This window comes from Miscanthus floridulus, chromosome 14 (assembly GCF_019320115.1).
Source record: "Miscanthus floridulus cultivar M001 chromosome 14, ASM1932011v1, whole genome shotgun sequence".
Taxonomy (NCBI): Eukaryota; Viridiplantae; Streptophyta; class Magnoliopsida; order Poales; family Poaceae; genus Miscanthus; species Miscanthus floridulus.
The window spans coordinates 13,734,455-13,806,543 of record NC_089593.1 but is presented as its reverse complement, the minus strand read 5'-3'; the positions used below and the strand labels follow the sequence as shown (position 1 = coordinate 13,806,543).

Here is a 72,089-nt window from a genome sequence, read left to right as displayed (position 1 = left end):
TATTTAGTCTACGTTTGTATCGCTCTTCGTACATCGAGGATGAAGTACGTAGGACATTGCTATCTTGGATTCCTCCCAAAGTAACAATACTTCATGAAGGCCAAAGAAGGAAATTCTTTAGACAAAACTTACTACAAAGGACAAGTATCAGAAAGTGTCTTGACCAAATTAGCCTCTCTTATGCTTAAAGCTAGGTAGTCCTGAATCTCGGGACACGATTCTTTTAAGGGGGGGAGGGCTGTAACACCCCAGGTGTTTGCCACCAGTTAAGCAATGGGTTTGAGCTCAAACATGACATATTAAGTGATGATGAAAATGTCAAGGTCAAACCTATGGAAATGAGCCCCAACCTAAACGTGGATATTGCACCCTTGCTTTACATATAGGCCCTTTTCAAGATATATGCTTGGCTGGTGTTATTGGAATATCTTCATGTGTCTCACATCAATACCCATCTATATTGATCCATGGAAAAGTTTCGTGAAGTTTGGAATCAAGAAGTCACATGAAATGACGAGTTATGTCCTTGCTTGAATTATTTTATAAAGTGAATGGAATCCTCGATCGTCAACCAAATCTTGCAACCATGCCCAAATGACTCTAGATTAACTCTACAACAAAAGTCATGAAAGGTTCATGTTGAGCAAATGCCAAGAAAATGCTTCAATGGATCACGAAGGATAATTTAAGCTTTATCGTGATCCTACTTTGGTCAAAGTAGAACTATAGCTTATGCACCTGTTTTAAAGTTGGACATTAAATAAAAGTTGAAGCTCATGTTATATAGAAGAAACTTTGTTTTTGTAGTATACCATGGATCGGCTCGAAACCAAGTCTAGCAGTGGCTCAAAGTTGGAACCTGCTGCTGATTTCAGGACTTAGAAATATTCTAAGTCTAGAAATTCATCGACATCGGCATTGACGTCTCGCGTTCTCCAAATTTCATTAAGCAACTTGACTTGACCCCAAAATGGAAGTTGGAGCTAAGTTCATGGAGAAGAGCATGTAAAAAGATGGCACCAGTTTGACCTCGTTTTCACCATCAATTTGAATGTTTGCTTGTCGCTGTCAATATGCTGACACTAGCAGTTTGTGGCTTAATTACCCATTGCTAAAGAGATCTAATGACCATGCGGCCTTAATAAAAGTTGGAGAGTAATCAGAGTTGAGCAAACTTCATTTTTGGCCCACTGTCTGATTCAGCCTGGAAGCGGCCCAAATCGGCTCCCCACCATGTCAACTTCGGCGCGCGCCACGTGCTCGACAGTTTGTCTTCATGGACGCCATGCACCGGAGCGCATCCCGCCATGGCCGACGCACATCCTACCTCATTCCACGCGCTGCTGAATGCCCTACTCCTCCATAACCGAGTGCTAGAGCTGCCCCTCACTCCCCGCTTCCTCTGCGCTCTTGCCGCTCTCGGGTCGTGCCGTCGCGCCAGAGCCACCACCATGGCCGCCGCCGCCAAGCTTCCGTGCCGCCGCTCCCTCCTCTCTCCTACAGCCCCTCCTGCGTATGCACTGAGGGTCGCAACGCTTCCAACGCCTCAAGCTAGCCGAGCCCCCCGCGCCCATTTCCAGCACGCACGGCCGCCGCTATGTCGTCTGCCACCGGAACAGCCACCGCGTTGCGCCTCGTGCGTGCGGCCAGGCACCTGGCCCGCCTTCGGCCGTGAGCAGCCCCATGCGTGTGAGAGGTCCCTGGTGCTCTCGCCGCTTGCCCGCGTGACGCGCCCAACCGTCGAGCCGCAGCCGGCTCCGCTGCTTGTCTCCACGTGGAGGTAGAAGAATGGACCTCGCGCGGCAATAAGGAAAAGGCAGGGGGTTATGTGAAGAAACTAGTGACTGAATGTGAATAGTACTCATAAGGACCTCTTTGCTGACGTTTGATTTATATTTTCCGCAGGGTCCTCGATGCAAGATTTAAATTTCCTTTCCCTGATTTTTGCAGATTTGAATGCTCCACTTTGAAAATTCATAGTAATTCATACAAAATCGTAAAATAGAAAATGAGGACTTTTTGGAATCCTTGTGAAATTGTCTATGCAGTAGATCTATAATGTGGCATGTTTTAGTTTAAATATTTTGCTGTAAAAATAGATCTATGCAGCTAGGTTCTTGATACTTGTCATGTATTGTCTTTTTCATAACTGCAGTTTTTATGCTCAAATAAATGTGAAATATTTGTGGAGTGCTACTAAGGTGATTCTTGTTGTCTGGTAAAAATTTCAGGAGTTTAGGATTTATAGTTTAAGAGTTATAAAAATAACAAATGCCCAGTATTGCTTTGCTTCTATCCTGAACAGTTCTGTATGTTTGAATTAATTGGCTCAGTTAAGTTATGAATCATAACTTGGTGAAAATACATAAGTTGTGGTACTTTTCTTAAGCTTTCCAAAAAGTTAAATATCATGATTTTTGGCTAAGTAGATCTTGAGTTATACTTGCTTAAATCTATGTGGCTGTTTCTGCCCAAAACTAGAGAGGGTTTCCTTGTTCTTATTGTGGGGCCTTCTTAGTAGTAGAATTAGCTTTAGGTGTTTACAACAAAGTTGTTTATAATTTGCTAATCTTTCTAAAAAGTCTAGAAACAAATTTATTGGACATATATAACTCCATTTATAGCTGTTTAAAGTGGCATGTCAGTTTCTGTCTATGTTTTGGATAGAGGTGCAATTATTGGATTAATTGACCCTTCTAACTGTAGAATCATCTTAATATGAGAATAAGAAAGTTGTAGGTAACTTCCTAATATTTTCAAAAAGTTATGGTTCATATTTGTTGGAGGTCTAGAACTCCAGTTATGCTTCTCTGAATTTCCTATCAGTTTTCTGTACCACTGTTGTTGGACTGGATTTGCAGTTTTGGATTGTGCAATCATTTTCGTGGTGTATATGATGTTTGCTATGGTTGTAGTGAATACAAAAGTTGTAGAAAATTTCATAATCTTGCTTGCGTTCAAATTGTAAGACCACAGGCATGATAGTTTAGTAGTTACATGACTTTTAAGTCTTCTGTCAAGTTTTGATTGTATTCGGAGCAGATCTGAAAGATGCTAGTGTTTGATTTAGTTAGGATTTGAATCACACCTAGATGATAATAAGGAAGTTGTATCTAAGTCATGTATCTATCTACTGTTAAAATTTGGTGTCATTTGGCCTAGTAGTTTGTGAGTTATGCCTGTTTAAAGTTGGGTGTCAGAAATGGCTGCTCTCTGTCAATTGTGGACCAGTTTCTATAAATGAGTATATTTGACTTAGTTAACTTGAGAATCATGATAAGATGATTAAACATGAATTGTAGAAAATTCCATAAGCTTTCCAGATTGTCTTGTTGCATGTCTTTTGGATTAGTACAACTCCTGTTATGAGTAAAATTAGCTGCTGCTATTGCAGCCTTCACTCTGTGATTGCTGTGAATAACTTGTTTGCTTGATATGAGTTGATGTGAGTAGCTTGCTCTCTATAGTTAGTTGTGTGAGGTTAGTTAAATAGCTATTGGTGTCTATGTCTTGCATAATCTTGTGTTTGTCTTGAATGTTTATGTAATGCATCTTGTGTTACAATTCATCACATTCATACACATGCATCTTGCATCTCATTTAAGTACGCTAGATGAACCACGTGAAGGATGTGATGTAGTGCCGAACTCGAAGATTTGGTTTGGTGGATCTATCCCAAAGATGGAAGGACTAAGCAAGTGCTATGACCGGAGATGTCACCAAGATGGTGCAAGCTAACTGAACTGACTTGTGTCGGATCCCAGGCAAGCCCCGGAGCATTCTAAGTCTCCTACTTTATAAAAGCAATTCTTTCTATATATGAGTTATATATTGTTGCATTAAGTTGTAGGAGTTGATTGAAACCGTTGATGCATTTATTACTATCCTTGCCTACCTTATTACCTTATTACCCTGTTAGGTCGGGATCGAATAACTGCTTAGCCTTGCCTAGACCGGTAGCGATCGGTGATATCCGATCACCTACATTTATAGGTGGTTACTGGAAGAATTTAGCTATGGAAAGAATGATATCCTAGAATTAACCAGGTGTGATGGATAATTGGAGACCGGACGGAAAAGTTGGAGGCAACTAGATAGGGTTCTGGGGTGCTGTTAGTTTCTGTCTATGTCGATTAAGGACCGACCGTTGCTCGTCCCTCTTGTCATGTTGAACGCATGCCTTACATTTAGCTGGCCGAATAAAGTACCTTTCGACCACGAAGCTGGGAGATTATTTGGGCCGAGTAGATTGCCCACAGCGCACTGTACCGGAGCAGGTGTGGTAGGACACAGGGTCACGATGATAAGACCAAAGGGCAGTCGGTCGGCCCCCGGGTACATGTGGTTCCTGGCAAACTCGAGATTTTCTTGGATAATTGACTCGGTGACCGATACCTCACTTTAGCGGGTGAGTGAGGTTTGTGTAAGGAATAAATCACCAGCTGGTTAGGAATCGATTCGAATCGCCATCGCTCCTAGATAGTGAGCACTTGACTTGAGCTACGGCATCGTAGTAATTATGATGGAACAATGATGGTTATCTGGATGGTATGGGATATGCTAAATCTAAATTAGCAACTAGATGTTATTGGTTAATCAAGTGATTGCTATAGTACAGGTGCTTACCTAGATGGATAGGTTATAATAAAGATGATGCAAAGTACTTAAAATGGTTTCTTCATGATAGCTTATGCTTTTGCAAATGAGTCAGCGGGCCCACTAAAGAAAGCCTTGCATAATCCTTGGTGTCACTTTATTTCTGGTTTACGACGGGTAAGTCTGGCTGAGTACATTCGAGTACTCAGGGTTTATCCCACCTTGTTGCAGGTGATGTTCTCGACCTGTTGATGATGGTGGCTAACTGCTGGTGGGCTCAATGATTCTATACTTACTTCTCATCTATATGCTTTTGTCGGATGATGTCACTATGCTAGCAATATATTTGGAACTTATATTAATGTAATCATTTGAAAGCTATGTTGTTTTCACTAAGCGGTTTTGAAACCCAAACTTGTACTATTATTTGTTAACCCCTTTGTAATATTATTTCTGCTGCAACCCGGTGTATGTGATGTGTATTTGCTTAATCACGCGATCTTGGTTGTGATGTTGATTTACCAAGGTCTTTCGGGACACTCGGCGGACTACCGGGTTTATATGAGTGAAAGTATGGGTGTGTCAACGTGTTAGCAGGGACAACCGTACTTGATCTTGTATAAATTGGGCGGTTCTGTCACACGGATGCCTCCAAAGATGACCCTGTCTCCGACTTCTCCCTACACGTGCATGAGCGTCCGCCCTCTACGTCATGGGTGGTTGGCAGTGGTTCCTTAGTGATGCCCTATTCTTCCCACATGCACACGGCGCTTGCGCCTTGTGTTATGGTTAACAGGCTAGCTAGGGCTAGGGACTCAGTTATACACTATTAATTGTATAGTTTATATCAAATATAAACACAAACATACCATAACAACAAGCGTTCAATAAAAGTTGCTAAGCACTTCTATACAACGATTCAACATGAGTTTTTACTAATCTATGGAGCATCGCTCCCCCCTTCGCCGAATAGGTCGATGTGTCCAGCCAACCTCTTCGCCAGCTCTTCCACCTCGTCCTCTAGCTTGGTGATCTTTGTCGCATATGTTCCATGGGCATAGCCAGTCACCACGCGCTGGAGATCCACCGCAGGGTAATGCGACCATAGCTAGGCAAGTGCATGGACGACAGCTCCATGGGCGATGCTACATGGTGACCGGTCTAGGATCGACCGAGGTCATAGGTCTCTAGGAAGCAGCTCTCTTCCTTCAGATGGTTCGAAGCCAATGCAATCAAGGATGGGCTTGATCCCTGTGTCATCGCTTCAATCTCCTTGTCCCGCATTTTCACTTGGTCTCCAAAGACCTAGAATTGCGCTTGCCTGGTGCTGATACTCTACAAAAAAGTGATTGTATGCTAAGCATGCCTTCAACACTGCACAGGTAAAAATAAAATGCTAGGCACTCACGTCAAAGATCTTCAACTATCTTCTCGGCCTTTTTGTCTGCCTCCTCCTTCGTCATAGTCAGCTACACGATGGCCTCCTAGGAAAGGCCGAGCTCCATTTCCAATGCTGCATATCACAACAAGACGTCTCACAATGTTGAGCATTAACAACACAAGATCAAAAGTCATACCTTTCTACTGGTCGGTACTACAGCCAAGCTGCTCGACCAGTGATTGGTTCTCCACCTCCATCTGCCGCCACTCTACCTCCAATGCCAGGACTTTCACCTCTAGATCTTCTCTACGATGGCATTCTTGGAGTAGGTGCACCTGGAGGTCATCCACCGACGCCTACAGACTCTTGTTCTCCTCTAGCACTGGGGCCATCTCTTCTAGTTGCCACCGGCGTTGCTCAAAAACTTTCATGACGTTCTACAATGAGCAAGCGATTAAAAAGATTTTGATCATCAAGGGACACAATAGAAGGATTTCTTTTAAGCTTACCTCAATACAGCTGATCATTGTTGTCAGGTCGGTTCTCAACCTCTTTGTTTCTATGCTCGCCTCCCCCTTCTCTAGCATCTCAAACTCCTCACCACGTTGGATAACTGTGCGGAGGAAATGGGGAGGCGGAGAGGGGCTCTCGCATGATTTCTTCAATTTCAACAATAGCCACATGTAGGGGTGCCCTCCTTGGTTGCTGCTATGCTCGAACAGGTTGTTCGAGCCTTGCCTCCACTATTGACGTTGCCGATGGTGTCATTTGCTCAGCAACCATGGGTGGATGTTGCACCGCGCTGCTCGGTGCATCCCCTGCGGCCTCTGCTCCTGCTCTGGTAGGATCAACTGATGTCGCTGCTATGTCCCACAACCCCTCATCGCCCGAATCACCATTATCGTGTGTCCCACCTCTAGGCGAGGTTGGGCCAGTAACTAGTGGCTCCTCCATGGTAGGGGCGGCTGGTTCTACAACCGCTGGCTACTCTACCGCAGGGGCAACTAGATCTGCTCCTGCAGTAGCTCCAATGCATCTGCTATCTTCGGGGCTAGGCGGTAGCTCCAATGCTCACTGGCTTCTCTTCACGATGAGATGACCCCATTGTCTTCCTTCTCTTCGGGGATGGCTCCTTGTCAGCAAGCTGCTTCTCCCAGAGCTTCTCACGGACATACGGCATCCGCTCATCTTTGTCTCCATCATCAAGGTTGGCCGAGCTGTCCCCACCTATCTCTGAGCTGGCCCAACATCAGGGACTACTTGGGCAGGCACCAACCCTCCTTGGCCAGTCCACCAATGGAACCACCAAGAAGTACACCATCCAATCAAACCCATGAATCTTCAGGAACATAAATGAGTATGTTTCAATAGGCAAAGGAACAAATGAATCCCAAAATAAAACTCTTACCTATGGTGGGAGGCTCCCTACATGGAATGGCCTCTGCTGGTCATTGATCCTAAGATGCCCCACAAGGTTGAACATCGTCGAGATGCGCCGTTTAACCTCATCCTGATTGATATCCTTGGGCACCTCACGGGTCCCATCGATCTCCCCTCGGAATTCATATCCGGGATGTGCCCTCTCCTTGCTGGACTAGACTCACCAAAAAGTGAAATTTGTTGCCATGATCAACCCATCCAACCTTCTCTAATCTATCAGCACCAAGAGCTCCATCACTTGCTCCATCCCATTGGCAATAGGCCTCTCCGACCATCTAGCATTGCTAATGGGGATCTGATCCATGTCGCATGCCACATATGGCTCCACCTGTGGCATGTAGAACCATCGCTGCGCCTAATACTTCACATTCATGTTCAAAGGGGTGGCGATGTATCGACCCACCATCTCATCCTAGAGCTACAAGTACGCTCCTCCTACAATCCTAGATCTAGATCCCCCCTAGGCTTTCAAGCAGAAGAAGTGGCGGAAGAGATCAAAATGGGGTTGAACACCAAGATAAGCCTCGCAGAAATGGATGAAGATGGAGACATGAAGGATGGTGTTTGGGCTTAGATTGCAAAGACTAATCCCGTAATAATCAATCAACCCGTAGAGGAATGGATGGATTGGAACACCAATCCATGGTAGAAATAATCTTCAAAAACTACTAGTTCATCACCACGAGGAGTAGGAAACCTCTCACCATTAGATGGAGGCCATCCCCCCGTCACCCTATTGGGTAGCACGTCATGCACCACCAATTGATTGAGCGCCGCCTCATTGCTAATGGACTCCATCGATTCCTCGGCACGATTGAGCTCGCGTGATCCTCAACTCTACCCACCATAGCTTCTTCTCGGCGTCATCTCACAGATCTATGGCCAAGAGGAGACTATGTGCTTGTGGTTGCTCTGATGGTGGAGCAGTTGCTAAGTGTAGCAGCGTGGGAGCGAGGAGGACGATGAAGCAACAAAGATAGTGGGGAATGTGCGCCAATGCTACAACACTCTTATAACCGTTCGACCCCTGACCCTTCGCCTTCTAGGATTTTTGGGAAACCGTGCCTCCCCCGCCTCATTCTCCCCTGAAATCTCCATGTGCCCCATTGGATTGCTAAATGGGCCTGGTGGGCCACCGCGTCAAACCGTGTTAAATGTAGGCCGATGAAACAGATTTCAATGTAAGCATCGCTTTGATGGAGTTTTTTAGATATTTTTTCTCTCTGGCACTACTACAAGATATCTTCGTAATCTTCCAGCAGGCTCTAGAACTATGTGTGTACATGTCATTTGGAGATGAATGTTCAATTTTTCTAAGCTAAGCTAGGGACTACTTCGGCACTTGAAGACTACTGTTTTGGACCCTGGAACCATGTGACTACTTCACCTACTGCTAGGCTCGGGGACTAAGTGGACACACTTCACCTGGCAGTGAATGTGCTTATCTCTGGACTTGGTCTTCTACAAAGAGACTAAGTCGTAGACCGTAATCGTTCAGGATCCCTATTCTAGCTCTAAGAGCCAATTTTGCCTAAGGCATTGATGCTAAGCATCTCTCTTTGTTCCTAAGGGACTAAATTCCTCCGCGCTAACTAAGTTAGGGATGCTAAGCATCAACTTTGCCACTCGGAACCTAAGTGGGCACACTTCATCTAAGATGAAGGCTTAAATTTTTTTTACTTGAGCACCTTACATCCTTCTAGCAAACCTTACTTTCAAGTGAGTTCGAGCTCGGCACCTAGACAAACAGCTCGGACACTTGCCTCAACAACTCGGATGCTGGCCTCAACAGCTCGAACGCCTGACTAATTGCTCGAACATCTTCTTCAACAGCTCAGCTCCTAGTCAGACAGGTCCAAAGCCTCTTCCTGATAATTAGAAGCATGTTGATCAGCTTAGTCAAGCTCAGGACAGTGTTGCTCAGAGGATGCAAGGTGCTCGGGGACTAGCTATGGGGTATGACCCCCGATACCTACAACTCTATACATGGGCCAAGCCACCAGGCGAGGCCTAGCCCACAAGGCTGCGCATGGGTCACGCTACTAGTGGAGGCCCAACTTACAAGATGATGATGCGTGAAGCATGACACAGGATGGCGTGCCTCGCAAGATTGCGTAAAGATCCTCGGTGATTTAGGAAACCCACTCGGATATGCTAGATCCCATAATATCTATAACTTCCTATCTTATCAATCGATCAGGATAGAAACAACCGATCTGTAACCCAACCCCCCGGGCTATATGAGGTGGGTAGGGACCCCCTCGTTTTTCATCTGATCATATGCAATACAACCCACCAAGAGACACAAGACATAGGGTATTACGCCAAACTAGTGGCCTGAACCTGCCTAATCATTGTCTCTTGCATTTTGTGTCACCGTACGATTCCCTCACGCGTACCTCCATCGATTCATCTACTACTGTTGGCATATCTCTTAGTAGACTGCCGGCTAGATTTCGTTGACACTTCCTCTCTAGTGCATGCCCTGCCTCAATAGTACTACCAATGAAGTATTTCATCATCCTCTTCCTTCGGTACCTGTGTCCTTCCACTAAGAAGCATCGGTGACGCATGTACACTACCTTACAGGATCCCTCTAGGAACTAAGTTGTAGTGTCAATCAAGCATTCCGAGCATCGCACGAATCCTTTGATTTGTCCTGAAAGGAAAAATTGTCCTGGGTAGTCAGTGATGGTAACAAAAATGATGGCTTTGCATGTGAAGGAACTCTTCGCAAGCTCATCCCACATTTTCACTCCATGCTTCCATAGTGTCTCAATTTCTTGCATCAACATCTCGAGAAAAACATCTATGTCGATACCTGGTGCTTTGGGCCCTAAAATTATAACGGTCAGCAATAAATACTTCCTCTTCTAACACAACCATGGAGGGAAGTTGTAGATCGATAGGATTACTGGCCATGGGTTGTGTGTGCTGGTCTTGTCACCAAAAGGATTCATTTCATCAGTGCTCAAAGCGAACCTAACGTTTCTCGGATCTTCATGAAATTCTTGGTACTTCGCATCAAAGTCCTTCCACAGTTGTGCATTGGATGGGTGGCGTAGCACTCTGTCGTCTTTCTTATGTTCATCCGAAGCCCACCGTCGCATGAGCTCTGAGTCCTTTGGGTTTGAGAACAAACGCCTCAAGCGATCAATCGGTGATGGATACCACATAACCAATGTAGGAATTCTTCTTTGGTTAGTATCATCTACTGCTAAGGTGTTGTTTTCCTCTTCAACATTCTGAGAAGTGTCATTTTTCTTTCCGCCCTTCTTTCTCTTTTTCTTGGTGTTAGTACCCTCACTGTAGTCTTTGTTTACTTTGTATCGACTAGCACCATAGTTTGGACACTTCGTTAGGTCTTTGAACACACCACGATAAAAGATACAATGGTTCGAACACGCATGTATTCATTTCACACCCATCGTCAGTGGACTGATAAGCTTCTTTGCTTGATACATGTTGGTAGGCACAAAGTTTGGCTTAGGAAGAACAATAGCCAACAGAGTCAATAGGTCGTTGAAGCTCCTATTGGACCAGCCATACTTAGCCTTCAAGATCAGTATGTCTAACAAAAAATGTAGCAATGACCACCTTTTCTCACAACCCTTTTCCTCCGGGTACAAATGTTCTTCCCTTGACTTCTGCACCATCTCCAAGTTATTTAGCCCTTTCAATAGTAATTCTTGTTCTACGTGACACAACATGTCATATAGGAAGCCTTCTTCTTCATCTTCTTCTTTGTCTTCACCATCATCCTCCCCACCATAGCCTTCTCCACCACCACAGCCTTTGCCACCAGCACCGCCTACAGCATCATCTCCTGGACCATCATGCATCATGACATGATGGGCATTGTCATCTTCCCTTACTTCTGGTGGATTTGTACCTTCCATGTTGCCTGCTTCTGTATGTCTCTCACCATGATGATCCCAAATCTCATAGTTCTCCATGAAACCTCTTCTTACCAAGTGTGATCTTATCGTATTTGGATCTTGGCATACTATATGGTTCCGATAGTCAACATAGGGACAATATATATCCTTTGTCTACTTAATCAAAGCATGCCTTTTAGCTGCTTCAGTAAAACCATTCACATCTTGTATGTAGGTAGCTTCATGTCTTCTTTTCATGTACATCCATGACATGTCCATATGTGCCCTTCAAAAATAAAAGATATATTTGCATGAAGGTATTATTCGCATATAAATGTTGAAGCAATTGTTGTCTATTTTCTATACAAATATTACATTATTCTAGACCTAAAGCTTAAAAAATGATAAAGTAAATATAGAAATTAACTAGAGTTCATGTGAGCCAAAGTAAGTTGGGCAAAATCAGTCTAAATTGCTAGGAAAAATACAAAATCTAACATCATGCATGTCTCTCTATAGATCTCTAAGTGAAAGAAATGAACATGAAATTTTGACAAGAGTTTAGGTATTGTTGACACCATTTTTTGCACGTGTTAAAATGTTCGGAGTGGACTAATCGGCAAGGGGAAAGTTACTGTGTACTTTGATAGCCGATGAAAGCCAGCTTGTAAAGATGGTTGCCGATAGCTAGTGATGCCGATGAAGGGAGGCTTGAAGACTACTGCCGATGAAACAAGGAGTATACTGATGAAGGGAGATTTGAGGACTACTACCGATGAAACAAGGAGTATGCTGATGAGGGAAGACTTGAAGACTATTGCCGATGAAACAGGGGGTATGCCGATGGGAAGAAGGACAGTGAGATTTCCATCGTAATTAAGGCGGACAGGGAAATAGATAGGAGTTGATTTCCTTTTCTATATTTGTTAAGAGTATGATTCATGTAAGAGTCACGTGTTTCCTTAGATATGGGCTTGGTGTCCTAGTTGTGTTTGGTTGTGTCTCTTTAGATCAGGGTATAAATATGGAGTGAGGGGCTATGTAAATAGACATATCAATCAATATCAAAACCAATTTTTACTCCTATTTGCATCTACTTACTTTTCGGTGACTTCGTCAATTTGCATTATTTTCTCTTTACGAGTTCTCATTGATTCGGCGAGCTGCATCGCTTCAGTGCGACCTTCGGCGATCCTCGAGTTCCGCGTGAGTACCTCTTGGCCGTGACTTCCGGGCGTATCGCTGTTGTTAGGACCAAAGTGCTCGTATCTTCATCCTTGTCGATTAACAGGTCAAATCGACTGGCACGCCTTGGATACCGATTCGGGTATTAGCCCTTTGTGTTTGCAGATCCACTTTTGCATCAACACATCTTTTGGCACGCCTGGTGGGACCAATCAATCTGATCAATATGTTCAATTTCGAGATCGATGCGGGGAACATTATCGCGGTATCAGAAGAAGATCTTAAGGAAGAACAGAGGCAGGCTATGGAAAAGGCCGTAGAAGAATACAAGCAGCTTTGTTTAAAATCATTTAGCCTGAACAAGAGTGGACAAGTTATCCAGAAGCAAGATTTGCCGTTGCCTCGGCAAGTTACCTTTGACTCCAACCCTGGTAAACTTCAAGAGATGGTTAATTCTGCAGTAAATCATGCTTTGATTAATTATTCCAATGTGTTGTCCAATACTGTTCATAATGCTGTGGTTCGAACTCTCAAAGAAGGACAAGCGTCACCGCATTATGTTGGGCCTGCCTATCACCAACCAGAGCCGGCATCTGTCAATACTCCATCGGCTCCCTCGGCCGTTGTGGGTACAGAAGTTACTTCTTCTCCAGTATCGGCAGGCTTACCTAATATTCAATCTACACCGATACGATCAGATCCGGTACTACCAGGAGGACGAATTCAGCTTAGTACATATCTATCGGCATCAGCTATGTCAGGCCCTGTGTCTCAGAATAGCCAGATTCCTACTAATTGGTGGGGATATGGTATGCCTCCGGGGTCATCTGCTTTCAATCCTGGATTACCTCAAGTGTTTGATGCAGTAGGAAAAGCTCCTGTACCATTGGCTGTTTCGCCGATGGCCCAAGTGCCTCAATATGCCACAACAACTACTGTGCAACCAACTCCAGGGGGTTTCCAGATGCCTTCAGTTCAAACGCCCAGTTCAAATCCATCGGCAAGCTTACTGCCGATATAGCAGAAAGCCCCTGTTATGAGTCAAACTGGGGTTCAGTTTATGCCTCAAGCTGGTTATAATTATCCAACAATGTCAGCAAATTACCAGCCATCGGTGAGTTTTGTACCGATGGGTTCTAATAATGGTTGGTCAGGATAGTTACCTGTTCAACACACAGTTCAGCAAAATCAACAGATTGCAGGGATTCAACAAGGTTATATGCAAGCTGGTGTTCAGAATCAAGCATCGGTAGCTCAGTCGATGAATCCTTTCCAACAGGTTAATGGACCACAAGTAACGGCAAATATGCCGATTGGTGGAGATCGTGGGCCACAAAGATATGTGGAAGGATATCAGCAGGTACCTCCTATAGAAATTTAGCCAGTTCGTCAGCAGGAAGCTGATGCTTTTTGGGCCGATAGGATAGCAGAAATTATGAAGGATCAGTTTGGGATAAAGCCCAAGGTCAATACTTATTCTTATCGGACTCCATATCCTCCTGCATATGATTTAATTCCTCTCCCAAATCGGTACAAGGTACCAGATTTCACTAAATTCTCCAGACAGGATGATACATCAACAATGGAACACGTCAATCGCTTCATTATTCAATATGGAGAGGCAGCTAGCAAAGATGAATTAAGAGTTCGATTATTTTCATCATCTTTGTCTGGATCGGCATTTACGTGGTTCATTTCATTACCACCAAATTCTATTATTACTTGGGCTGATCTAGAAAAACAATTTCATAAGTATTTCTTTGCTGGAATCCATGAAAAGAAGCTTACCGATTTAGTAAAATTGAGACAGCGCAATGATGAATTGGTAGAGAGCTTTGTGCAAAGACTACGAGATGTAAAAAAATAAGTGCTACAGTCTGGTGCTGGATGATCGGCAGCTTGCCGATCTGGCTTTCCAAGGGTTATTGCCACATCTTAAAGACAGATATGCTTCTCAGGAATTTGAAAGCCTCAGTCATCTTGTGCAAAGGATCTCCGATCAAGATACTAGGGTTTTTGAACCTAAAAAGAATTGGAGTAAAAAGGTATCATTTGTTGAAGAAGTAGGAGATTCTGATTCTGATGAAGAACCAGTTATTGGCTTAACTGAGTGGGTTACGAATAAAAAGCCGATATCTTGTCCCTTTGGTCAAAAAGAGCCAGAAAAGTTTACCTTTGATATCACCAAGGCTGACAAAATATTTGATCTTCTGCTTCAAGAGGGCCAAATTAAGCTATCACCTAATCATGTGATCCCATCAGCAGAAGAGTTAAAGAAGATCTTGTACTGCAAATGGCACAATGCAACTTCACATAGTACAAATGAGTGCAAGGTGTTCAGGCAACAGTTACAATCGGCTATTGAATCTGGGAGAATTAAGTTTGGTACTTCTAATGCCCAAAGGCCGATGAAAATTGATCAACACCCCTTTCCAGCAAATACGTTGGAGGCCAAAGGGAAGACCAAGGTATTGACGTCCGAGGCTGCTGAGAAAAACGCATCAGTGGATCCCCAACATCAGATAACTACCGATGATGCAAGAAGTAAGGGGTTGCTAGGAGAAAGCAGTAGTTCCAAAAAACCTCCTCGACCTGGCATTGTGATTACTCATCGAAGGCAGCAGGAGGGTTGGCGTCAGCGTAATGATCGATATCGACAACAGCAAGAAGAAAGACGTCGAGAAGAGTGGCATCGGCATAAAGATCATTGGAGGTGCCCGTTTTTTATCCATTGCTGGGAGGAAGGTATTAAATTGCCAACTGTTGAAAATTGCCCTGAGTGCAATGGTTATTATGGGGTCAATCGGTCAGAAAGAAGATTTCAACCTGGCAATCGGGGTTTATTTATCAATGAGCCAATTAGAAGCAGAGCATCAGTACATGATCGGCTGGGGGGCAGACTTAGTGTACATGAAAGGCTTGGTAAACGCGCTGGATGTTTTCCGAGGAATCAAGAGGAGCTTGAGGAAATGGCAAATGCAAGAGTTCCCGATGAGGAAATATTCTACAGAGACCCTAATATACGCCGTGTGGAATCGACTAGGACCTGTTATCAGCCGGTTTGGAAAACCAAGTTTCCTCAATGGTGCCCGGAGGGTCTAACAAAGACACAGAGAAGGAGGATGCAATGTGAGCGTCAGGAGGATTTATACCAAGAGGAAAATTCCTCCAATGGGAAGTCCGGTCATCAACAGTGGCAGGTAAAACACAAAAATAAGGGTCCATCGGCAGATTTTAATATGGTATTCATGTTGCCGATGGAATTTTTGGCACTATCTGATAATGAGGAAGAAGTTGTTCTCTCTGATCAAGTAGCTCAGTTGACACTAGATCCAATGATGGCTGTTTTTGAGAAACCTACCGATGACGAGAGACAGCATCTTAAGGCTTTGTTTGTGAAGGGCAGAGTTGATGGGCAGCCTGTGTCTAAGGTACTTATTGATGGAGGGGCTGCGATTAATATTATGCCTTATGTGATGTATCGGAAACTTGGTAAGGGAAATCAAGACTTGACCAAAACCGATATGATGCTGAAAGATTTTGAAGGCAATGTGTCGCCGGCTAAAGGGGTAGTATGCGTTGAATTGACCATCGGCAGCAAAACCTTACCGACGACGTTCTTTGTTATTAACGGTAAGGGTGCATATAATCTGCTTCTAGGGAGGGATTGGATTCATGCTAATTGTTGTGTTCCTTCTACAATGCATCAATGCCTCGTATAGTGGATTGGGGATAAGATTGAGGTTGTCCCTGGTGATTCTTCTTATATCATCGCATCGGCAGAATCAGATACTTATGAGCAAACTAAATGCATATCAGGAGAAGTTTGGGAAAAAGAGTTCCTTAGAGTTGCTGATTATGAAATTCCACCAATCCAAGCAGTCGGTTTTGAAGAAGAATTTTAATGGATAGGTTTGCCGATGATGGAAAATTAGGTCAAGGGTTCACATCGGCAGATGATTTAGTAGAAGTAGATATCGGTAATGGCGATAGGCCAAGACCTACTTTTATTAGTGCTAAGTTAGATTCCAAGTGTAAGCAGCAAATAATTAATGTGTTAAAGGAGTATAAAGATTGTTTTGCTTGGGATTATACTGAGATGCCTGGATTAGACCAATCGGTAGTTGAACATCGGTTACCTATCAAATCTGGATTTCGGCCACATCAGCAGCTAGCGCGCCGATGCAACCCTAATATACTTCCTAATATTAAGGCCGAAATAACTAAATTAATTGAGACAAAGTTTATTCGGCAGTGTCGATATGCAGAGTGGATCTCTAATGTGGTTCCTGTTTATAAGAAAAATGGAAAACTTCGTGTTTGTATTGATTTCAGGAATCTCAACAAAGCCACACCGATAGATGGCTATCCAATGCCGATTGCTGATTTATTGATTGATGCTGCAGCCGGACATCAGATTATCAGCTTTATGGATGGTAATGCAGGCTACAATCAAATATTCATGGCTAAAGAAGATATTCCCAAGACTGCTTTCAGATGTCCAGGTCATGTAGGGTTGTTTGAGTGGGTAGTCATGACGTTTGGCTTGAAAAATGCCGGTGCTACTTATCAGAGAGCTATGAACTTTATTTTTCATGAATACATCGGCACATTAGTGGAGATCTACATTGATGATGTGGTGATTAAGTCTGGAGATATCACAAAACATCTAACCGATCTGCGAAAGATACTGGAGTGTACAAGGAAGCATGGATTGAAGATGAATCCTAATAAATGTGCATTTGGCGTATCGGTAGGTCAATTCTTGGGTTTTATGGTGCATCAGCGGGGCATCGAAATCAGTAGGAAGTCTATTGATGCAATTAACAAGGTGGTTGCTCCTGCCAATAAGACTGAATTGCAATCTTTGATCGGTAAGATTAATTTTATTAGAAGATTCATATCTAATCTGTCGGGTAAGATCAAGGCTTTCAGTCCATTACTTAAATTGAAAGCCGATCAGGAATTTGTATGGGGAGTTGAGCAGCAGTTAGCCCTCGGTGAAATTAAGAAATATTTAACAAATCCTCCAGTGCTAGTTCCACCTCAACACGGGAAGCCTTTTAGGTTGTATTTGTCAGCTGATGATACTATTATTGGTTCAGCTCTTATTCAAGAATTCGAAGGGAAAGAACGTGTTATTTATTATCTGAGCAGAAGGTTAGTGGATGCTGAGACAAGGTATTCGGCCGTCGAAAAATTATGTCTATGTTTATACTTTTCTTGTGTCAAATTGAGACATTATTTATTATCTGCCGAATGTACGGTTATATGCAAAGACGACGTAGTCAAGTACATGCTGTCAATGCCAATATTAAGTGGTAGAATCGGCAAGTGGATTTTAGCATTATCAGAATTTGAACTACGTTACGAATCGACCAAGGCAGTTAAGGGGCAAGTTATGGCTGATTTCGTTACTCAGCATTGTAATACAGTGGACTCTCTGGAGATTGCCCCTTGGACACTTTTCTTCGATGGTTCCACATGCGGTGAAGGAGCAGGTATCGGCATTGTGTTGATTTCACCTCAAGGAAGGAAATATGAGTTTTCATTGCCGATTGTTGCTACATCGACAAACAATCAGGCTGAATACCAAGCCTTGATCAAAGGGTTAGAATTACTGAAGGAGATACGTGCCGATGCTGTTGAAATCTTTAGTGATTCTATGCTAGTTATAAATCAATTGGCTGGAATTTATGAATGCCGAAGTGAACCTTTGATTTCGTATTATGAAAGATGTTTGCAGTTGTTGAAAGGATTTAGAGATTTTTGTCTTGAACATGTCTCTCGGTTGCATAATGAGGAAGCTAATCAACTAGCTCAGCATGCTTCAGGATATCAGCCTATACAGGAAGTGCTAACGTTGGCAGTTGATACCGATGACTGGAGAAAGGAGGTTGTCGATTATTTAAAGGATCCACATATAAAGGTTGAGAGACGTATAAGGTTCCAAGCTACTAAGTATGTGCTCCTCGATGATGAATTATATTATCGAACTATAGATGGAGTTTTACTCAGATGTGTTGGCTGTGATGAATCGAAAACTTTGATGGGTGAAATTCATGAAGGAGTGTGTGGTGCACATCAATCGGCTTTCAAGATGAAGTGGATGATCAGAAGGAATGGATACTATTGGCTGACTATTCTCGAAGATTGTTTTAAATATTTTAAAGGATGTCAGGGATGTCAAAAGTTTGGTAATATTCAAAGAGTGCCTGCATCGGCTATGAACCCTATAATCAAACCGTGGCCGTTCCGGGGATGGGCTATTGATCTCATTGGTCAGATTTATCCGCTATCGAGTAAGGGACATAAATTTATTCTGGTTGCTACTGATTATTTCACAAAATGGGTTGAGGCAATTCCTTTGAAAAAGGTGACATCGGTTAATATGATTGATTTTGTGAAAGAGCATATTGTTTACCGATTTGGTATTCCTCAGACTATCACTACCGATCAGAGCACTATGTTTACATCAGGAGAATTTGATGAGTTTGCTGTAGGTATGGGAATTAAAGTTTTAAATTCTTCTCCATATTATGCTCAAGCTAATGGTCAAGCTGAGGCTTCTAACAAAGGGATCATCAAACTCATTAAGCGCAAAATTGAAGAAAATCCTAGGAGGTGGTATACAGTATTAAATGAAGCCTTGTGGTCATATCGGATGTCATATCATGGTGCAACCAAAGTAACGCCTTATCAGTTAGTATATGGACATGATGCAGTATTGCCTTGGGAAATTAAAGTTGGCTCTAGGCGAATACATTCTCAAGATCAGCTGACAGCCGATGATTATAATACTCTTATGAAGGATGAGTTGGAAGATGTGGCGGGTCATCGGTTAAGGGCTTTAGTTAGCATCGAAGAAAATAAGAAAAGAGTAGCCAGATGGTATGACAAGAAGGTGAAGATAAAGGAGTTTGCCGATGGAGATCTGGTCTGGAAACTGGTTTTACCAATTGGGACTAAAAGTTCAAAGTTTGGAAAGTGGTCTCCTAATTGGGAAGGTCCATATCGGATAAATCAGTTTGTTCCTGGTAACGCATATATTCTAGAAACCCTTGAAGGGGTTGTGTTTCCTAGAGCATTAAATGGAAAATATTTAAAGAAATATTACCCTAGTATCTGGATGGATGCATAAAAGTATAAGTGCCGATAACAGTCCTATTGGCTAGAATTATGCAAGGATGTCAATGTCTCATAAAATGCCGATACAATAAACAAGATTACAAGTTCAACAAGGATTGGATAGCTAATATTGCACGTAGGCGAATCTGCTCGGCTTCCTTCATTTCTTTGATATCGTCATCGGCAGTACCCTCCACGGGCTTGAGTTTTTTCTTCATGGCCAAAGCTTTGCGAGCCTAGATATCTCTTTCTTGCTGAAGGGTTTTGATGGCATTGGGTAGCTGGCTTTCTTCTTGTTGAGCATGAGTTAAAGCTGTCTCGATTTCCTTCAATTCAGCCAATAGAGCCATTTTCTTTGCTGATAAATCTAAAATTTTCTGCTTAAGTTCAGCACCCGAAGTCTGCAAGTTGCCGATGCCCTTATGCTTCTCATCGGCAATTTGTTTCAGTTGTAGCATCTCTTCCTTGAGTTGAGCCTGAGCTGCTCTATCGGCAATACGTTGGGCAGCCCGTTGATATTGTAGTTGGCGACTCTCTAAATGGGCTGCTGGGAAGAGTACTTCTTCAACATCGGCAGGGACCTGGCCACGGATTGTTTTGAAAATTGCCTTTGCGGGGTCCGAGTCATCTACAAGTTGGGCGGTATCCTGCTGTAGCAAGTTCAGGAGAGCTTCCAACCTGGACTTAGTTTCTGCCGATATTATTCCCAGTACAAGGGAAGAACTTGTTTCCTCCCCATCATCGTCAGAGATGTCAATAGCGAAGGAGAATAGGCTGTTTGGGGAGTCTTGTTCCTGAGAAAAAGAAAAGGAGGTCGGTTAAGGATAAGTATGAATATTGTAAATCAGCTAGGTTAATCGGTTTACCTGTTTCAAGGCAATTTCCTGTGCTTGACTGGAAGAAACAACCTGGAGTGTGTCGTGTGAGGGATCGGCTGAGCTTGCCGATGGGATGTCCTCTGTGACTTCATCAGTGGTTGGCTCTTGAGGTATGATGACCGATGACATTGGGGTAGATGTAGGGATCGGCATGGACCTTTGTCGTTTTGGCTGTGCCTCGGCATCTGTTAAAGCTTTGCGCTTTGCTTGGGCATCGGCAACGATTGGCTGGGGGGCATCGGCACTTGTTGGTTGTGAAGCTTGGACGTCTGGTACACTTGCCGATGTACCCAATTGTTGCTGCAAAACAAGTGTAAGGTATGATATTTAACGGATAAAATGAGAAGTCAAGAGAATACCTCTGAAGGTTTGTCAAAAGAAGTGGTGCTTGATATCGGAGGAATTGCCGATGACAATCCAGTGGCAGCTCTTACCCCCTGGTGATTAATGTTAATACAGTTTGTAATCGGTATAAGTAGAAATAAACAAGGTTGTTACCTTGAATGCCTTGACCATGGTTGTAGCAGCAGCCGATGGAGTGGCCCTAGCTGTAGCCAATCTGGACTTAGAGGTGATGGTCTTGGTACGGATCTTCTGGTGGGTCAAAGCAGTTAAGGTGGGGGCGTTGTAGCCGATCGGTGATATCGGGGAAATAGGCTGAAGATCGAAGGCTTTCCCACTTTTGCTCACCGATGGTGCTGGGTTGTTAACCTGTCATGAGAGAGTCAGTTACTGGTATATGTAGGGAAAAAGCAAAAAGGAGTTAAAAGAAACTTACTGCGTCGTCAGGGATGGCATATTCAGGGTCGATCATGTGCCGATATGTGTGAGCAGAAGTTGCAAATAGTTGTTCCTTCCACTCTCGCCACCATTGCTTGTATGACTCGGTGATGAAGGATACTGGCGTCCAGGTGGATATATCAACATCTGTGATATCGGCATCGGGGGAGAGTTGTACCACCTTGTTCCAATCTATTCCACAGGTGATTGTTTCCCTGGGTTTGATCACATCGGCAAAGCAAAGTTTGATTGGCAGTTGCCCAAAAGCCAATTGACGGGATACTGCCGATGGGTTGTAAAATTCATATGAAATGTTGGTGTTTTTCCCGCTACCAAATGTATTCACTGGAATTGCCCTGGGAGTAATGATGGCCATCATGAGTTCCTTATCCTGATTCAGGGTGTCATCGGCAAAGTTGAAAAGAAGGGGAAATCTGTTGTCCTCGTCAATATAAGGTACCCAGGCCCTATGATCACGAGAAAGACCATTGTAGAAGTTTTGGAAGAATCTGCCGATCTGGTCTTCATTGGCCTCTGTTCCGGGAAGGACAATTATGGCTTCACCAAAATTAAGGGGTGAGCGTGTTACCGATTCATCATCCCCAAGCACATGGTCTTCAGCAATTTCTCGTGGGAATTGTTGGGCAAAAAAAGTCCCATTGCAAGCGTTTGTGCATATGGGCATTCAGCCACATGTTGATAAACCACCACGGGCCTCCTAGGTTGCCGATGGGTTCGCCAAGCAGAAGTTTCTGAGACACTTGATGAAGAAGATGATAAGTGGAGCTCAGAAGGTATCGGCCAAGAGGAAACCTTACGCCATTAGCCAAAAGTTCAGCTGCGGGGAGGAAGGCGTTGGTTGGTCCTACTGATCGACCACAGAAAATAATTTTTTCTAACCACATATTCAAGAATGTGGCATGTTCCCTCTGGTTAAGTGTCCCAGTCTTCTGGTATTCTTGAATGTATCCCGTCCAACCGCCGATGTTGCGGGTATTCACCCTATATTCAGATTTTCTACCATAAATGGAGCCTTCATCGGCAGTTGAAATATCCAAGCTAGTGAGCATGTGGACATCGGCAAGTGTAGGAGTAGCTGGGCCATGTCCAAACATAAAAGTGTTTGTTGTGTCTGACCAGAAGTAAGCAGCTGCAATCATCATCGATTCATTCTTTTGCATATCGGCAATAGATAACCTAATGCATTGGTCTAATTTCCGTTTTGCCCAGTATACTTGCATCGATCTATTAACCCTCAAGTACCAATCTTTCCACCCTTTGGTGGTTTTGGGCCAAGATCGGAATGTGTCTTTCCATAAATTCAGAGAGAAATTTTGGGCTCTAAAGGGGATTCTGTTAACCTCTGCATTAATCAGATCGGTTGGATCTGGGTTGCCCATTGGTCCTAGGCATTGGACATGCGGCTGGTCGGTTGGAATAACTAATTTGTTGCGCAGTTCCTAAGTTTGAAGGATCCGGAGAACAAAAGAAAGGAAAAATCACCAACTGTATGGATTTGCAAAAACTAGGGGAATCAAAGTAAAGGTAATGGAAGAGGAGCGAACCGCGGGGACGTCGAAGTTGACTGCCATTATCTTGAAGAAGATGAAGGCACGAGCCGGAGACTTGAGGTAACGCTGGAGAAGGGTTCTTGTTGGTTGAGGTCGTGCAGTGGTTCGTCGGAGTCACCGCTGGAAAGAGAAAATGTCAAAGATTGGAGTCTGAGGGTAGAAGACGAGTGTTCCGGAGGAATCTATTTATAAGCCGCTTGGAGTAGGGGTATTTTGGACTTATCTCTATGCCGCGCGCATGTAGGTCGAAGTGGTTCAGATGGATATGGTAACTGTTTGCACGATGATCAGGGGATTGTACAGATGGGTTGATGGCAAGTAATCATGACTTGGAAGAGATATCGGTACAGGATATTTTAATTCTGAAAATGACAGCATTATCATGTTAAGATCTTGCCGATGGGTTATTGTTTCGGTATCTTAACCATAATCAAGGCAAGAGTGGTTGGCGATTGTGCGATATTTACTGAAGTGCGTGAATCAGGATTAGATTTGATTGGATTTGATAACAGATCAGGTTTTGGCTTGGAGAATAAGTTACGGTAATCTGGAGTAAATTTCGGAGCATTAATGGTTTTATACTCCAAAATTGGGGGGCATGTGTTGACACCGTTTTTTGCACGTGTTAAAATGTTCGGAGTGGACTAATCGGCAAGGGGAAAGTTACTGTATACTTTGATAGCCGATGAAAGTCAGCTTGTAAAGATGGTTGCCGATAGCTGGTGATGCCGATGAAGGGAGGCTTGAAGACTACTGCCGATGAAACAGGGAGTATGCTGATGAAGGGAGATTTGAGGACTACTGCCGATGAAACAAGGAGTATGCTGATGAGGGAAGACTTGAAGACTATTGCCGATGAAACAGGGGGTATGCCGATGGGAAGAAGGACAGTGAGATTTCCATCGTAATTAAGGCGGACAGGGAAATAGATAGGAGTTGATTTCCTTTTCTATATTTGTTAAGAGTATGATTCATGTAAGAGTCACGTGTTTCCTTAGATATGGGCTTGGTGTCCTAGTTGTGTTTGGTTGTGTCTCTTTAGATCAGGGTATAAATATGGAGTGAGGGGCTATGTAAATAGACATATCAATCAATATCAAAACAAATTTTTACTCCTATTTGCATCTACTTACTTTTTGGTGACTTCGTCAATTTGCATTATTTTCTCTTTATGAGTTCTCATTGATTCGGCGAGCTGCATCGCTTCAGTGCGACCTTCGGCGATCCTCGAGTTCCGCGTGAGTACCTCTTGGCCGTGACTTCTGGGCGTATCGCTGTTGTCAGGACCAAAGTGCTCGTATCTTCATCCTTGTCGATTAACAGGTCAAATCGACTGGCACGCCTTGGATACCGATTCGGGTATTAGCCCTTTGTGTTTGCAGATCCACTTTTGCATCAACAGGTATGCCACTTTCTCACCTCTCAAACCCAACTCCTTTGAAGGTTCAAAGGGCAAAACATCCCGCCTCTATTTTTGCTATTTCTCACCCTCCAAGTGAGTTAATGGTGCTCAACATGCATACTGTTTCGAGGAGGAAGAAGGGGTAATTAGGGGGGCTATTTTTAGGGGCGGTTGACTAAAGAGAACCGCCTCTGTTAATGCATTTGTAGGAGTCATTCTCATAATGAACCGTCTTTGAAAATAGATCACTATTAGAGATGATTTTGTAAAGAGGACCACCTCTAAAGATCCATTTTTAGGGGCAGTTCTCTTAACGTAACCGCCCCTAAAAATAGACGTCTATCAGAGGCCATTTTCTTAATAGAACCGCCCCTGAAGTTGTATCTTTAGAGGCGGTCATGGAGCTATAGTGCTCACTGGCACGGTTAGAGGCGGTGTGCTAGTTGAACCGCCTTTGATAGAAAAGGGTGGTGTCGCTAAAAATGATTCCTGTAGCAGTGTTGGCGGTTAGATTTGGTCAATAAGGACCACCAACAAGATCCCCCTAGCTTACCCCTTGCTCATCCTGAGCAAGAGCTAAGACATTCGTTGTTGATAAGGAGTTGCTGCAATGCTGATTACAATTCAAGAGTACGATGTCTATAACAAAGTATCCGTCCTTGATTTTAATAAGTTGGCATTTTATCCACCCTTTTACCTTGATCCTTATGGGGCTTGTTGCCTTTCCAAGTCTTCGGCGGTTACAAGATAGAACGGTTTCACAGAACCACTAGTCATTCATTTCTTGATCGACTTTCTTTCCGGAGGTTTTAAGAGTTTTGTAAAATAAAAGTAAGTTCCTCAAATGATCCACTCGATCTCTCATTTGTGTATGATCCTCACCAAAGGCTTTTGAAATTGCCTTTCTTTTCATCCTACATTCTAAGGCTTTTTGTGGAGTTTTGGGTAGGGATGAAAGAGAGGCATACTTGCATCACATAATATTGCTAAGTCAAAAACCGAATCCAAGGATTTGTAATTCATACACTTTGATCAAGATTATGCAAGTGAGTGGAATGTTGATTTTTTTCTAACTCTAAATATTTTTTTGTATTCCTTTGATCATGACTCTCTCTTTTTGATAAATGCCTTTTATTTGAAAGTATGGGCTATCTTTCTCTTTCTTTTCTTCATGCTTTTTAGCGTGGGATTTTTTTTCTCATGCTCTATGGCATGCATTTTTTCCTCTCATGCTTTTTAGGCATGGATATTTTCTCTTCTCTTTTTTTTTCTTTTTTTAGCATAGCCCATACTTTTCTTTTGGCATATGAAAATTTTAGAGAGAGACTCATGATAAATGAATGTGAATGGAGTATTTATTTGGTGGACGAAAAAACATGTTTTTGCACAATTCTCAATGTAAGAGTCAACATTTTATTTGTGAGTATACGTGAATCTTGATCATAGGTGCATGACAAGAATCTCAACAACGGTCATAAACAATTTGACAAAGCTCAACATGATAACAAGCAGCATATGACTAAGGTTTTGTATTTTGTATAGTGTCATATGGCCTTGGTAGGAATTATCATCATTGAGGAACTTTTTATTTTTGCATTTTTAAAATAAAACTCTGAATGTCAAGTTTCTCTTAGAACAAAGTCATAGCAAATTCCATTTGTACTATATCATAACTTGCAACAACTTAGAAAAGGATCATGTATTTGCAACCCACAAGTTTTAAGTTTTAGGATGAGACATTTTTAGCCAATAAACTTAAATCTTGGGGAATATTAAGTTATAAACTAGGCACAGATGAATTATAAAATAGAGCAACTATTCATCATTTCAACAAAGAAGAAACTAAACATTCTTGCTACACATATGTGGAGTGGAATAAATATTATTTGTTGTTTTATCATATTTGATTTTTAAAGCTAAATAACAAATAAATGCATGAAAATAAATGTGAAGTAAAAGATACAAGTTACCTCTGTGGGGATCCTCCCCCAAGCTAGCCCGAAGTTTACGGTCCTTTGGCTATTTTTATTATAAGGCAAAGGCAAACTCATGGGTTGATTTTATTTTAGTTATTATTATTATGATTATTATGATTATTTATATTTATTATTATTATTATTATTATTATTATTATTATTATTATTATTATTATTATTATTATTATTATTATTATTATTATTATTATTATTATTATTATTATTAAGGTTCACCAAACAAGTTTTCGTCTCTACTGTCATCTTGAAGACTTACCCTCATGAAGATGATAAGTTTCTGTAGGGGTTAGTCCATATGATCAACCAAAATCTATACTAGCAGTTTTGATTCAATAATCAAACTAGACACCATGTCTAATCTGATCAAGGTAGGCTATTTGACCTAAGCACCATGCTTAAATTAAAAAGCCTATAGAAGCATGATCACTACATCCAAACTTCAAACTAAGCACCATGCTTAATTTAAAAGATGTATAACCAACACTCCCAAAACAAATCATGCTAGCATAGAGAGAGAAAGCATGAAAGGATAAACAAGAATCATCCAACGGAGGTGAAAACATTGAATGGTACAAGAGAACCATTGGCTTTTTTTACAAGATAAACGGAAAAGGGTGAGAGCGCAAGATACACGTTACCTTGTGGGGGTCCTCCCCCAAGCTAGCTCAAAGCCTAAGGTTCGGGGTTTTACCTCTGTGTTTTCTGGGTTTTCCTGCATGGTTAGGATATGGTAGATCACGAGCGGGCTTACCATCGCTCGTGATTACCGCATTGACATTTTCAAATGAAATCTTGAGTTGCCCCGAGATCATTTCAAAATTATAAGCAGGAATTGTTGCAGCAATTTGAGCTAGTTGGTTTTCAAATATTTCATTAAGGCTTAATTGACTTTTGAAGGAAAAGTTTAAGCCTTCTAAATTTGAATTAATGTTTTCAAAAAAATTCATCGTTAGATGCAAGTGTCTTAATTAGGTTTTCATTTATTTGAGCTTGCCTTAACACAAGATCTATCAGAGAAGGTTGATTCGAAGAATTTGAATAAGCATAGTTACCTTCCTGATATTGTGGTGTGACTAATTCCACCCTGGATCTCCTTGTGGACAGAACACATTGTTGTCATTCAGCGCATCTTCACAGGTCTCAAGGCAGTCGTTCCCCAAGTGTCCGAAGTTTCCGCACACCTCGCATGATATATGCGAGTAGAGTGATTGGACGGTACCATGTTTGTCCAAGCGTTTTATTAAGAGATCCAATTTTGCGGCCAGCATATCCGTTTCCTCCATTGGGGTCTGTATTCACTCCAACCCTGGTTGGAGACCATTTCTCAATGAGAGTCATAGCTCCGCTAATTGTGAGTGAAAAGAAGGCTCCTCTGACAGCAGCATCTATGTGGGCTCTAGATGTGGAAGTTAGCCCGTTGTAGAAGTTTTGAAGGATCAATCAGTCTTCCATCCCAGGGTGTGGGTAGGAAAGGATGTGTTCTTGCAGCCTCCCCCACGCTTCTGGGATGGATTCTAATGCTGTCTGCTGAAAGTTTGAAATTCTTCCACAAAGGGCAATGGTTTTGTCCATTGGGAAGAACTTCATGAGGAATGTCGTGGAACATTTATTCTATGTGTTGACAGCTTCCTAGTCCTTGTAGAACCATTGTTTCACCCTCCCCCAGAGGAAGAACGAGACCAAGCGGAGTCTAATTACCTCTGATGAGACACCCTCCATGATGACAGTGTCGCACAGCTTCAGGAAGTGTTGGAGATGTGCGTTGGTGTCCTCGCTAGGCAATCCATAGAATGGATTTGCCTGCACCATCATGATTAGGTCGGTTTTCAGTTCGAAGTTCACATCGCCCATGTTGATAGTGGGCCCAACGGGCACATTGGCAACAATGGGGACGAATACTCGCGTAGAGTCTTGTCGGCCATGGTGTTCGGTACAGATGGTGCTTGGATGACGGGTTCGGTTGTCGGCGGCGTAGTGGAAGGAGGATCATCATAAGGTCAGGCCTTCTTTAGGAATTACTCCGGATTCTCGGTGAAGGTTGTTGGCAAGTCGAAATCGTCTTATACTATCCTATTTTCATCCACAACAGGAGAAAACAAGCAAAGTTATCCTGTTATGAACAATGGCTATTACCCATGCATATTATCATGAACATGTCCTAATAGATTCCTTTAACCAGTGCCTTCCCCGACAACAGCGCCAGAAATGCTTGTTGGCATTTCTAAACGCAATCACCAAGTATGGAGTTTTTAAGTCCATCCCCGGCAACGGCGCCAGAAATGCTTGTTGGCATTTCTAAATGCAATCAACAAGTAGGAGTTTTTAATTCCATCCCTGGCAACGGCACCAGAAATGCTTGTTGGTGTTTCTTAGCATCACTGCTAGGATTTGTGTTACCTAGCAATGGCACTAGAATCGCCATGATGATATTTCTGAACACATGCAGAAATACTCCGCAAGCGTACGAATATATCATTATAGCATTTCACCTGAAAGTATTTTCGGGTATCATTCATTTATATTTCCCCAAAGGAAGGCATTGTGTAAAAGTCTCTAATAAGGATATGGACAAGATAACATGGCTGCATAGTAGACCAAAGTCCATAACAGGGGTAATTGCGGATAGATATTGGATAGTGTGACACACACACTCAAGCCAATCTCAAGGATAAAGATAAAAGAAAGAATAAAGCATAAAAGAATAAACCTAAACTGAAGCAGGCTTATCTTGTATAGCTCTGCTAAGATGAGCAGATCATACAAATACATGAATATCTAAGGGTAGCGATCCTAAGTTCAGATAGCTTTGCTCACTATAAACTTACTTCGGGCACCGGATCACACCTGGTCTGCCAGGCGAGGCTGGCCTGTAGCTCTGCGTCGTATCCGAACATGGGGGATTATGAAAGACGGATAGGGCTGTCACCACCTGCTGCCTACCCCTCAACCGGAGGATACGAGGCAAATGAAGGTAACTTCTAACATAGACACCATGTCTACGCTATTGGTTACTACTCTAACGGTGGCCAGGAACTTCCATTTTTATCAGGAGTCCTCTTACTAGAGCATCTGCCACGGGGACAGATGACGAACCCGCAAGAATATAATGACGAAAACTAAACTTAAAGTAGAACCTACTACCTCAATTTAGGTCTTGGTCTAAACATGTGTGTATGAAAGATTAAACATAAAGTTCTATATGCTAAATGAATAACATAAGAACTTAGCTCTAATTCATAAACATAGCTATATTGATAATATGAGAGAAAAAGCATCGAAGAATCCTTAATATTATTCATACCAAGAATTCTCCAAAGTATAAGCTTTCCAATGAAGCTTCTTGCCTTGCTCCAAATAAAACTACTAAGAATAGTAAAAAGATACAAGTGTTGGAGAGAGAGGCTCTTGTGTGGTGTGCATTTTGAAGGTGAGCACTACCCCTCCTTTTATACTAGTTTGTGGTCGGTTAGGCCAAGGTAAAATAGGAAACTACTCAAAACCGACCCTAGGCATCATCAATGCACCGCCTGACGAAGATGGGCCCGAGAGGCGGTGGTGGGGGTGCGGGCCCTGGTGCGACTGCACCAGGGTTGGCTCCCCTCACCACCTTCTTTGCGTGGTCGGTTTCTGAGTTGGTCTGGGCCACTACTACGTTGGTGTTTGGCCTAGATTTGCATGGTACATGGGCATTTCTTTTATTTGCCTTGAGCGGGTCTGCGTTACGCTTTCTCTGATGGCGCACTTTGATCACATTTTCCACGTATTCCAGATATATGTCCAGCAAAATACTGATTCTCCAATACATGTGGAATTGTGTCAATATAAATAACATGTGTACAAGTTTGCTTAGTTCTCATGTTTTTGTATCTTATTTGGCGGTCAGATTTGGTCAATAAGGACTGCCAACACTATCTTGATTAAGCAGGGAATTATAAACCTCAAACATCTTTGCTTCCTTTTGCTCCTTTGCAGCCTTCAAATTTGCATTTGATATCTGAATCTGTGCTTCTGTCACCTTTTCATGCTCCAACTTGCAATCTTGCTGCACCTTGACAATTTTCTCAATGTTGTCACCAAGGATGACAATTCCTTCCATAATATTTTCCTTCTTGCGCTTTCCATTGCGCTGGCCATTGCTGCTTCCCTACCAATGGGACATGATTCTTCATCTAGAACATCAACTATTTCACTCTTGTTTTCTCTCACTTGAAACTGTGCACACCATTTCGGCTCATCTTTTAGTATCCTCCACCAATGCACCAACGAGAAAGGCTTTCCAAACCTTTTTGCATACATCTTCTGTGCCTCATCCTCCAGCATGTCGTCGGAGTATCCGTTTGTATTCACGTTAGTTACCGTAGTCCAATAGCCATTGAAATCACTGATCGATGACTTCAGGCATGACCAGTAAACCTTCAATTGGTTTATTTCCCTTGTACGCTTCCCATTCCCTTTCTTGTTAAACTCATTAGTGACTTCCTTCCATAATGTATCACCTTTCCTGTCATTTTCCTTAACTGGGTCTTTAGAAGCATTCAACCAAACACTGGCCTACAAAATACAAAATAAGAAAATATGAACAAATCAAGTATTGTACCAAGCACTGGCCTACAAAATGCAAAATAAAAAAATTGTTAAGTGATTACTAGTCTCTATTCCTCTTCATGACTCCAATATCTTTTCTTTGCCGGCTTATTTGCCTCGCTATTGTCCTCTTCATCAATGTCAATATTCACCGTCTCCTTTGTTGAAGTGCCTTGTTTCACAGCTTGCAGTTCAATAAGTCTAGAGATACATCAAGCTGTAGAGATACATAGCTAACAACTATTGCAGCTAAAATGCAGAAATCAACTACTCGCAGTTCAAGTACAGAACGAAATTCAGAGATGATAAATTTTCATTGTAGTAGTTCAGAAAGTATATAGGTCAGCAAGTATATAGTATATTGCAAAGGTGTCATACCATGGATTTGGGGCTTGCTGGTTTCCAGGTTGAGATGGAAAATTTGGGGGTATGCCCCCATCCTACTCCTTGCGGTGGCCGTGGCAGCACAGTCGGCGCAGCAGGGGAAGAAGTCGGCACGCACCAGGGGCTGAACTAGACGGCAGCGGAACCAGTGGTGTCACTGGGGCAGAAGTCGACGACGTTAGCGGTGGCGGCACCGGTGACGAAGATGGACGTGACGAGGGCGCATGCGAGGACACCGTCTTCATGGCCAGCCGGCTGCCCCCGCGTCCTTTCCCCCCTCTACCGGATGTGAGCCGCCTGGAGCTCTCATGGGGCACTGGATCCATCGACGCTGCTAGATGGAATCGGAAACGCTCGGCGCTGCTTGGGAGTAGGGGGCGCGAAGCAATGGGCGGAGGTGGAGGGGGGGCAGGAAGGATTGGTCGAAGTGCAAGAAGGATCGGGGCCGAGGCGGAGTAGCGCGCGTCTGGAGCGCCCCCCCCCCCCCCCCCCCCCCCCCCCCCACCACCACCACATCAACGCGAGTGTCATACGCTCTCCAATGACTTGGTTACGGTGCCCAGGTTTCCTCCCCACGAAACATTTTCATTCTCTCTCCTTCTCAAATCATGCAAAGATTTCATTTTTGCTGTTGTGTCACCTTATTTAATATATATAAAACTCCAATGAAATGCTCATTGAGACTGGCCTAACAAGAATTGTAATAGGAATTAATGCCAAAGGAGTAATAAAGGACAAATCAATCTTACCAATATTTTTTAATTTAACTTCTCCTGCCGCTCCCCTAAAGAGCACCATGCATGCATTGGTTTAGTATTCTTTGAAACGAAATCCTCTTCACTGAACCAGTAGACAATGCAAGAATGCACCCTAGCTGCTAGTACATACATACCCTAATTCAAAAGTTAGATGAGAACGAATGGTAATTGAGAGAGCATGTCGGTAGGGAAGAAAAATTAAACATGCAGCTGGAAGCACGACGTACTCACTGGCCGACCAATGGTATAGCCAGGACCCTGGAGGAAACTCGTCGTGGCAAATAAACGTCGTCTTGTTCCATCGACACTCGCGATACCGCACCTACAACATTCGCCGAGTGCCCGTCGATGTCGATGCCACGTGAACGCTCGGAAGACGAGTGGGCATAGTGGACATGGAAGTCCAAATGTGATCAGAGTCACCTACGTACGTGATCGGTGAATGCATCCTTTGCATGGGTCAATAAACTGAAAAGGCAACTGGCACTTACGTACACTAATTGGGCTGTGTATAGGCCTGCATCGCGGCCAGTTTATGGCTCACCCGAGGCATATGCATGCCATGCCATAGCTTTAGCATGGGCCAACACTACCATTTTTCTCTAGGGAAAAGTCCATTTCACCTCCTTGGACTATCTCGAAGTTTAGTTTCTTCCCTGAACTTTAAAACCGGGTAAACCACCTCCCTCAACTTTTAAAACCGTTCATTTTACTTCCCTGACCCAGTTATAGGGGGTTTTCAAAGGTGTTTTTGCCTTTTGTCTTTTTTATTTTTTTGGCTAAATATTTAAAAAATCATAGTAAATCACAGAAAAATTATAAAATAGAAAATCTAATTTTGTTGGACTCCACATGAGTAGATCTACACAGTAAACATATAATTTAGTATAATTTAGTACAAAGTTTTTGTTGTAGCTTTAGATATATGCTTTTCTGTAATTAATTCATAGCTGCAGTTTCTATAGTTCAATTATGGTGAAATTTTTAAGGTGGTCTAATTATTGTATGCTTTAACTGTAGTAAAAATTTCATACACAATATACTGAAAATTTTTACTACAATTCAATCATATAATAATTAGTGCATCATAAAAATTTCACCACAATTGGACCAAAGAAACTGCATCTTTGAATTAATTACAGAAAAAGCTTATATCTAAAGCTACAGCAAAAACTTTGTACTAAAGTATACCATATTATATGTTCAATGTATAAATCTACTCATGTGGAGTCAGAAAAATAGATTTTCTATTTTATGATTTTTTAAAAATTCAGCCAAATAAAAAAAAAGACAAAAAAGCCTTTGAAAATCACCTATAACCGGGTCAGAGAGGTAAAATGAACGGTTTTAAAAGTCGAGGGAGGTGGTTTACCTGGTGTTGGGAAAACTAGACTTTGAGGATAGTTTAGGGAGGTAAAATGGACTTTTTCCTTTTCTCTACCATGCGATTCATAGCCTAGGGAGGCATCATAGCTGTTTTAATCGCACATTTAAGGCCCAATTCTGTTTGGCCAATAACCGTTTTGGGACCTAATGTTCATGTGAGCCGTATCACGTATGGTATCTAAACATGCATGGAGCTATGTATACTTGGGCATCTCTAATGGACAACTCTAAGCTAGTATCAGATAACATGTGGAAGGGAGAGAGGCCAAAAAGCTTTGAACTAGCACCTAGCGGGAAGAGAAATAAAGAAAAGCTAAGCTCTTTGCACATACTAAAAATATATGAGAAACATGGTATCTCTCTCTCTAGACAGGAGCGAGAATACATAAATAAAACATGTGGCCCACATAGGATGAGATGGATCTAAGAGTCGGTATCTAACTCTTACTATTATTAGAGGTGTCATCTCTGGCAGGTCCTACTTGAGCCGTCAAAACCAAATTTGATGAACAAAAAAAAAAAGGCTCCACTGGAGCCTCGATTAGAACCCTAAAAATGGGAGGCCCCTCAAATCTCCCTCCCGGCCCTCATTTTCTAGGGACCCTCCTCTAGCCCCTCAACCGACACTTGTTTTCCTCCAGCAAGCAAGAGGAGTCGTGTCTTTTCCATCCACATCCGATGTCCCCTGCATGCTCCACCATCCCTGGGAGGTCCTTCCCTCGGCGCGGCTCCCCCAGCGACTCAGCGAGGCTCCTCACCTTGGTGGTGTGACTCCCCTCCCTGCGGCGGCGTGCCCCTTTCCCAGGCGGGTCTCCCTCCCTACGGCGTGCCCCTCGCAGTGAGGTTGTCCGCCTGTGACTGAGATCCTTCCCCGGCGTGGCTCCTCTCCCTAGCTCCCGTCCTGTCCCCTGGCGAGGTCCTTCCCCGTCCTAACGAGACCCTTACCCGATCCTTCCCTGCCCTAGAGAGATCCTTCCCCAGCGCGACTCCTCTCCCCAGTGCTCTTGTCCTGTCCCCAGTAAGGTTCTTCCTTGTCCTGCGAGCTCCTTCCCTCAGTGTGGCTACTCTCTCAACGCCTACTCCTCTGCCCAGGTGAACCCCTCCTTAACAATGAGGTCATCGACGCTCCTCCCCATCTCGGTCATAGCTCAATTGATTGGAGCGAAGGTACATATATGGCCACAGGAGGAGAATGAAGAGTAAATCTCATATGTCGGTAACTACTGAAATGGATCTGCGAGCTGTTATTATAGTAGATGAAAAAGAACCTAAAAATTGGAGAACCCTCCGATCAAAGGTAGGAACCCTAATTTAAGTGAAATTGCTCTTAGACATTACCAAGAGCTAACGCTAGCATCTAAAATAGAATGTCCTCCGCTAGACACAATTGGATTTATCAATTAGTAGCAGTACTATTTGGCGTGAGTGATGGCTCTAGCATGGAGGAAATAGGATAGCCTCCACCAGACACAATTACTACCTCGATCTATTTGGTTTGGGTGGTCAGATCTATCATGCATCGCTAGCTCTTGTGTGCATGATCTACCTGCAGCTCCGCAGTCGTGCAGCTGCTCCTACTCTCGTACATCAGGTACGTGTAATAAAGTTTTTTTTAGCATAGTGTGTAATAAAGTTTAGAACACATCATCATTGAGCAGAGGGCAGCAGACGACGACCCTGCGTAGGAGTACTCGTCTCCTACAGTGTACGGGACCGCTGGGTGATGGTAGGTAGGCAGGACTTGTTCGTGTCACGACGACGACGAGCCTCACCGCCATTAATACCACTACCTGCGAGGCGTTGGGGAGGTTGGCACTTGGCAGCACGCCGACGACGACGGCCGGCCAACGGTCCCAAGGGTAGCCATCCACCGACAGCAATACGTACGTATAAACGTATGGCGTCTGCGTAGGCGAAACACCTGCGTCCATGCCTCTTTCTCTGTGTATAATATATACTGGCATAGCGAATATGCTCATATATATGCCGCGGTAACACCACCTATAGCTTGTTGTGTAATTATCTGGATCTACCAAATTAGATGATAATAAACTAATTATTTTCATTAAATTAATTAATTTAGGTTGAACCAAACCGTACTTTAATTGAATCAAATAAATTCCAAGATCTATAATAAATATTAGGTGTAATGAATGATTAATTTTGTATGTAAAATAAACTAGTGATTTTGTGTATGCACCATTTTCTTGAGGACAGTGTATGCACCAGTTGTATCACATACATGCGTGTGCAGGCTCAAGCTCAGTCAAGCCACAACACAAAGTGTTGGTCTGTCCCGTCACATGGCCGCCACACGCCCAGCGCACGTGTCTATACTTTGCCGAGTGTTTCATTGTAGTTTGCCGAGTGTTTTTTGTTAGGCACTCGGCAAAGTTTAATTTTGCCGAGTGCTATATGTTTGCCGAGTGTTGAATTCAAAACACTCGGTAAATAGGATATTTGCCGATTGCCCGATGGAATGCACTCGGCAAACCCTCAGGCACTCGGCAATTATACTATTTCCGGTAGCGAGGATGATCTTGAGCCCAATAAAACAGTTGGGCTCAGAGGCATGTTCCTGTGAGTTATTAATTTCAGTTGGAATCAAGGGTGGAGATCAAGCTTGGAAGGTAAAGTAAAAAACCTTAGCCTCTAGTGCTTCAGCTGTTGTAGCTAAGAGAGAGGGTGGAGAGAGTAGAACACAGGAACACCACAACGTGACACAAGGGAGGAAGAAGGAGAAGCAAATCTATCTAGACCGCGTGTGGTGGTTCTAATTGGCCATCTTCAGGCCGGTGATCGGAGGCTCAAATGTGGTTGGATTGGCACCAAACTTGATGAGATCGTTCCTCACTTAGATTACTTTGACCTGTTCAGTTGGTTGAAGGATTGGTTGAGCATAGCATTAGATTTGAAAGGGGTTTTATCAGTTCGGGTTACTACAGGATAGAGCAGTTTTGGTAGATGATTGTTTTGCGTAAGTGAAGCCTAGCTCAAATAGTTGGATGGGAGGTGTGGTCATGCACCCAACCACTCAGGTTCAAGTCCTCTTTTGACTGAATTTAGGTGCTTATTTCTCTTCTTAATGAAAAACCACCTATTTCCTCCTAGGTTGGATCTCGTTTTTTTAATGATTGTTTCGGGTGGTGAACCAGAGTCCGATTGAGCTAAAACTTGGTCGGTGGTTAGAGGACTTGTGGATCTATATGCCTACCAAAATGGGACTCGTGGATCTATATGCCTATCAAAATTCATGCACAATTGATATGTAGTTTGTTAGATATGAATTGATATATTGAAGGAGGATAAAATCTGTGACTTCTCTATTTGGTTGTTATCATTCATTTTGTTATAGAAGATTGTAGTTGTAGTTGATGCCAAGTTTGTAATTCTCTAGATAAGACTCTTTATATCCATTGTTGATTATAGTGGAAGCTTAGAGTGAACCGTTTGATCCCATAATTTTTACTCCTTACCTAGAGAAGTTTTTTCACGTACGTCGTTATGCTTATTGTGCGTGTGATTGTTGATTCCACTGCTGATCTGTTAGTAGATGTTCTTGCGATGACTCATTGCAAGACGTGAGACTAATTGTGTATTGTTTCTATCTTTCATCCCAACAATAAGTGCTGCCACGTCAATGAAGGTCTTTTCTTTAACGTCTAAGCAGTAATCGCTGAGGGATGGGAGAGGGCGAGTGAGGGATGAAAGAATTTTGCTTCTTTTAATATTATTACGATACAGATATAGATTATTTTCATCAAAATCTATAGATATAGGTTTATGATTTATATCTACACATACTACACCTACACGTAGAAAGCTAGGACGACATGGACGATGGTGAGCGGAGGTATGGGCGTACGTGCTGTCTTCCACTTACATGCGCGTGCTACAACGGCCTTGTCTAAATTTATGGTATAAAGTTTTGGGTATCATATCAGATCGGATGTTATATGAGGTGTCATATTGGGTGTTCGAATACTAATAAAAAAATAAATTACAGAATCTATCAGTAATCCGTGAGACGAATTTATTAAGCCTAATTAATCCGTTATGAGCACATGTGTACTGTAGCACCATATTGTCAAATCATGGACTAATTAGACTTAAAAGATTCGTCTCGTAAATTAGTCACAAAGGCCCCGTTCGGCTTATCCCATATTCGGCTTGTTCGGCTTGTTTTTTCAGCCGAAACAGTGCTTTTCTCTCACAACAATTCAGCCAGAACAATTTTTTACAGACAGTTTCAGTCAAGATTCAGCAAGCCAAACTGGGCCAAACTGTGTAATTAGTTACTTTTAGTCTATATTTAATATTTCATACATGTGTCTAGATATTCGATAGAATAGGGAGTAAATTTTTTGGGAGGAATAAACAAGACCTACAAGTACGAGTAGTACGTGGGTAGGTGCTGCATGTATGGAATAGTACATACTATATGATAGGATGGGCATCTCAAATTAATGTAGGGTACATATAGAAAAAAAATATTGGAGCACTTGAAAGCAAATATAGGCTGTGTTTAGTTGGGTGAAATTTAGAAATTTGGCTACTGTAGCAATTTCGTTTTTATTTGGTAATTATTATTCAATCATGGACTAATTAGACTCAAAACGTTCGTCTCGTGATTTCCAACCAAACTGTGCAATTAGTTTTTTTCATCTATATTTAATGCTCTATGCACATATCGTAAGATTCGATGTGATAGCTACTATAGCACTTTTTGAGAATTTGGTTGGGACTAAACAAGCACAATATAAAGCAGAGGCATGTGTGGCACCGCGATCGGGTCTCATGCATGCATGTGAAAACATGTGAAAACAAAATGCATTGATTCGTTCAGGAACACGGACACGTGAAGATGTACTACCGCGGAGTGGCGCACGTAGCATGCATGCATCAATCTTGTACGTACAGCCAAGAAAATAAAAATAAAAATAAAAATAAAAGTATATATTATAGTTATATCATTGTTTTTAGAATTTATTTCATAAATGCATCATTATCTCATAGTAATATATATCTGATAATTTGGGAGTATACAGTGACGGGGCGTGCAGCCCAAGAGGGGGGGGGGGGGGGCATTTTGCAAGCATGTGCTGAATAAGAAGACAACCTGCGGCAGTCCGAGAGCTTTGTAGGCTGGCAAGAGCTCTGTTCCGGCATGCCAAGTGCAGAGCCATCTACGGTAAGAGATGAATAGCCATGGAGACAATGCCACTCTGAAGAAGAAAAGCAGAAGGGAGAAATGGAGACTGAATGTGGATTGCGTTGTTTGCCATGTCTACGGATGGACTGATTGCTTGCTAGCTGTTATGACTCTGTACTATTATTAAGTCATGGCCTTGTATTTATATTTCTATTCCCTCTTAACAGTATGTGAAATTTAAAAAATTTCGAGAACCAAGGGGGGGCCATGGCCCACTATGGCCCCCACGTAGCTCCGCCGTTGGGAGTATATATATGTAGCCTTTCAAGTTTGGAAGGGTAGAAGCATGCAACCGATTACTCATGCGTCAACCAATCTTTCCATACAAGAACTCATCTCAGTTACTATTTGAATTAAGCAATGAACATGGTATTTTGATAGGACATATTAATGAACAAATATATTAAAGATATGACTTGTCACAGGTTCAGAAAAAAAAAGCTTGAGACTCTCATTTTTGGATGAGTCTCATGAAAAGAAACTTTCTTGAGTTTGGGAGCTTTCAGGTCAAAGGATGGTAATCAAATCATGTCATGGGAAGATACCTGGTTAGGGTACCAACCACTAAAATCCCAATATCTAACTTTATTCAACATTGTTTGTAGGAAAGAAGCGAAGGTTCGAAATGCATTAAGCTAAGTTCCACTTAGTGTTGAGTTTAGAAGGGCAATAGTGGAAAACAAGCTACTAGAATGGAACCACCTAGTAGCAAGGATGGCTAATATTAACCTGAAACAGGGTACTGATAATTTTGTTTGGATTTTACATAAAACAGGTTTATTCACAGTTAGCTCGATGTACAACTACCTAATCAGTAATGGCTTAAAAGTATCACAAGTATTTTGACGACTTAAGATCCCTTTGAAGATTAAAATCTTTATTTAGTTCTTTAAAAGAGGGGTTATTCTCACTGAGGATAACTTGGCAAAGAGGAATTGGAATGAAGTTACGTCCTCCTGTTTTTATAGCAAACCTGAAACCATCCAACATCTCTTCTTTCATTGCTCACACGCCATGTTTTTATGAGCAGTGTCGGTGTTTTCGGACCACGGACGAGTAAATTTCTGTTTGCGCGTCTGGCTCGGATGGTGTGCTCAAAGGACACAAGGGTTTATACTGGTTCGGACGGAACATCCTTACGTCCAGTTCGCTGCTGCTCGTGTTATCGGCACTTGGTTTGCAGTAGGGGTTACAAATAGGCGAGAGAGGGAGAGGATCCCAAGTCTCTGGTGGAAGGAGTGAACGGGTGCTGAGAGCTTCCTTGCTGCTCAGCCGTGTGCTCATGTCATGCTCTTGTGTTTAGATCTCCCCTTTCATGGGGCACCCTGCTTCCCCTTTTATAGGCGTAGGGAAAGCGCGGGTTATAAAGGAGGAAAAGAAGAAGAACGAGAGAGAGAAAAAGGCTTCCAGGGTTGCCGGGTCCTTCTTCTCCTTCATACGGGTCCTGCCGATCCTATAGATGTCAACAGGGATGGCTCCATGTCGTGGCCCTATTCATCACTGGCGCCATGCGTAGGCGTCATCTGTCGGTCATGGTGTTCCACTCCATCCTAGCGGACGTCGTGGTGAACTGACGCGCCTGTCAGCGTCCATAAGAGGATTAGGCAGAACAGCACCGGCACGCCCGACACTGTTCTTGATGTGAATCCCCAGCTATGGTCCATTATGGCCATGGGTTACATCGAGGCATGCCAGCATCTTCCCTGGCGTCAGAGTTTTGACCTAGGTCCATACGCTTGGACCTAAAGTGGTTGGTGGCAGTATGGGTCCCCGTCGAATGAGACAGAACCCGTGTCCTCGAGGTCAGGCGAGATGGAGCCCATTACCTTGGGCAAGACAAAAACCACGTCCTTGGGGTTAGGCGAGATGGAGCCCGCACCCAAGGGGTCGGCCGAGACGAAGCCCGTGGCCTCAAGGTCGGCCGAGATAGAGCCCGCAACCTTGGGCGAGACAGAACCCGTGTCCTTGGGGTTAGACGAGACAGAGCACGCACCTAAGGGGTCAGGCGAGATAGAGCCCATGGCCTCGAGGTCGGGCGAGACGGAGTCCACGGCCTTGGCGTCGTACGAGACCTTTTAATACGTCTCGAGCCATTCAGGGAAGTCAACGTGGGTGCTAACTTCCTTGCTTTGGGTATCCCTACTATCGATACCCAACAGTAACCCTGAGCCTGTAGAGGAATAGAATACTCCTATGGATGCTTTTTCGGACGGGAGGACTCTAAGGGCCTTGGCCTTCTTTTTGTAGCCCGCGATGTGTCCTGGTAGGACGGTGATTCCCTTTTGTCACAATCGGTCTTCTTGGGGGCATGTAACCATAGGATTTGGGAGGTCAAAAATATTTTTCTTGATTCCGGTCCCCTAGGATCCGATCGGTCTGCCATCGTACTGTGATCGCACGTTCGGTCTCCTTGCGAGTCCAACTTCCCTCGAGCCCCCACGCGTAGCAGGGGTCCAGTCAAGGGTTGGCTCATCTTTGTGATCATCATCCCTCAAGCATTTTTTCGATAAAATAGAGGGGCCGAGCCATACCACATTTTTCCTCGATGGACGAAACATGTTGCTCGATGAGTTGCTAACGGGCTAGTCCGAGTGGGGCCCTGGCTTCCCGTTCGCGGGGGTCCAGCATGGGTCAGCTGATGACCGACTCCAGACTCTTATGGCCAATCCATATAGTTCTTGGGTCCATTCAACCGGTTCCAAGGGCTTGTTGCCTTTCTTCGAGGAAAAACCATGGACTAGGAACTGACCAAAACTCGAACATGGGCCGGGATGCCCGCGGCGCTTGTGCACCCAGGTACTGGCTGCTAGTGGGCCCATCCCTTTCCACCCCTCGCTCTAAGGGTGCCCTAGAGTGGCTGTGAATCCATTGGTGGGCCAGCCTTCAAACTCCTAGGCGTGAATGGGCCGTAGGAGCATTTTCAGCTTCGTATCCCTCCTTACCTATGATGGTTCTCACGCCTGTCTACACCGACACCGAGCTAGACGACATCAAGAAGAAGGTGGCCCTCTAGCACAGGACTTACCCTTCCCTAGGATCCGAGCCATCGTCCTATGACCATGCATTCGGTCTCCTTGTGAGTCCAACTTCCCTCGAGCCCCCGCGCGTTGTAGGGGTTTGGTTGAGGGATCAGCTCGTATTTGTGATCATCATCTCTTAAGTATTTTTTTTATAAAATGGAGCGGCTGAGCCATGCCATGTTTTTCTTTGATGGACGAAACATGGTGCTCGATGAGCTATTAACGGGCTAGTCCAAGTGGGGCCCTGGCTTCCCGTTCATGGGGGTCTAGCATGGGTCACCTGGTGATCGACTCTAGATTCTCAGTGGCCAATCCATATAGTTCTCGAGTTCGTTCTACCAGTCCCAAGGGCTCGTTGCCTTTCTTCAAGGAAAAACCATAGACTGGGAACCGACCAAGACTCGAACATGGGCCGAGATGCCCGTGGTGCTCGTGCACCCAGGTACTAGCCGCTAGTAGGCCCATCCCTTTCCACCCCTCGCTCTAAGGGCACCCCAGAGCGGCTGTGAACCCGTTAGAGGGCCAGCCTTCAAACTCTTGGGCCTGAATGGGCCGTAGGAGTGTTTTTAGCTCCGTATCCCTCCTTACCTACGATGGTTCTCGCACCTGTCTACATCGACACGGAGCTAGACAACATTGAAAAAGGTGGTGGCCCCTCTGGCATAGGACTTACCTACCGAGATAGAGGATGAGATCATCCCCCCAAGAAATTAGATAGGTAGATAAGCCAGGCGGCAAACTTGTAATAAGTGGACAAGTCTTAAATTTCATTATGGCCAAACAGATTTTTAGCTCTTCTCCCCTTTTTGTAAAAAAGGTTAATGCGTTCTGACCCTTTCTATCGTTAAGGCTGTAAAGCTTGGGGTGTGGGTGAAAAAACTCTGATCACGCTGGTGAGCAAAAATGTCATAGCCACTAGGGCGTAGGTTTCTTGCAGTCTGACCAGTTTTACTCAGCGTTTGTTTCCGCAACCCTTGCTTCTAGATCTTAATGTGAGAAAGAGTCAGGCACAGAGAATTTTGTTAGGTAGATATACTCTTTAATGCGTTCTGACTCTTTCCGTAGTTAAGGCTAAAAAGCTTGAGGTGCGGGCAAAAAACTCTGATCACGCTGGTGAGCAAAAACGCCATATTCGTTGGGGCGTAGGTTTCTTACGGTCCAACCAGTTTTACTCAACGTTTGTTTCCACAACCTTTGCTTCTATATCTTAACATGAGAAAAGGTTGGGCATAGAAAATGTCTACTAGATAGATATACTCTTTAATGTGTTCTGACTATTTTCGTAGTTAAGGCTAAAAAGCTCGGGGTGCAGGCAAAAAACACTAATCACGCTGGTGAGCAGAAGCGTCGTAGCCGTTGGGGCATAGGTTTTTTGCGGTCCGATCAGTTTTACTCAGCGTTTATTTCTGCAACCCTTGCTTCTATATCTTAACATGAGAAAGGGTCGAGCATAGAGAATGTCTACCGGATAGATATGCTCTTATCAGCCCTCGAGTAAGGCCTGACCCCTTGCTGTTGCAGGGGTTGGGTGTCACTAAAGATCGAGGAGTCGATAGCGAAATCGATAAGAGAAAGCGTGTGTAGATTAAGGGAAAAAGCGCGTAGCTGTTCGATATTCTAGGCGTTGATGAAGACTTCACCGTTGATGGTCCTGAGCTTATAGGTGCCTAGTCGGAGCACCTCTGTGACGACATACAGTCTCTCCCATGGTGGAGAGAGCTTGTGCCAGTTATTGTTGCTCTAGATGAGGCAGAGCACTAGGTCCCCGACATTGAAGGCCTAACCCCGCACTCGACGGCTGTGGTACCGGCACAACGCTTGCTGGTAAGTGGCCGAGCGAAGGAGGGCAACGTCGCGCGCTTCATCTAGCTAGTCCATGGCATCCTCAAGGGACGCCTCGGCTCCCTGTTCATCATACGCCCTAACCCTCAGTGCTCCATATTCGAGGTCGGTCAGGAGGATAGCCTCAGAACCATAGACCATGAAGAATGGCGTGTAGCCGGTGGCCCGGCTAGGGTTGTCCTCAGGCTCCAGAGCACCGCGAGAAGCTTCGCAACCCATCGTCTACCAAACTTGTTCGATAGGTTGAAGATCCTAGGCATGAGGCCTTGTAGGACCATGCCGTTTGCGCGCTTGACCTACCCGTTCATGCGGGGGCGGACCACGGTGGCCAATCGACACAGATGTGGTATTCATCGTAGAATTGGAGGAACTTTTTCTTAGTGAACTGTGTGCCATTATCCGTGATAATGGATTTTGGGACTCCAAAGCGATGGATGATGTCAGGGAAGAATAGCACGGCTTGCTCGGACTTGATTATAGAGATCAGTCAAGCCTCTATCCACTTTGTAAACTTGTCTATGGTGACAAGCAAGTGCGTATAGCCCTTGGGCGCCCTCTTGAGAGGTCTAACCAGATCGAGCCCCCAGACCACGAATGGCTACGTGATGGGGATCGTTTGGAGTGCTTGGGCTGGCAGGTGGGTCTGCCGAGTGTAGTATTGACACCCTTCATAGGTGCGCATAATCTGTTCAGCGTCGGCTACTACGGTGGCCAATAGAAGCCTTGTTGGAATGTGTTTTTGACCAGGGTCCTAGGTGCGGCATGGTGCCCGCAGACCCCATTACGGATATCACTCAGCAACTGCTTCCCTTGTTCGATGGGGATACAGCACTGTAGGATCCAGGTGTGGCTTCGCTTATAGAGCTCGCCCTCAATAACGACAAAGGACTTGGCGCGATGCACGAGCCACCGAGCCTCCATTTTGTTCGTCGACAGTGCTTTGCGGAGGATGTAGTCGAGGTAAAGCATCCTCCAGTCGGCTAGAGGGTCAAGCTTTGTCGTTGGATCCTCATCAAGCTCCATGACTTCAGGGTTGGATGGAGCCACTGGCTGGTTAGCCCCTGAGCCTGATGGCCGCAAGCTCTTTGGAGGCAACAATTATCACGGCGTGTTCGCAGCACTCAACCTCGCACTCGTAGGTACGCTGGAAGGAGGTGTCGATGGTGATGACCTCACATGGACCTAGCATCTTCAACTTTAGATAGGTGTAGTTGGGGACGGCCATGAACTTTGTGTAGCATGGATGTCCCAAGATGGCGTGGTAGGTCCCAAGGAATCCAACCACCTCGAAGGTAAGGGTCTCTGTCCTATAATTGGTTGGATTCCCAAAGGTGATAGGTAGATCGGTCTACCCAAGTGGCACAGCCTGCTTTCTAAGCACGATGCTGTGGAAAGGCACCCTGGTTGGTTGGATGCGCAATCGGTCAATGCCCATGGCGTCGAGCATTTTAGCATACATGATGTTGAGGTCGCTGCCTCCATCCATTAGCACCTTGGTGAGCTGCTTTGTGCTAATGATAAGGTCTACCATGAGCGGGTATCTTCCTGGCTGTGGGATGCTTTTTGGGTGGTTGGTCCGATCAAAGGTTATGGCAGACTCCAACCATCAGAGGAAGGAAGACGTGGTCGGCTTGGCCGTATAGACCTCACGTCACGTAAGCTTCTGGCGACGCTTGGAGTCATAGGTCGCCGGCCCTTCAATGATCATGAGGCAGCTATCCACCATTGGAAATCCACCATCCTTTCCTTCGGTGGTGTCTGTGGCCGGCTTGGGCTTCTTCCTATGCTCCCCCTTATTGGAGCCTCTGGACAAGAACCGCTTCATGAGGACGCAGTCCTTGTATAGGTGCTTGACGGGGAAAGCATGGTTCGGGCATGGCCCTTCGAGCAGATTCTCGAAGTGGTCCGAGGTACCCTCGGCGGGCTTATGACCCCCCTTGCGGTCAGTAGTGGCCACAAGCAAGCCCTCACACTGGTACTTGTTCTTCTTCTTATTGGGGCGGTTGGAGGCGCCTTCGCCAGCGTCCTCGTCCCGCTTTGCCTTGCCCTTAGGGTGGTCGAAAATTGCCCCGACTGCCTCCTTGCCCGAGATGTGGCTAGTGGCGATGTTGAGGAGCTCCTTGGTGATTCATAGGCCCTTACATCCCAGCTTCTAAACTAGGGACTCACAACTGGTCCTAGACAGGAAAGCTCCTATGATGTCGGTGACATTGGGCAGCTCATTGTACTGCTAGGAGAAGTGCCGGATGTACCCACGAAGAGTTTCCTCAGACTCCTATTGGCAATTTTTTAGATCCCATGGGTTCCTAGGATGCGCGTCTGTGCCCTAGAAGTTTTCCATGAAGATCTCTTTTAGGTCCACCCAACTTTGGATTTGGTTGGGTGGAAGGTGTTCCAACCATGTTGGCGCCGAATCGGCTAGGAACAATGGAAGGTTATGGATAATGAAATTGTCACTATTCGCTCCATTGGCTTGGCAAGCAAGCTAATAATCCTTGAGCCATAGTCCAGGGTTTGTTTCTCCGGAGTATTTTGGGATGTTGGTCGGTGGTCGGTACCACGGTGGGAATACGGCGTTGAGGATGTATTGGCCAAAGGCCTAAGGTCCCAGCAAGTCAGGCCTTGGCCTTCGGTCCTTGCTGTTGTTGTAGCGTCCACCACGATGAGGGTGGTAGCCATGGCTCGCCTCCTCCCTCTCATCACCATGAACATGCCTGTGGGCATCGAGGGTGTTGCGTGCGTCATGGTGTAGGCCAAGACGATCATGCATCGGGGCCACGGCACATGGCCTACCACCTCGCTATGCCTGGTGAAGTGACATGTCCCTGTCGGGTTGCTCTAAGGGCGCACGCTGGTTGGTGTCGAGCTCGCATCGTCAGGACAGCGAGCTCTCATCCTGTTGCGCCGCCGCACGCTCGAGTAGCATGCGAATCTCATGATGGGCCCGATGATCCTCGGGTGTCGTGAGCTCTGGAAGCCCCTAGAGCAAGGCCGCCATAGCAGCGATGTTTTGGCTTGCCCTGGTGAAGTGTGGGAGGGCTTCGTCATCCTCGATGATCCTTCGGTTCACATCGCAGGCCATGGTGCGTGCACACCCACCGTCTCCATGGCACTCGATCTCTCACTCAAGCACCGTGTGTTCCTGCTCAAGCTGGAGTCATGCATCTTCGAGCTCTTGGTGCCGCGCCCTCTGCTGCTCTACCTATAGGCGAGGTAGGGCCCCTACATCCCCCTTGACCTCATTGTAGAGGTCATTTGTTAGGGTAGCCCCTCTCTTGTGGATGCTTTCGATGTATCCCTTAGGGGTACCTACCATGAAACATTCTTATGAGGGGTGATGGCTCCCCCTGCTAGAGTCAGAGTCAGAGGGCTACTCCGATTCTCCTGCGAGAAGGTCATGTAAAGATTCTATGATGTATTCGGTCATCCCCACAAACTCATCGTTTGTAGGGGATGGGGGTGTGCGCTACACCACAATGTGGCCAATGGTCTCTGTGGTGTTACACAGACCGAACAGGAGCGCTGTCGGGGTGCTCCAGATTAGGTATTCTAGGGAGAGCAGCTCTACTCCGACAAGCTATGTCTTGACGTTGGTGAACGAGAAGGTGAGGTGGCGTAGGTCCTCCTAGGATGGTCAGGGTCCCAGGAAGGTGGCAAGCTAGTGGTCTACCCTCCCATAATCAAAGCCGAGGATCTGGTCACTCCCGAGGGCATGGGCCTTCAGTGCGTGCAGCTGTAGGTCCTCAAGCATCTCGGCGTTCACATTGAGGCTAGTGGAGTGGAGAGGCTGGACGACGGCGGGAACCTACGCCAACTCTCCCTCCATCGTAACGATGAAGTCTAATTTCCTGAAGTGCATGTGCGTGCCTAGGACCCAGCTGACGCCATGACTAGCCATCTGAGGCCTCATGTGGATGTCGAGACGTGCAAAAAGCCCCTACCTGGCATGCCAACTGTCTGTGTTTTTGGACCACCGACGAGTAAATTTGTATTTGCGCGTTTGGCTTGAATGGTGTGCTTGGAGGACACAAGGGTTTATACTGGTTCAGGCAGAACATCCCTATGTCCAATTCGCTGCTGCTCGTGTTACCAACACTTGATTTGCAGTAGGGGTTACGAACAAGCGAGAGAGGGAGAGGATCCCAAGTCTCTGGTGGAAGGAGTGAACGGGTGCTGAGAGCTCGCTTGCCGCTCAGCCGTGTGCTCATGTTGTGCTCTTGTGTTCATATCTCCCCTTTCATGGGGCACCCTGCTTCCTCTTTTATTGGTGAAGGGAAAGCGTGGGTTACATAGGAGGAAAAGGAGAAGAATGAGAGAGAAGAAGGCTTCCAGGTTTGCTGGGTCGTTCTTCTTCTTCATGCGAGTCCCGCCGATCCTATAGATGTCAATAGGGATGGCTCCATGTCACGGCCCTGTTCATCACTAGCACCATGCATAGGCGTCATCTGCCAGTCATGGCATTCCACTCTATCTCGGTGGACGTCGTGGTGAACTAACGTGCCTGTCAGCATCCATATGAGGATTAGGTAGAACAGCATTGCGACACTATTCTTGATGTAAATCCCCGAGTATGGCCCATCATGGCCACAGGTTACATCAAGGCATGCCAGCCTCTTCCCTAGCATTAGAGTTTTGATCCAGGCCCATACGCTTGGACCTGGAGTGGTTGGCGGCGGTATGGGTCCCCATCGGACGAGATAGAACCCTCATCCTTGAGGTCAGGCGAGACGGAGCCCATGGCTTTGGATGAGACGAAACCCACGTCCTTGGGGTCAGACGAGATGGAGCCCGCACCCAAGGGGTCAGGCGAGATGGAGCCTATGGCCTCAAGGTCGGGCGAGATAGAGCCCGTGGCCTTGGGGTCAGGCGAGACCTTTTAATACATCTCAAGCCATCCAGGGAAGTCAGCGTGGGTGCTAACTTTCTTGCTTTGGGTATCCCTACTATCGGTACCCGACAAGCAATCCATATGGGGTTAGGATTTAAACCACCTCAGAATGCCCATAACTTATTTAATGGATGGTACTCTTGGAAATATAAGAATTTTCGATCACTCTTGCTGATTGGTATGGCGGCCATTTTATGGTCAATCTAGATAATAAGGAACTAAGTTATTTTTGCCAATCATTGACCCAAGTCTTTTTTGCAGGTGTTATTCCACGGGACCAACTGACTTTAGTTCTAGGCCCAATTGCAATGGTGTGAGGCTCAACAAGTGATTATGGTGGAAGCTTGTCGAACTTTGGAGACCGCGGCAATAAGTCTCTTTGTGTCCTATGGATGGTCTTCTTTGTTTAGAATTGGGTTCTAAGTTTTTTTTATTATAAGAATTTTGTTTATCTAGTGTTGTTAAGTAAGTTATAAGAAGTTGGTCTGATCCCTCTCCAATGAAGATATGAAGTCGATACTCTTTCCATCACTATCGAAAATAGCAGATTTGCCGAGTGCATTCCATCGATGTCAATAGAATATCATCAGCAATCCTCTGAGGTGTATCCCACGAAGGTAGATTGATTGACAGAGAGGCGTGTAATCAAGAACAAGAAGGCAATAGAGACACATGAGTTAGATAGGTTCAGACCGTCAGTATGATGTAATACCCTACTCCTATAGTTTATTGGTTTGTATTGGCTATCGTACGATATTGCATGAGTTTGGAGGGGGTCCCTGCTCGCCTTATATAGTCAGGGGGTAGGGTTACAAGTTGGTTAGATCTGAGAGATAACCGTAAAGTAATAATAGATTACAGGAATCTTGGGATCATACGTATCCTAACAGATCTCGTAGTATCTTCAGGATATCTTCCTGGTGTCTTACGGGAGGTGCCGAGTAGAGTCATGCCTTGCAAGGCTTTGTCTTGTGGGCTGGGCCTCCCCTAGGGGCGCATCCCATGTGGTCTGCCCTGGGTATCTGGGGTCGTACGCCCCATAGCTAGTCCCTGAGTGCCTTCTACCCGTTGTGCAACGCCGTCTTGAGCTTGTCCGAGAAGGTGCCAACAAAGCTGAGCAGTCAAACTCATGGTACGACCACCATGATGAGTTGCCGAGCAGTTGTTAGCAGTCGCCAAGTAGTGTGAACCATCGCTGAGCAGCGTGAACTGTCGTCAAGCAGTGTGACCCAAGCACAACTTACCATAAGGGTGTAAGGAGCTCAAGTTCATAATCAAAAATTTCTTCATAGTGGACCAAGTGTGCCCACTTAGAGTCCAACCACGAGAAAAAGAGATAGTCTTCTTCAGCTTCAAGGGGCGCGGAGTCTTTTAGAATAAATCAAACACATTCACTGTGAGGTGAAGTGCGCCCACTTAGTCCCTGACCTTGACAGTAGATGACGTAGTCATGTGGTGCCAGGGTCCAAAGTAGAAGAATAGTAGAAGACCAGCCAAGCAGGCAGCTAGTCCCCGAGCATAGCCCCAAAATGAGAAAAATCACATGCACCGCAAGGTGAAGTGTGCCCACTTAGTCTCCGAGCCTGACAATAGGTGATGTGGTCACGTGGTGCCAGGGTTAGAAACAACAGTCAACTGAAAAAATCCTAAATGTGGTGAGGAACTAAGACGTAATGCTAACGCAGTCCTCCAGCCACAAGAGTGAATCTTGGAGAAAATAAAATCGTGGAGAAAATACCGAAGTAATGGTTGTACTGTAGTAATTACTGAGCCGTAACGGTTGGCGGAGAAGTCGGCGAATATTCGGTGAGCCATAACAAATTGTGGAGATAAATCGGCGATATGGGTTGCGGTTTCTGCGAAGGTCCAGATAACGGCCCACCTTGCTATTGCGGAGAATTTGGAGAAGCGCAAATCATGGGAACGGTTTCCCAAAAACCCTTCAATGCGAAAAGGTGGGGAAGTGCTTTATAACTACGCCGCCGCACCCTACGCTCCTACCTTTGCCACTTTGCCATTTCATCTTCCTCCTCAGCCCTCGCATTTCCAGATTCACATCTACACTTGCTTCCACCACCAAACCCTAACCAGATCTGAGAGATGACGCCAAAGAAGGGAGCTGCAAAACCAAAGAAGATGAGCCCCTAGAAGGCGAGCATCGAAATTCGGCATGACAAAGAGTGGGTACTGTCATGAATGGGAGAGGCGGAGCTCAATAGATTGGTGGAGGCGGGCATTCTGCCTAACCGCATCACCACCGGATGGCGGCTGGCCCTTGATGAGCCCTTCCCCATGCCTCATACCGACGAAGCTATAGTGTTTGAAGATTATTTCTGGCGTGGGTTGGGATTTCCTGTTCACCCATTCTTGAGGGATTTGTTGGAATTCTGGAGAGTTAGTCTATGCAACCTCCACCCAAACACAATATTGCACATATCTATCTTCATCCATTTTTGTGAGGTGTTTCTTAGAATCCTTCCCTACTTCAACCTCTTCTGCCACCTATTCTAGCTAAAAAAGAGAGGCGGCGGTGGTTCCAAGGTGGTCGGCGGAGTGTATCTTTAGCTACGCGAAGGAATGGCAGGCGAGTACCTTACTGTGTCACTAAACACATCACTAAAGGGGTGGAATGCCATATGGTTCTATATGAAGTAGATCCACCTTGCCATCCGCTATGACGCCGACCACATCCGGGAGAGCTAGAAGAGCTGGTTGGAGACGCCAAGCAACGCTGATATGGAGCAAGTGAGGGAGCTCCTTAGCTTAATAAAGGGCGTCAAGACTAACGGTGGACTAGTGGCGGCGAGCTTCATAGTGTGCCATGTCCAGCCCTACAAGGAGAGGGCCCACCCCACCTTTGAGTTCAAGGGGGAGACCGATGGTTGTGGTCGAACCTCCTAAATTATAGGACCCACATGCACTTGTCACTGTCCAATGACCTTTGACAACAATGCATATATTCCTAGTAACTTAAGAAGTCTATCGGGTGTCCTCGGGGAACCCCGAATCATCCACGATTTCCGAGTAGGATCACGTTACAGAGTCATTGCAGTATTACAACATTTATTCAAATATCAACACCAGAGTAAAAACAACGGAAGTCTTACGATAACATAGTTTACAAACCAGTTGTTTCAAACCTTACAAACTAAGTTCGATAATTATTACAAACCATAGTAGTAGTGGAGCGGCATAATTAATATATACATAACACACAAAATAAACATCCTGCCCAAGGATCACACATTTACTTCTCATCGTCAGAACAAACGATAGTCATATAGCACGATCCAAAACAGATCTGCTCATGAGGCTCACCTGCAACAAGGGTCAACGAACCCTGAGTACAAAAGTACTCAACAAGACTTAACCGAAATAAAACTGATAGAACTCAGGAATGCCGGCTCATGGGATTCAAGGTATGGCTTTAACAATAATCAAAGTTCTTTTGCGTGAAAGCTCTTTAACAAAATTCTTTAAAAATAAAACTTCTTAAGAATTATATACAAAGCTGACACGATCTGCACTGAGATCATGAAACTTCATATCCAACACCTTCACAAGCCTTATTCGAGTTCTAGTTATTAATTCTACGATGATGAACAGTGAGTTGAGTCTCCATAACTGAGGAGCAACGACGATTCGAACCGATTATAAACCCAGCTGGAAATTCCAGACCACATGACATATGCAGGTCCCTGACCTACATATACCAACCTACCCTCGGATCCTCTAAAACAAGAACGGGTCCGCGCCACCCGAGAATACAGTACTCCACCAATCCAGCCCATTGCCACGTGGGTACACGCTATTCCCGCCATCTCTCCACTCCTAGTGCGCGAGTAGCCATTCTCGTAATAGAATTGCCAAGTTCAGGCTTACCGGAGTATGTGGTTAGCACTACAAATTCTCACCTCATGCAATTCAACAACGGACGTGCCTTAATCGACATAGGCGGAAAGAACCCGCTCACAAGACCTCCATGTCTTGTGGCTCACACACACCGAGTCCGCCCGGTCTAGATTTATTACTCCACATTCTCATATCACATGCTAACATAATTAACCAATGTTCCGTTTAAAACTTGCAGGTGGTAGGTAGTCACCCGACTTTCATCGTTCTACGCATAGCTAAGCAAAACTAGGCATATACGAGTTTAAAACTGGTAATATGGTAAATATAGAATATCAAGGTTGGTAATGCACCAATTAGGCTCTTACTTAACTCCTAATCACTTAATGCAGTAACAGAAAGCAAAAGCGAAGTTAATTTGTAAAACACAAGGTAGGGTTGTATGCATCCGGGGCTTGCCTTCGTTGACGGAAAAGTCCGATTCCTGCGACGTTTCACAAGTATTCGATCCGACCTCAACAGGCGGATTAACCTCCTCAACAACTTGATTAACTACCACGTGTTCACCTTCGTTCACTACACGTAATAACAATGCCAGGTTTAACATGATGCGGAATACGAAACACGATGCTTGATGATGGACACAAAATTAATAATTTGAATACAACTTTCCTTCGCGGTACAGTTGCAAGTCAACTAATCAAACCTTTTTCACAACACCCAATCAATTGCCAAGGATCATTATCAACTAATGATCCAAGGTCATCACTCAATCCAAAATTTCAAACAAAACCTAAATCATTAAAGGTTACTATTTACTTTTATGAATTAATTATTTAATTCAAAATTATGAAATAAATCAACTTATTTCAATTGAGCTCAAAATTTTTGTAAATGTTCATTACATGTTAACTAAGTGGCAAAATAAATTTCATAATTTTTTTGATAGATAAATAAGCCTAGAAAAATCATGGAAATCCATTTATTAATAAATTGAGCAATTTTCATCACATTTAAAAAGTACTGAAAAACATTATTTCATATTTTTCTTAAATACTTTACATCATAGAGAAGTCACACAAAAATTTGCATAATTTTTGGAGCTCTAAATAAATCTACACAAAAATAACAAAAACAGACACTATTCATTCAAGTCTGAAAATAAAAAAATCCATTTTTGAACTACACGGTCACTGACATGGTGACCCCACCTGTCATCCCCTTCCTTCGACGTTGACCATGGCGGTGACGGCTCTGACCAGCGATTTCTCACCGACGGTGAGATCACCGGCGATGGCGATAGCACCAACATGTTCTTCACTACTAGGCGCACCTATAGACGTACTTAGATGTATCGATTACGACTCAATTCTAGCTCAACGTCGACCATGGCGGACACAGCGCCTCGGCGATACTACACCGGCGACTATAGGCCGGTAGCGGTTAAACAAAGGGCACATGAAGCATCAGGAGCTCACCCCGAACGCGTTGGAGCCAAAGATCGAGCCAGAGGAGCAACAGCAAGGGGGTTCGACGATCAGCGCGGGCACGGCAGAGCAAAACGTCATCGGCGATGGTGTATCGGCGACTGCAGTGGTCAAAATGAACAACCAACTATGGAGTAAGCACCACAGTATCGAGACAAAGCCATAGGAACACAGAGCAAGGATAGCAGCTCACCGAAGGGTGCTGGCCACGGAGATGCGCTTGCGACGGAAAGGTCGCCGGCCACGAAGAAGAAAGACATGGACAGCGAGTTTCCGGTGGAGATAAACTGAATTGGTGGGGCAGCTAGACACGTAAGGTTAAGGCAGAGCTAGGACTAGCTTATCAGCGATGGTGGAGCACGACAACGATGGCACGGGCTCACTGGAATAGAGCAGCGGCGATGGGAAAACATAGCATGGGAGAAGGGCAACGACGATGGTGGCTCAGGCTAAAAAGGATGGCCAGGAAGCTCAAGGAAGCCACGACGAAGCCTTCAGCATGCCAACGTGACACCCAGACGGCCACACGCGCGATTGGAAGCAAGCCAGAGCTCGCCGGCGGTGTAGCGCAAGCGGTGAACACTGTTCACAGTAATTACAAGTTTGCCATTCACCAAAATTCACAAATTACTCTCAAATTTTCATAACAACTCAAAAATCTCCAAAAATAAACTTTGTTCAAAATCAAAAGTTCTACAACTTTGCTTCTATAACCATCTCCTAATTCGGTCTAGATTTTGAAATGAACTTTTGAATTTGAATAGGGAAATTTAACGAATTACGCCTTTTTGAATTACTCCAAATTTTTCTAAACAACTTGAAAAACTCCAAAGATAAACTTTGCTTAACTAGTCAAGCTCTACACTTTTGCTTTTGGTCCCAACCCCAAAATATGCTTAGATTTTGAAATGGATATTCAGGGTAGGGTTTAAATGTTGAAAAGCGGGGTTTTCTGAATTTCAAATCAATACAAAGGTTTCAAACTTGATTCAAACAATACCAAGCAATACTTAACATATAAATATAAACTTGTTTTAGTGTGTGCATCTCTAAGTTTTCACCAAATGCCAAATGCTTTGCAATGCATATGATGATATGTCCGGTTTTAGTATTTAAACACCCGAGGTGTTACAACGGTACCCGGGAGAGGTTAGAGATGCTGTCAAGGGACATTATGCAAGAGCAGGCTGTAGAGCTATTCGCTTTGTTTGCCTCATTTAGCATGTCAAGGTATACGAGACCCTTTAACTACAAGAATCTGCCTCCTTAGGTAAATATCTTAGTTGTGTGTTCCTGATGCTTTTTATCTTTTGTCATTGCCAAGCAGTGGACCGATTTACTCATGTGAAGATCCATTCATAGGAAAGAGCGGTGTACTTCTCGGGCGTGTCGAGGAGTGATTGGCCGAAGGGAGTAGATGCCTGGCCACCGCCGCAGCCTAAGGAGGGAGCCATCAGCATCTCTTCAGAGAGTCCATCCCCGGTGTCGGAGAAGTCCAGGGGAAGAGGGCAGCGGTAGATGAGTTAGCTCAGAAAAAGAGAAAGACAGCGGGTGCTGCTCCTTTCAAGCCAGGTGACATCTCGCTTGGTGGAGACCAAACCACTCGAACGCGGAGTACCATGATGTCTGAGTGGTCGGATGATGATGGAGTTCTAGTTGCTCCTCCACCGAGCACGAAGGCGCCTCCACGCAGCATGATCGTGGAGGAACAATCGAGGGGAGGGGAGGAAGTCCCCCAATAGTAGGCCATGGGAGCCCCCGAGCAGCAAGTGAAGGGAGTCCCTGAGCAGCAGGTCATAGGAGTCCCCGCGTAGTAGGCGATGGGAGTCCCCGAGCAATAGGCGAGGGGAGTCCCAAAGCGGCAGGCGGAGGAAATCCTAGAGCGACAAGTGGAGGAAAGGCCGACGGTGGCGACTACAGGACCTCCACCCTAAAGCACACAAGTTGACCCCAAGGCCACGCTTAGGGGCTTGGGCCGGCAGCGCTGGTTCAAGAAATGGTACCGACAGGTCAAACCGTAAGTATCCTTGCTTTGGAGTTACGCTACTATCGTATCCTTAGCTTATTTGGCGACTAACGAGTAGATTTAATGTAGTGCGAGGCATGTGGAGGATCCAACCATGCCTATCCAGACTATCAAGCAGCCGAAGGCTAGTCCTAGAGTAGAGGAGGTGCTGGTAGACCCCATCCTGGAGTCCCCAGGTGCTCGGCGGTCTGCAGAGGAGTCAACCGCCGCTACTAGTGAACTTGGTGGCGACAAGAGGTTGACATCGACGGCGGACAAGTCAGCGATGGTGCCTGAGGCGACGATAGAAACTACTGGGTCTTTGGGAGCAGAGACTAGAGCCACTGATGCCACACCGATGTTTGGAGCGGAGAGGCCTATGGTGTCAGAGGAGCAAACAGTAGTGCCCGAGGCATCAGAGGGCATGGTGGGACATGCTATCCGGTCACCGAGCCCCCAGGTGGTGCCTCCGGCTATGGTGGAGGAAGACGAGGTGGAAGAGATTGAGTGTGATGAACCTCGACTCCAATCTGTCCAAATCTTCCACAAGCGCGGTGACGAGGTGGTGGTTGTCGAGGAGGACACCACTAGGGCAAAAAATTGGCATCCTTCACAACGTCGGACGAGGTCTTCTGCATCGGAGATGGCAGTGGGCCAGTAAAAACCAGTTCAGAAAGCTTTGCTGACCAGGTTTCTTAAGCCGCATGGTTGCCACAGGAACTAGAGTAGATTTCGAGAAGTAACTTCACTCCCTCTTCTTGGGTGATGCATTTCTATAGTATGCCTTCCTTGGCACTTTTCCTCATCAAGTTGCCGTCCACCAGCACGTAATGCTTGCTTCGACAGATTAGGCATTCGGTTTCAGTCTTGTCGGCGGGTACTTCAATGTTGGTGAGGTACTTGATGAACTGTTCCCTCCAATCGGTGGCCAGTGAAGGTACCATAAGTACCAGCTGCTTGGTGGGGGGAACTTCCTAAACTTCCTTATCTTCCATAATGGATGGTGCCAGAAGATCTTGAACAAAGACCCCCGGTGGAATCATGGCGCGAGAGGAGCCTAACTTGGATAGGTGGTCGGCGAGCTGATTTTGATCGCGTACCATGTGGTGGTACTCGATACCGTAGAACTTCCCTTCAAGCTTCCTGATTTTGACATAGTATGCATCCATCTTCTCACTAGAGCAAGACCAGTCTTTATTAAGCTAGTTGATGACCAACGTGAAGTCCCCGTATACCATGATGTGTTTAACATTGAGTTCAACGGCTATACAGAGTCTGTGGAGACATGCTTCATATTCGACGGCATTGCTAGAGGCTAGAAAATGTATCTAGAGAACATATCGGAGCTTATCCTTAGTCAGCGTGATGAATAGAATGCCCGCACTAGCACCGTTGATGTTGAGAGTGCTGTCAAAGTACATCACCCAGTGCTCGGGGCAAGTAGCTACGATGGGCTCTTGAATCTCAGTCCATTCAGCGAAAAAATTGGCAAGCGCCTGAGACTTGATGGTAGGCCTCCTTCTGAATTCAATGGAGTAAGTTCTGAGCTTGATAGCCCACTTGATGATGCGGCCATTGGCCTCTTTGTTGCCAAGAATGTCCCCTAGAGGGAACTCGGTGACCACAGCGATCTTGTAATACTCAAAGTAGTGGCAGAGCTTGCGCTATGTAATCAGGATGGCGTATAGCAGCTTTTGGACCTAAGGATAACGAGTCTTAGGCTCATTAAGAACCTCACTGATGAAGTATGCCAGACGTTCCACCTTATAGGCATGCCCGACCTCCTCGCATTTGACCACAATGGCTGTGCTAACAACGTGAGAAGTAGCGGCGCTGTAGATCAGGAGAGTTTCGTCTAGCCGTGGCACCGTCATGATCAGAGGCTTTGTTAGGAACAACTTGAGCTGCTTAAAAGCTGTGTCTGCCTCCTCTGACCAAGAAAAGTGCTCAGAGGCCTTGAGGAGTTTGAAGAATGGTAGCCCTTTTTCATCAAGGTGCAATATGAAGCGGCTTAAAGCAGCCATGCAACCTGTAAGCTTCTCTATATCCTTGACGCATGTTGGTCATTTCATGTTGGTGATGGCGGAGACCTTCTCAGGGTTGGGTTCGATGCCATGTGTGCTAATGATGTCGCCCAACAGTATACCGGATGGAACTCCAAAGACGCACTTTGAAGGGTTTAGCTTCCATCGGTACCTTTTTAGGTTAGCGAACGTTTCTTCAAGGTCGATGATAAGATCATCAGTAGTCTTAGACTTGACAACCACATCATCAATGTAAGCTTCAATGTTGCGACCGATCTGTTGATCGAGGCACATCTAGATAGCCCTTTGATAAGTCGCCTCGGCGTTCTTGAGTCTGAAGGACATGGTGGTGTAGCAGTACGCACTGAAGGGCATGATGAATGATGTCTTGATCTAGTCTTCTTCCTTGAGGGAAATCTGGTGATAGCCAGAGTAACAATTGAGGAAGGAGAGCAATTCATAGCTGGCGGTGGAGTCTACAACCTCATCTATCCAAGGCAGACCGAAGGGGTCTTTAGGGCAGTGTTTGTTAAGATCAGTGTAATTAACACACATCCTCCATTCTTTATTCTTTTTTTGAACGAGAATAGGGTTTGCTAACCACTCAGGATGATACACTTCTTTTATGAATCCGGCAGCTAGGAGCCATTTTATTTCTACCCTAATAGCCTCCTTGTCTAGCGTGAATCAGTGGAGTTTCTACTTGATCAGTTTGGCGATCGGTGAGACATTCAAGGAGTGCTCGATCTTCTCCCGTGGTACCCACGGCATGTCTGTAGGTTTCCAAGCAAACACATCGGTGTTGGCACGTAGGAAGGAGATGAGCATGCTTTCCTATTTGGGGTCAAGGTGAGCCCCAATCTTCATGGTCTTGGAGGGGTCGTTGAGGCCGAGGCCGACTTCCTTGGTTTCCTTGGACTTGGTGGAGGCACAAGGAGGCTCCAGTGATGGGATCTCCAGGTCGTTGGTGGGCACCGTCTTGGCGTCGATGACCACACTGGCCATCTAGATGGAGAGGTTGGTGGCTTTAGTGAGGGTGAGACTCTCTGTCTCGCAGGCGTAGGCGATGGAGAGGTTGGCCCGCAAGGCTAGGACTCCTATAGGTGAAGGCATCTTGAGCACCAGATAAGCATAGTGTGGTACAGCCATGAACTTGGCCAGAGCTTGCCGACCAAGTATGGCATGATAGGTAGTGTTGAAGTCGGCGACGTAGAAGTTGATATGCTCGATGTGGTAGTTGCTTGCCGTGTCAAACTATACTGGTAGGGTGATCTCTCCAAGCAGTTTGGATGCCCTGCCATGTACCACACCCCAGAAGGAAGAGTCTGAGGGTGTGAGATCTGTTATCCCAAGGCCTAACTCCTTTAGGGCTCCGGCGAAGAGGAGATTCAGAGCACTCCCACCGTCGATGAGCACTTTTCTAAAAAGCACTTTCTAGACGGTTGCGTCGAGGATGAGGGGGAAGCGCCCTATGTAGGGGATGTTCGCCCACTGGTCGGCCCTGCTGAAGGTGATGGGGACCTTGGACCATGGGCGATAGCTGGGGTTGGTGGCAGTGTCTTCTATAGTGACGGCGAGCACCCTTTAGGTGGGTCTGCTTCCATTCTCTTCTGCTCTCAGTGGAGGCGAGGCCCCCAAAGATGGTGGTGACCACCTTGTCGTGATCCTAGAAAGCATTGTTATTGCCCCCAGGTGGTCGATGACCTTTGGCTCCATTGTTGGTGTCGTCATCTAGCTTTTTGTCTTGGAACTCCTTAGCCAAGATGAGGCAGTCCTTCATTTTATGTCTAGCGTTCTTGTGGAGAGGGCATGGACCATCGAGGATCTTCTTGTATTGCTCATCGTAGTTATGCTTGGCGTGAGGTTCATTAACGGCGGTGATGATGTGGTCTGGCCGGTGGCAGTGATTTTGGCCAGACTTGGGTCCTTCTGGCCGATCACGGCCGCTGTCACGATGGTAACTGCGGTGGTCGTAGTGGCGGTCATTGTGGTGTCCGTCGTCGAGGCGGTCATTGTATTGGTGTGTTGGGCGATGAGTGCTCGTATCCTCATTGAAGCGCACCTCGGCTTCCTTAGCGTCGGCGTACTGGTTGGCGGTCGTGATCATCTCACCAATCCCTATGGGCGGCTTGCGGTTGAACTTGGAGCGAAGCTCATGGTGATGGAGTCCTCTGATGAAGGCGGTGATGACCTCTGCTTCTGTGACGTTGGGAATAGAATTCCTCATCTCAGAAAAGCATCTGATGTAGCTATGGAGGAGCTCGGACGGCTTCTGGTTGATGCGGTTGAGATCATGCTTGGTGCCCGGCCGAGTACACATAGCCATATAATTGTCAGTGAAGACTTTTTTCAGCTCTTCCTAGGATCCGATGGAATCTAGGGCAAGGCTTATGAACCGGTTCATGGCGGTTGGCGTGAGCATGATGGGAAGATAGTTCACCATGACACTAGTGTCTCCTCCGGCAGCACGGACAGTAGTGGCATAAGCCTATAGTCACTGTGTTGGGTTCATCCTTCCTTCGTAGGGCTCGACCCCGGTGATTTTAAAACCATGGGGTCACTGAAGTGTTTGGAGCACCCTCGTGAATGCTGGGGGCCCTTCAGGGTTGGTGGTGCCATCGTCTATAGCATTGCCGGCGTTGAGCGGCTTGAGAGCTGAGTCTGGGTTACCGTACTCTTGCTCGTACTCCTGGTGGCGACGTACTTCTTCTTCATGGCGACAGAAGTGGCGTTCGTCGATACGTCGTCATGCATCTCGGAGATTGTTGAGGTGCACTTGGACGTTCTGGTTAACCTCCTAGTCATGTTGGCGGTGATGTTCGATGCGGTTGCCCCTAGCTCTGCCTTGGAGGGGTTGCTGGTCATCGCGGTGCTGATGGGTGAAGCGACTTGGGCGGCAATCGGATCTTTGCGCGGCTGATCAGCGAATTGAGGTTGTGGAGCATGAAGGTCTCTGATCCTGGCGGATCTCATTGACCTAACAGTGCGCCGCTTTAAGCATGGTGGTGACCTTGGTGACCTCTGGTGTCTGCGGGAGCCAAGCGAGCTCGTTAGCGGCCACTGCCAGATTAGCGCTTGGAGTCTTGTAGACGTCATGGCCATCAACACGGACAAACTTGTCATCAAGGTTGCGCTGGAGTGGCCTTCCTTGCAAGTCAAGCTGCTCTTTGGCCCTCGCAAGGGCAGCCTCGTTTGCTTGGTGTTGCACACGATTGACATTCTGGTTCTCACAAGCGGCGCATTCCTCCTCAGTTTTGCCATTCTGAGGGGCGCTATCGACGCTGACGTTGAAGATTGTGCCACCATGGAAAGGAGGGAGAGCAAGTAGCTCGATGGTAGTTTTGGTGATAGTCTCCGTAGAGCCCTGGGACTCAGAGTCAGGATTCTCCTCTAGGATGGTTTGGAGGGATGCTCTTGGGCGTCGACCGATGTGCAGCATGTTGATGGCCGACGGAGGCGGGTCGGTGATCTGGTCGATGGGAGGATGGACATCTCCAGCCTAGTCGGCGAATCTGCCCCTTAGGGCATCTTAGTAAGCAGTGGCGATGTTGGCAAACCCAAAGGGTAGGGCCGTAACCCTTGGAGTCTCCCGAGCAGCCTCTGATAGATCTAGATCGAAGGGTGGTCGGTGCTGAACTAGAGTGTCTAGAGCCAATTCGGTAATGGAGAGGCAATCGACGAGCTTGAGACCAACCTGATCGTTGGATGCGATCAGATCATCGTTGTTGATCTGCCTCCTCTGGTAGCAAGGAAGAGGGCGGTGAGTTGTTGATGAAGGCGACCTCAGAGGTGGTTTTGAGATCGGATCTACAATCGCAGGTGTTGGGGTGATCGGTGCAGAATCGATCTACGCCGGCTCGATGAGCTCTCCGACTCCGTCAGCGTTGATGACCCACGAGATGGATCCGACTATGAAGATCTGGCCAGGCTATGGGAGGGACTAAGAGCCTACAGAAAAAGCTATCTTGTTCGACAAGGAAACAGCACGTACACCCCTACCTGGCGCGCCAACTGTCGATAGAATATCGTCGATAGTCCTCCGAGGGGTATCCCACGAAGGTAGATTGATCGGCAGAGGCGTGCAATCAAGAATACAAAGGCAACAGAGACACACGAGTTAGAGAGGCTCAGGCCATTAGTATAGCATAATACCCTACTCCTGTGGTCTGTTGGTTTGTATTGGCTATCGTGTGATATTGTGTGAGTTTGGAGGGGGTTCCTGCCTGTCTTATATAGTCCGAGGGTTAGGGTTACAAGTCGGTTAGATCTGAGAGATAACCGGAAAGTAATAACAGATTACAGTAATCTTGAGATCATACGTATCATAATAGATCTCGTAGTATCTTCAGGATATCTTCCCGGTGTCTTGCGGAAGGCGCTGAGCAGAGTCGTGCCTCACAAGGCTTTGTCTTGTGGGTTATGCCGCCCCTAGGGGCGCAGCCCATGTGGTCTGCCATGGGTATCTAGGGTCGTACCCCCCACAATCGGGCACTTGGCAAAAAAACTATTTGCTGAGTGCTGAAGAAACCACAATCGACAAAATAATGGCACTCGGCATTCCAAACTCTTTGCCGAGTGCTGAAAAAAGACCACTCGGCAAACTAGAAAAAACACTCGGCAAAATAGAGACACTCGGCAAAAAACCGCCACATGAACATCCGTCAGTTAGTGTACCGGCCGTTAGTAGTTTGCCGAGTGTCCGTTAGTGGCACTCAGCAAATAATAAAGTTTGCCGAGTGTTTTTCTGTAGCACTCGGCAAAGAAATAATTTTGCCGAGTGTTTTTTTTTGGCACTCGGCAAATAAATAAGTTTTTTTTCTCTTCTGACCTTGAAACTTTTTCTACTCTTCACATACAACATGTGGTACTCCATGTTAAGATTTGGTATATTTCTAGATCTATTTGCTATATTTAATTAATTTATTGAATTTCAACGAATTTTTTGGTATAAGTCAAATTTGAACTGCAAGTGATTCAAATAATAGAATAAAATGAGTAGAATTTTTTGGTATAAGTCAAATTTTTTGGTGTTGACGAGGACGCCGGAGACGAGGTTCAGAATTTGAAGGACTTAGAATTACTTCAGCAATTACATCTAAGCAATAACGGTCATGATGATTATTTCTAATACATGAATGATTATGTCGACATGCGTGATAGTGATTATGAGACTTATGATCCAGCTAATCCCGATCATGATGATTATTTCTAATACATGAATGATCCATGCTAATTGATTTATTATTTGTCATACCATGTTATTTTCTAAGTATGTTTTTTTATTTTGCATCTATTTTGATGTATTATCTGTGCTAATTGGTTTACTCTTTTTAATTATAGGTGATTGAACAATGGTGGACAGTATGAAGAGGATAACGTCACTTTACTCAAAAGCGACAGCGACGTGTAAAGGGTCCGATGCAGCTGAGGGGTCCGGGAAGAGACCTTTGGGTAGACCCAGGGGTCGAGGGAAGGGCGGAGGAAAGATGAGGCCACCATCGCCTGTACCTTCATCGTTGTCTGAGTTACCTTCTGCTCACTCTTCATCTGAGGAGGAGGAGGTACAAGTGGAGGAGGAGGCAGGGGTGGAGGAGGAGACAGGGGGTACCTCTTCCTCTACTTTGTCATGTGTGTGGTTGTGAGGTCCCTCGAGCCTCCTGAGGCGACCAATACCTCTTGAGAGATGCCCACTGATTCAACCCGATGGAGACAAGTAAGTAACTTTAGATGTTATCACTAATTTTTCATTTGATATGTTCAAAATTACAATAGAAACTAATAATTTATCTTAATCACTATGATAGAGGTTGGAGGAAGGTCGATGGAGGTGATCACGCACGCCAGGTGAACGGCATCCTTGGTCTTTTGATCAAGGAAAAGTTCCCTGGCCTAGTGCAATTCGGCGAAACTATTGAGCTGTCCTACACATGGACCCACTATGCCACCGTCCCTGATGTCCCTGATCGGGATGGTAGGGTATTCGACAATAAGGCATAGCATGTCAAGGCTGAGCTTTGGGTAAGTCTTTCTCACACTACATTGCTCAATACATCGCATTCATTGGACATTCTTGAAATAATGACTGGATACATCGCGTCTATATGCAGGATTTCTTTAGATGCAAGGAAGGATACGAGGACAAGGTGGATGTTGTGGCTGACAAAGCCACCAAGAAACTCATCAAGGACATGACTTCGTGGCGCGCATCGAGGCCATGATCCAATACCACACGAAAATTCTTAGAGTGAGGCTCCCTAAAAGTGTGGCAAGAACCATGAGACTGACCCCGAAACAATACCTGAAGGTAAATATAGAACATTAATACTTATTTTTCTAAGATTAATTATGCTTAATTTCATCTTCTTATATGTCATATACTTGATGACGTAGGTTCCTCCGTGGTGGTGCGCCTACGATCTACAGTGCTGGGCCCAGATGGTGGACAGGTGGTGCAACCCCGCATGGGAGGAGAATGACAACGCTTGCTGGGAGCCGCGTTTGCTGATGCCGAGTGTACCACACCTTCAAGGCAACCTCAACCTCTTAGAATACATGGCTAGATGGGTACGTGAATTTATTTCTTTATTCTAACGCTCAATTCTACATAATTTCTAATCATATTGTTTTTTCAGCCGACGGCACATGGTGGCAAGCCTTGCTCCTAGTTCATGGCATATGCTTTGGCCCACAAGGGTAAGGTGATGGCCGACGTCGCCTACAACTCGGAGGACCCAACCTTGGCATATAGCAACGAGTCCGTCCACAGCCGTCTCGATGGATACACATCGATGGCAAGGGCGGTCCATGGCCCAGAGTACGATCCAAGCGCCCATGACCTTGATGGAGAAGTGGTCATGAGGGCAGGAGGAGGCAAGAAGCATGGCAGGTTCTAGATTGGTGACGGCATATTCGACACGGCCAGTACTCCCATTCTCTCCAAGATTCGAGCATGGAGCATGAGTTCTAGCCCGGCAATACGCCCACGGCTAGACTCTACACGGTTCCAGATGAACGCACTCCATGTTATTTCTGTTTTATTCATCGTTCATTGATTTTTACATATTTTTGCATTGCATTGTAACATTGGGATGAAATATTGTAGGCTCAGCTGGAACAAGAAATGAGGCACCGGGAGGAGCTAGAGGCGAAGATGGAGGCAGAGCGACAGAGGGCAGAGGCAAAGCAACAGAGGATGGAGGCAGAGCGGCTATAGATGTTTGAATATATGAGGGGTGTTTACGCTGCAATCGGTCAACCTACGCTACCGATGCCAGCCCCTCCTCCTCAACCTGCTCCAAATACTACTTCAGGCACTGTGAGTCACTTTACAACCTTATAATCATCATTTCTAGTTTATGCAGAATCAATCTTACAAAGATGCCAGACACTAGAAACTTAGTGACTAATGCTATATGTTTGTTACCAATTAGTACTTAAGCAATTATACTAGAGCACAATGCAACTGAGAAGATATTGATGATAGTTGCAAGGGTTATACTAGTTAGGCAGCAGAGAGACCATATGTGTTATTCAATCTTGTCTCACACATGCAATCTCTTCTCCTTTGTGTAGAATCAATCGGTGATATCGAATGAGCCTCGTGACCCAGCGTGGTCGCAGTGGAACCCGTGGCCTAAGTGACTACTTGTGATTTTATTTGCATTTATATTTGTGGATTACCTGTGACTACTTGTGACTATTTGTGGTTGTGAATAAACCTATTAGTGATTCTGAAGTTTATTTGTATTTATGTGTAGTCGATATATCTATATGAACTGCATGTGATGCTTATTGTGAACTATCTGTGATGGATGTGATGTTTATTTAAATGTGGTACATGGCTATGACCGAACCAAATAAACTGATTATATGTGACAGCTTTGCCAAGTGCCATAAAAATACTGTCGGGTACCACAAGAAGGGGTCCCCTAAGCAACAATCGAAAAAAATCGCTTAGACCCTATCAAAATCAAAGCCAAGAGACAACTGTTGGCTAAACCCCGGCCATGTCTGAGGCCACCTACTCTCCGCCTCGCTAGAGGCCTCGCACAAGAGGCCTCGGATGGCCTACAGAATCTCCGCCTCACTAGAGGCCTCAGACGGCCTACCAATTTTCCACTTTGCTCGAGGCCTCGCACAAAAGGCCTCGGTCGAGGAACCGATTCTCCATCTCGCCCGAGGCCCCGCACGTATAGCCTTAGACGAGACACCGATTCTCTGCCTCACTCAAGGCCGGCTCGGCAAAACAACCCCGCCGCCTCCGCCTCGACCAACTTCTTAGACAAGATGTCACGTCCGCCCGGCATGTTCAACTGCTCCCGTGATATCAGCCGAACGATGGCTCGACACAGCGGCGTGGCCGACTAAACAGCAGTCACATCGAAGCCATGCCATCCAGGACAGGACAGGGTGGGGGTTATCGGCCACTATGCTTGGTGCTGTGCCCACGACCTGCACCCGTACTACGCTATGCTACCTAACTCCTGCTCTAGGGACAATGCAGCATGCAGAGTTGGTCTAGGTTACTATAGCCTTGGAATCAGTGTACAAGACCAACTGTTCCCTCCATGCCTCAGTAGTCTACTTCAGGGTCTCGGCAACCTCGGGATTCGCTCCCACCGAGCCCCCCACAACGGCTCGGCCTCGGCACCAACTGAGCCTTGGCTCTTTACACTATCAGCACACAGCAACCGGCACGTCGTCCACCATGCCCTATGTTAGGCTATCACTGGAGCTCCCACGTCGCACAGGATCGGGCGTGGTCAGCGTGTTGCTCTAGTGCATCAAGGACAGGACCGCTCCATTGACCATACCGCCACAGTAATAGGCTACAGGGCTCGGACATGCCACCCCTGTTCCTAGGACGCCACATAGCAAACGCATGTATCAACCTTGACCCCCCTTCAACTATAAAAGGGAGGGACCGGGGCCGTTTCTAGAACAGATATAGGCAGATGGACGAACTCACTCACTCACGCGCAAGCAACGCTCTGTAACACGCATGATTTACCCGCTGCCTGAGATCGACATCTCAAGCAACTCACACCGTTCCACGCAGAGACCTAGGACTAACTCCCTCTCTCACCCTGCTTGTAACCCCCTACTATGAGCATTTCGGTGCAAGGAACACAAGATCGATATCTCAGACTGAACGTAGGGCACCCATCGCCCGAACCAGTATAAACTTTGTGTCTCTTAGCATCACCATCCAGGATTAGGGGCACGCGGTGCATTTTTACTAGTTGGTTGAGGGCCCGCCATTCCGAAACACCAACAGTTGGTGCGCTAGGTAGGGGTTCTGTCTGTCAGCTTCATCTCCCTAACAAGTTCCAGATGGCAGATCTTGTACGACCACTGCGTCTCGGCACGGTGATCTGGTTTGGGAGCCTAGAGTTCATGTGTCTAGGATGTGACTACAATATGGTACTTCTCACACCCCGAGCCCCACCGACCGATGATGACGTCACGCACCCGCAGCCCAGGCGCAGGCAGCACTCAGGCGGCCACTCTCATTGCACTCGCCCGGCATGACGCGAGCGGAGCCACCCCGACACCACGTGAACTCAGGGCGACACGCCACACTCCACCGGTATCCCATGCCCAGCTGTTGGCACAAGGTCCCTGGTTGGGGACCTATCTAGCCTGAGCCTGGACAGGGGAAAGACGCCGGTGGCGCACGACAATGCCCCATCATCAAGCTCGGCCCCGCCACGTCCTGAGGAGTCGACTTCGGCGAAGCAAAGCCCGGCGATGGCACCATCCCTATACCCCTTCAGGTTGAGAAACACCACTGCCACCTATGCTTCCGCCTACGCTTCTGCTCATGCAGAGCCCTCAGGACGCCACCAACGCTTCGCCCTTGACTTTGGCACCACGACTTTGACTCACGCCCACACTAACTCCTCAGAGGAGGACGAGGCGTGGGCCGGAGTGGACTTCTTCAGACTTTGCGACCCTGAAGCCATGCGTCGCTTCCTGGCCATGAGCGACTACTGCTTCGGCTAGTCCGACTCTAATGATGAAGGCACTTACGATCCCACTCGTGAATGCTTCCATGTTGGACTCAGGATGCCGAGCATGGGCGATGAGGACGAGGGGGCAGGCGACCATACCCTGCTTTGCTAGGGAGCGGGCGATGCCACACCCTCACCCATTGTCCCACCGATAGCGCAGAATGAGAGCCTCGCCCTCGGACAACTTCGACACCCGGACCTGGAGTAGCTCCATGAGCTTCAGGCCAAGGTTGAGCAAGATCGACTCCTTCTACAGCAGCTCTGAGACACTCTCGAGCAAGAGCAGCAGGGTCACGGTGATGGTAGAAGAGCCTGGTGGAGGGCCTATGACGTCCACCACCGCATCAATGACGACGAAGGGGGTGAGCAACCCCCAATCTTCAATCGTGCTAGCTAGAACATCATGGCTGCGGCAATGCTAGTCCGAACGATCCCTGAGCCCTCTACTACGAAGGGGCGATGGGTCCATAGCGAGCTCCAGGATCTCCTCGAGACCCTCGGGCGCATTGACCTACCCATCTGCTTCGGTACTCCCACCAACTACCGCAAGGAGGTCCTCACCTTCGAGGTGGTTGGGTTCAAGGGAACCTACCACGCCATCCTAGGGCGGCCGTGCTACGCCAAGTTCATGGCGGTCCCCAACTACACGTACCTCAAGCTCAAGATGCTAGGCCCCAATGGTGTCATCACTGTCAAGTCCACGTACGAGCATGCATACGACTGCGACGTCGAGTGCATCGAGTATGCTGAGGCTATCATGGAGGCCGAGACCCTCATCATCAACCTTGACTAGCTCGGTAGCAAGGTGCCCGACTCCAAGCATCATGCCAGGACTTTCGAGCCTGCGGAGGCCGTTAAACTCATCCCGGTCAACCCCACTTGCCCCGACGACCCAGCATTGAGGATCAGTGCCACCCTCGACATCAAATAGGAAGCCGTGCTCGTTGACTTTCTGGGTAGGGTCCCTCGGACATGCTGGGCATACTGAGGGAGGTTGCCGACCATGCCTTGGACATTCGGGCTGGCTCTAGACCAGTGAAGCAGCACCTGCGCCGATTTGATGAGGAAAAGCGCAGGGCCATCAATGAAGAGATATAGAAACTCCTGGAGGCTAGATTCATCAAAGAAGTATCACATCCAAAGTGGTTAGCTAATCCCATATTAGTTAAGAAGAAAAATGGGAAGTGGAGAATGTTTGTAGACTACACCAGTCTAAACAAAGCATGACCAAAAGTCCCTTTCCCATTACCTCGAATCGACCAAATCATTGACTCCACTTTAGGATGTGAAACCCTATCCTTCCTTGATGCGTATTTAGGTTACCATCAGATCAAGATGAAAGAATCCGACCAGCTCATAACTTCTTTCATCACACCATTTGGCATGTACTGCTATGTGACTATGTCATTCGGCCTCAGAAACACAGGGGCCACATACTAGTGGTGCATGACCCATGTCTTTGGCGAGCACATCAGGAAGACCATCGAGGCCTATGTGGATGACATTGTGGTCAAGTCTAGGAAGGCCAGTGATCTCGTCGGCGACTTGGAAATAGCCTTCAGATGCCTCAGGGAAAAGAGCATCAAGCTTAACCCCGAAAAGTGTGTCTTTGGCGTCCCCCGAGTCATGCTTCTAGGATTCATAGTCTCGGAACGCGGCATCGAAGCCAACCCGGAGAAGGTCTCGGCTGTGACCAACATGGGGCCGATCCGAGACCTCAAGGGAGTACAGAAGGTTATGGGATGCCTTGCGGCCCAAAGCTGCTTCATCTCGTGCCTTGGTGAAAAAGGCTTGCCTCTGTACCGCCTCTTGAGGAAATTAGAACGCTTTTCGTGGACCCCCGAGGCCGAAGAATCCCTCACCAAACTCAAGGCATTGCTCACCAATCCACCCATTCTGGTATCGCCAGCCAAGGGCGAGGCTCTCTTGCTCTACGTTGCCACCATGACCCAAGTGGTCAGTACGGCCGTAGTAGTCGAGAGGCAGGAAGAGGGGCATGCTCTACCCATCCAATGACCTATTTACTTCATCGGCGAAGTACTCTCCGAGACCAAAACACGCTACCCCCACATCTAGAAACTGATCTACGCCATAGTCTTGGCTCGATGCAAGCTGTGTCACTACTTCGAATCCCACCCGGTAACCGTGGTGTCGTCTTTTCCCCTAGGGGAGATAATCCATAACCGGGAGGCCTTGGGTAGGATAGCCAAGTGGGTCATCGAACTCATGGGGGAGGCTTTGTCCTTTGTGCCTCGGAAAGCAATCAAATCTCAGGTCTTGGCCGATTTCGTGGCAGAATGGACCGACACCCAGCTGCCACCTGCCCCAATCCAGGCAGAATACTGGACCATGTACTTCGACAGGTCCCTGATGAAGACTGGGGCGGGCATGGGTCTGCTCTTCATCTCACCCCTCAAAGTACACATGCGCTACATGATTCAGCTCCACTTCGCCGCCTCCAACAACGCAACCGAGTACGAAGCCCTCGTCAACGGCTTGCAGATCATCGTCGAACTTGGGGTATGGCGTCTCAACATATGGGGCGATTCGTAGCTCATTGTCAATCAATTTATGAAGGAGTCGAACTGCCATGACCCCAAGATGGTGGCGTACTACAAGCTGGTACGTCGCCTTGAAGATAGGTTCGACGGTCTTCAACTCAACCACATCGTGCAAAAATTCAATGAGGCCACGGATGAACTGGCAAAGATGGCATCGGCATGGGCCCTGGTCCCCCCAAAGGTCTTCGCCAAAGATCTCCATAAGCCTTCCATCAACTATGCCTCGGCAGCGGAAGAGGGCCACCGGTCAAGCCCGCCATAGGACTCGAGGCCCCCTCGGTCGCCGAGACCCCCGTGGCCGAGACTGAGGTTATGGAAGTAGACGCAGAGCCTCCCAAGGCCAACCAAGGCACGGACTGGCGGGTCTCGTTCTTTGATTGCCTCGTCCAAGGAGAGCTCCCTACAGACAGGACTGATGCTAGATGGCTTAGGCGATGAGCCAAGACTTATGTCCTCAGCAACGGTGAGTTGTACCAGCGAAGCCCATCTGGTGTCCTCAGCGATGCATCACCACCGAGGCAGGCCAAGCCCTACTTTGGGACTTGCACGTAGGGGCCTACAGGCACCATGTAGTGCCTTGGACGCTTGTCGAAAATGCCTTCTGCCAAGGGTTCTACTGGCCGACGGCGGTTGCCGACGCCACCAAACTAATACGCTCCTACGAGGGATGCCAGTACTATGCGTGGCAAACACACCTCTTGGCCCAAGCCCTCCAAACCATCCCTGTTACATGGCCCTTTGCCGTGTGGGGGCTGGACATGGTTGGGCCTCTACAGAAAGCCCCCGGGGGCAACACCCATCTATTGGTAGCAATCGATAAGTTCTCCAAGTGGATCGAGGCTCGTCCGATCAATCAAATCAAATCCAAACAAGTGGTGCAGTTCTTCACTGATATCATCCATAGGTTCAGGGTTCCGAACACCATCATCACTGACAACGTGACGCAATTCACCGGCCGCAAGTTCCTGACATTCTACGATGACCACCACATCCGTGTGGCCTGGTCAGCCGTGGGACACTCTAGGACAAATGGCCAAGTAGAACATGCCAATGGCATGATCCTACAGGGCCTCAAACCAAGAATATACAACCAGTTGAAGAAGTTTGGCAAGAAATGGCTTGCCAAACTCCCGTCAGTCATCTAGAGCCTGAGGAATACCCCAAGCCGAGCCATGGGGTTCACATCGTTCTTCCTAGTCTATGGGGCCGAGGCCATCCTCCCCACTGACTTGGAGTACGGTTCCCCGAGGCTTTGGTCCTACAACGAGCAGAGCAACCGCACTACCCATGAGGATGCCCTCGACCAACTAGAGGAAGCCTGAGACATTGCGTTGCTACATTTGGCCAAATACCAGCAACCTCTGTGACGCTATCAAGCCCGGCGCGTTCGAAGCTAAGACCTGAAGGTGGGCGACCTAGTGCTGAGGCTGAGGCAGAGCAACAAGGGCCGCCTCAAGCTGACCCCACCATGGGAAGGACCATACATCGTCGCCCAAGTACTGAAGCTCGAGACTTACAAGCTAGCCAACGAGAAAGGTGAAATCCTCACCAACGCTTGGAACATAGAATAGCTACGTCGCTTTTACCCTTAAATCTCCAAGCATTGTATACATTGTTTCTCGAAATACAATTAAGAAGCGTTCTTTAGTTGTTCTAATTTTTCAAGAAACCCCCCGAGCCCATCATGGGCCTCGGTAGTATGATAACACCATAAGGGAGACTCAGCTCTGCCTCTATAGAGGTGCCCACTACGGGGCTCACATAGGACACGGCTCTGCCTCTGCAGAACTGAGCCTCCCTCGGGGGCTAGAAGGGGGGACGCCCCCCCTAAGTCCCATGC

General features: G+C 46.1%; 1 pseudogene; it reads right to left on the bottom strand.

Annotated features, from left to right (window-relative positions):
- Positions 1 to 30,122: 30,122 nt before the first annotated feature.
- On the bottom strand, positions 30,123 to 31,527 carry LOC136503074 (uncharacterized; annotated as a pseudogene).
- Positions 31,528 to 72,089: the final 40,562 nt, after the last annotated feature.